General features: G+C 31.9%; 1 protein-coding gene across 1 annotated transcript; it reads right to left on the bottom strand.

Annotated features, from left to right (window-relative positions):
• Positions 1-19,042: 19,042 nt before the first annotated feature.
• Positions 19,043-43,606, bottom strand: LOC127708525 (lymphocyte expansion molecule-like). Its single transcript, XM_052213427.1, has 11 exons — positions 43,425-43,606; positions 41,357-41,444; positions 40,508-40,678; positions 28,716-28,838; positions 28,351-28,488; positions 27,713-27,856; positions 26,572-26,739; positions 26,078-26,206; positions 24,298-24,422; positions 22,977-23,121; positions 19,043-20,501 (listed from the first exon to the last, which is right to left on the bottom strand). Exons 1-11 carry the CDS (start codon positions 43,472-43,474, stop codon positions 20,481-20,483), a joined length of 1,302 nt encoding a protein of 433 aa, XP_052069387.1. The 5' UTR covers positions 43,475-43,606; the 3' UTR covers positions 19,043-20,480.
• Positions 43,607-51,496: the final 7,890 nt, after the last annotated feature.

The following is a 51,496-nucleotide window of genomic DNA, read 5'->3' as shown; positions in this document are numbered from 1 at the left end:
TCTTTTAGCTTATGTTTGATGCGAGAAATAGGGATATTATGGTTGTTGTTAGGAGTAAAATGCTCTTTAAAATGTTTAATACGAATATCAACTATGTTCATTACTGAATTAAAAAAGAATCTAAGGATTTTTTTGTCAGCTTTTTCTCGTTTTATCCATTTCGAGCTGTAAGTACGGAGTGAGTCGTGGATGATGTTACGACACTCATTCCAATTAATGATTGACGGGGGACGATATTTAGGTCCTTAACTGAGGAATGATTTCAACTCTCGGTCATGAACGATGTTAAGGTCTCTTGTTATAACATGGGAACTGGCCTAGAAAAATCCGATTGCACGTGCTCACTATCCATTTAAATATATACTGCAACTGTGCTATTTGCGCAATCAAATTGCATTGACCGTATATTCATTTGTGATACTGACCTTATATCGCATTGGTTATGACGTTGACAATGCGTTTCCCTAGTTTTATTTATGACGACAATACAGATTACAGGTTCGCGGAATTTTTACGTCGGCGCTTTAAATTAAAATAAATATAGTTTTCTCTCAAATCAATTATTATTGTGTTTTTCTGTATTATATTAAGATAAATATACTAGAAGTAACATATATTTACTATTACTATCAATTCCTAGTTTACTATCCGCAGCGGTCACTGACAATCTCTCAATATATATCATCAGTGACCGCTGTGGATAGTAAACTAGAAATTTATCTTAATGTATCACAGAAAAACACGAAAATAGTTGAACATGAAGAAAATAAAAGAATAACGGATTTTTAGATAAAAGGGAAGATAACAAAAATTGTCCTGTCCCCAAGTACCTATGTTTATAACCGAGTTGTTGTCTGTGTTATCTCTTTATGTTTTTTTGTTGTCACATTGGAAATTTAGTGTTGATGGCTTATCTATGATAGTCTCCGTTAAATTATTTATTGTAGACACCAGTCCTGTCTATTGTTGTAGAACGTATGTTGACCTCTATTCGTCTTTTGCTGTTTTATGTCGTTGGATTGCTGTTTGGATGACGTATATTTCCATTTAACTGTATATGAAAACTGTTAAATTGTGCTAGTAATTGCTGATCTGAGAAGAGATGGTTTATGTAGGAAATAACAGCAAAAAATAAGTTAAAGAAACACTTCTTAGGAGGCATTGCTCGAGAACATACCTGAGTGGTGATGTACCATTCCATACAAAGTATCGTATTCTGTTTGGTAAAGCTTTTGTACGATAGTATCTATTTATACAAACATGCACGGTGACCTATACTTGCTTACATCCAAGTTGTTTGGAATCTGGTAGATAGTTGTCACATTAGCATCATACCACATCTTCTTATTTTCATATTGAGATCAATGAATTTGAAAAAGTGTTGATAATTTTCAAATATATTTTCATTAAATGATTTGTTGGTCATTGAGATTCCTTTCCTATTTTTTGTACACATTTTTAGATTTCAGGGACATTTTCTCTCTCATATGTAATTAAATATATTCTAATTTTTATGACCAATTCAACAAATATGCAATTTTTATATGATATATTCATATTTGTTTTTCGTTTGTTATTGATGCGCAATGATTAGAAACACGGTATTGGCAGTATTTGGCCACAGCTTTATTTTAAAATTATAAACACATATAACTAGGTAAACAGTTAAGATATATTTGTGTATAGTAAATAGATAATTGAATGGACGTAGTCACCTTTCATATTGGCTAACTACGACACGATAACTAGATAACTAACTAGATAAGCAATTAAGATATATATATTTAGTAAATAGATAATTAATTAAACGTAGTCACCTTTCATATTGGCAAACTACAAAAAAGATAACTAGATGACTAATTATTTACAATAAATGAAGCATCCAATTAAATGAATCCTGGGAAACAGAGATTCGTTAATTTTTGTGTGGTGGTCCTGGGATACAGAGACCCAATATATCAAATGTTTTGGATGCTAAATGAAATATGACGCCAAATGACGCATATTTAAAGGAAACGCAGCGAAATGTGCCCATAACTAAATATCTCTACGGAATGTTCATATAAACGGGCATATACAAATATTGTTCTTACATGATACGAACGAAGTCACAGATTACTGGATTTATAAATGTCTAAAAATACATAGTCTAAAAACACAACACACGTTGAGATGGCATAGCTGTACTAGCAAACTACGGATAAGTACACTGTACATAATAAACTACTGCTTAGTTGACGGTTCATCCAATTGGTTGTACAAGGATCATGCTGAAAAATATATACAGACACAGCAAAAATATGTTCATGATATATTATGAGGCAGTATAAGACATAGTGGTTGGTGATAGGTCTTTCAATGACCAAATAATATTCCGTCTGTTTCTTTCAAATGTCGGAATGAAAAAGATCGCGTGCGCAGTCATATTGCACATTGACAAACATACATCTGATAGCCTAGATTTGAAAGAGGTGAAACGGCTAATAACACATTCAAGTAATCTATGCTTACACTAATAACCGAATTTATGCTGAATCATAAGTTCTATTATTGTTAACCAAATCAGGCCGTTGGATTTCTCGTTTGAACTATTTGATATGTTGTCATGTCGATTGCGTTTTTCAAAGGGTGATTCCCTTCTGTAGACGATATCGCAACTGTTAACTAGATACTAGTATTTGGGTTGAAAGTTTAGCTTATCTGTAGAAATATCATCAAAAACAGGATATCACATTACGTGGTTAAATTATTTATAAAGCCCTCAGAAGTTATTATTTACTTCACTTATCATAACGTTATCAATACTTTTGATTCACATGTAGCACAGCTGCTGTAGTTTGGCATATTCTGCATAAAGTTAAATTTTCTTTGATTGTTAACGGTACTTTCCCAAGGATCTCTGTGGTGTGCTGATTGATTATATGTTTTAACAGTCATTAAGCAACTGACTTCTGAATTTCAACTGACTGAATTATAGCAATAAACTTATACCGTAAATTGGGTTATTTGGTTGTAGTTTTATTTTGGTTTATTTGGCGCCTCCAATGAAAGTGCCAAAATTAAACACACGAAAAAAAGGAAACACTAAAAATTGAAATGCCAAAATCGCGTACCGGTATTACAACATCGTAATGTTAATTGTTGGGAAAATTATATTATGCTATAATATCTTCCGTATATTTCTTACAATTCTATACATAGCCAAATAAATACCGGGTATAATTTGACAACAACACTTTATGATTTTAAATAAATTGTCGTTTTGTTTTAAATTGTTAAGAAAACAAAATACCGTATGAATTTCTATTTACACATGTCATAAATATGCCAGGCTATCGACATGTTTAGACGCCGTTATTAATCATTATAATATCAACAGTCCTGGTAATCCTTGATCTTTAATAAATTAGCATGTACTGCCAGATGCATAAGGATTAAAATTTGAATCCTTGATCGTCAATAGATGAACTGCAAGAAGATGATGATTAAAATATATTTCATATGATATTTGTAATAAATAAATAATCTTTTTTAAAAGTGATTCTAATATTTTAGATTTTATTGTCAATAAAATGTATAAATTTTATTTTCATATTTTCTTTCAGCTTTGAACCCCAAGATACGAATTATTTGCAATTACATCCGTATCCGATTCCTTCATTTAGTTAACTTTGTCGTTTTCGTAGTTTGTGTAGGTAATTGATATTTCGTCAATAAACGGGTAAATAAAGACAAATATGACTGAGCTCGCTCACTACTAATGTGCCAAAAATTAAACTCACGAATTGGTCGAAGCACCAAAATTGCACACACCAAAATAAAATACATGCCTTTTTAGAGAAAACCGCTAAAATATACCGGCGCCAAAATTTTCCAATTTACGATAGTTTATCTGTGTTCAAATTTCTTACTAACTTATTAGAATTAGTTTTCCGCACTTGCTCCTCGCTTTCGTTCGGTTGTTTATATGTCGCGCTCACAAGCACGACGCGTGCGACATATAAACAACCGAACGAAAATGAATAGCAAGTGCGGAGAACTAATTGTATTTAGATTGAATCTCTTAAGTCAAACAAAAAGATAACAAACAGGATAAACAGAATTTGGGCATGGCATTCTCTACAAAAGAATCGAGATTGCGCTTCTACACGTTTAAGCGTCTCTTGCTATGCATGCTTCACGCGCCATGCAAATCCACAAATGCATGCCATTCAAACAAATTTTGTGTATATAACTGATCTCATTTACTTTGAATCATTGATAACTTTTGAACTAATCAGATTTTGTGAGGAGATCGAAATCAAAATTCGAAAAAGGGCAGACAACTTTTTTATTGCATACAATTCTTCAACCATCACACATTTTGATTGCGCATGACATTGCTTTCCCCCTAGATATGATTGTATTTAAAGCAAACTAAAAAAAATCCTTTATAGCCGGCAGTAGCAACATCGGTGAGCATTTTGTTTAAGCTTATACAGAATAGTAACCTAGTATAGGGAAATAATCAGTTATCTCTTCCCACATTATATTTTAGAAAAAGGAAACAGACAAAAAAGGCAAATCAAATTAAACACGACAAATAGGATATATTGTGTGTTGTTTTTGCAAGTTCTTTTGAAGTAAATATAGTCAAACGTAAATAATTTTAGTAAAATGAAAACATAAATGTATTTATTGGCCAGTAGCCGTGTGAAATATAACGATAGCATTACTCGAGTTACCGCTCTAGATTATTTATCTGTATATAATATACCGGCTGTACGAAATAATAAGTCCAAATAGCATGCCCCTTTTCACGCTTGTATCTAAAGATATAACCACAACGACCCATTTTTGTTTTTTTTTCTTCATAATTTGATATATTAAACAATTCCTATCGAAAAGATTTCTTTCATGAAATTTCATCAGCGTGCATTCTTAAGATATTTCCGTGCATGAAAACCTGTTGGCCATAAAGCGAATGGTATTTACTACATGAACTTCGTTATATAAACAAACAAACACATAAATCAAGTGCTACAAATTTACATAAAACGAAACTCTAATTTTACTCATCTCTAATAAATTGAATCAACAATATAAAAATGAAGTTCATTTACAAAAGTCACTAATTTAACCCATATCATAATAGTAAAACCAACATTAAAAGCTACGATTCCAAACTTTTTGATAGATATCATCTACGCAACATCAAAATTGAATGCATGTAAACGATGCCGGAATGCTATGACTACATGCAGTCTTCACTCATCGTGATACTTATCTTTAAACCTGCAAAAGTGAAAAGATTTATGTGGACCCTTGTGAGTCACTAGTCTCTGTTTATTTTAAATATCTGTGGACAAAAAAAAAGTACAACAACTCAAACTCAGTTTTAATCATGCACAGAAAGTTTTAAAGTGACTCCTGCATTATTTTCTACATAAAATTTGATTTTCCCTACCCTACAGTAATGAACAGTTAATTACCTTTAAGTTTTTTTTTCTCCAAAATATGACAATTCATTCAAACAGTCTTTTTATACAAAAAAAAAATTCATAAAACATGATGCTACAATTACATTCGACTCATTTTGTTATTTGTTAGAGATTAAAAAATAAACCGTAGGTTACCTTAACACGATTATGCAGATTACAACTACAACGATTTATAATGTCACGTAAAGTAAGTCAGAAGTGTTTCTTTAATTCAAATTCTAAGTTCCGCAGTTGACAGTACTTCGTCTAAATTTTCAACAATCCATTCGGTAATTATCGGTAATACTTCGGACTTCCAATCGTTTATGCAGTGCATGCACAGGGGTTAAGTTGATACACTTATAAACATTAGATGAATTCGGCAGATACTCGTTTTTGTTTCGCCTACTCGTTTTTGTTGCGCCTGCGTTACTTTTGTATACATCTTCGTATTTCAACGTTACGTCTACTATTTCTATTTCTCACATACTTCGGCTCAGGGAATATAAACTCTAAGCCGGGAATGTCACATTATATACCCTGTCTGAGACCTGAATAACATATAATGTTCATGCGAATATGACAGTAAATAACGCCAACAAATACAGTGTGCTTCGTTGTTTTATTCAGTTATAATATAATAAAAGATTCGCAAAATACTGATAACTTAAAAAAAAAATATGAACAAATTATACAACAAATTGAAATGTGGTGTTCGTGTGGGAAAAAATCCAAGAATATCAAATGAGCGTCCCCTTAGATCTTAGCAGTGGCAAATTTGTGTCCTTCCCTCAGCGGGAATTGAAACCACTATTCGATGACATCGTATATAAACTAATATATATTTCATATTTCAATATTATTTATTGTTGTGTCAGCATGAAAATGATACTTTCCATTACACTTTGAACATTGTTAGAATCACCAATTACTAGACTTCATTAATTGCCTATTGCTGCGAAATATTAAACATGTGCACTGGTATTGATATATTTATTTCTCTTTAGGGCATCAAAGGAGAAAATATTATACAAATCTATTTAAACATACATTATACTTCTTCAAATATTTGCACATTTGTTTAAAAGCTGTAAAAAAATGTCAAATCAAATGTGATAATGTAATATCCTGTACATTACTTTTCATGCAGAATTATGTTTTATGGGCAGCAAAAGGTGTCAATTTTCATAAAATAGCACGGAAAATATAAACTTGGGATAAAGGATGAGATATGATATTTAAGAGTCATTATATTTTATGATAACTAATGTATGACTTTCCCTGTCAGCAGCAAAACTAAAAATGAACAACTACCTAGCATCCTGGGGAAATTTGAGAAGGGTATGTATCACTCCTTTGCCTTATAACCAAATAAGGAGTGATCATGCAGCCAGAGGCATGTCAGTACCAAACATGTGCTACACACATGCAAACTATGATGTGTCATCAATAAACAACGCTTATACATAATATAAGCTTCTAATTACTTTTCGTGCAGAATTATGTTGTATGGGCAGCAAAAGGTGTCAATTTTCATAAAATAGCAAGGAAAATATAAACTTGGGATAAAGGATGAGATATGATATTTAAGAGTCATTATATTGCCCCTGAAATTGCAAAAATATTGTTACATGATTCAGACCAGTCAAAATTATGTTAACTTTATTGCTAAATGAACAGGCTGGTGTAATATGAACACTTTCAGTGCATAAAAGTCATCATGATGTCATAAACATGTTAAACGGAGGTTATTTTGGCAGTTTTTGTACGTTTGCACTAAATGCAAGAAGTATGAAGCCTCATGCAAATATGTACGACAAAATTAAAAAACATAAATATTGATGTCTTACAGACTTATTAATGTCTTGTGAAAAGTTACTTCATAGATATATACTAAGTATATATTGTTATATTTTTAAAATTCAAGGGGCCAAAAAAGTGGCCTTATCATACCTTCTCCTTTATTGCCTTCCAAGGGAAAAAAATTGACATTTTGGTAGACGGTTATATAACTGTGAGTATATGAAAGTGAATATAACTTAGCTAAGTACTTTGTTTTCTAATTACTATATATATATAAAAATATTAATTTTCGCGAACCATTTAGGTCACGGAAATTCCATTTTTTGCCATCAGTAAGGAGAGTTGTACAAATAATGTGAATACACAGAACCCCGATCCAATTCATCTTTTGCTAAAAATATTTATCATTTTCTGTTTTATATCTCCTAACATCATTCCATTTTTCTCTAATTTCGATTAAAATATGCCAAAACCTGCAGTAAAAATAGATGTATGCCCCAAATAAACATTCCCCGATTGGTTGAACTACTATGGCGTCGATGTAAAGCAATGTAAGCCTCGATGTAAAGCAACGCAAGCCTCGATGTAAAGCACACGCTTCCCAAGAGTAAGGAGAGTTGTACAAATAATGTGAATTCACAGACCCCCGATCCAATTTATCTTTTGCTAAAAGTGTTCATCATTTTCTGTTTTGTATCTACCAACAACATTCCATTTTTCTATAATCCCGATTTAAACATGTCGAAACCTGCAGTAAAAATAGATGTATGCCCCAAGTAAACATTCCCCGATTGGTTGAAAAGCTGTGGCCTCGATCTAAAGCAACGCAAGCACACGCAAAAATTTCCGTTGATATGTTGAACTTCGACCCCGGCCTTCCTTCAGCCGATTCACATAGAGATTTCCTTGCGCTCAAATGTAATTCTAAGTGAAGTATACTGGTAAAGTAAAATTATATTCTTTTACAGAAATATTTACACATTTTATCATTAATGTATTGTCATGCTTCTGCATATTTACGCTGAGCTTTAGTTAAATATAATTCTATACAAATTTTGTTACGTCAAGCATTAGGAGTAAGAATATATTTCGCGCCAAAACAAGAAAATAATCTGTGTCACAAAATAAGTTTATCAGCATCTTTCTGAAATTTTCCAACAGAAAATAGCGTTAATTATAGAGAAATTTTGGTGAGTATTACTTATTAATGTTAAGGTTCTCCAAGGTGGTTCTCTACACCTTCTTGGCGGTCAATTTAATCCCATTTATCAATTATCCCCGATGGCGATGACACCCAGTCGATTTGTGTAATGAGCGAAAATCTTATCTTTTTGATGAAATAACTTCTTTAACTGTACATGCATTTTTTTTGTAGTTTTTGATAACCGTGCACATTCCCATTGCATGTCCGCAAAATAAATGGGTTATGCATTTGTGAATTGTGTAAGTACAGTAATATTGTGTAATGAATAGATGGCGGAGGATAAAAATTTGTGACGGTCAGTGCGTGATCATTATTATTTGTAAACAAACGGGCTCCCCATGTAACACGTGTCGGAACTGTCCATACAAGGTGCAATCAATCTTATATTTCTCTATTTGATGATATTTCTGTGTCTGTTTGTAGGTTTTGCAGATCAGATGTCATAGTGTAGTTTCACAGACAAAAAAGTACCATGATTGTTCCTGTTCAGTAGTTGTGAATTTTTTTTTATAGAATTAGAAGGTAAGTCTACATTAGTTATTATTTAATGAATATAAAAATGACTCAATTCTCTGTGTAATTTTTCCCCAATTTTTGAAACATGCATTATTTAGAGAGCATTTGCTTCCCTTGAACCCTCCCCCACCCCCCCCCCCCCCCAACCCCACCTACAAATTGCCCAAAACTCATACTCATAGTCTGAGATTACTCTGATGTCCAACATCTGTTTTTGCGATTCCGGCATTTTAACTCTATTTTCAAATTGAACACGCTCGGCCATGCAGCTTATTTGCATCATAAATGAAAGAGGTGTTAGATTATGTTTTCCTATTGAATAAGGGTCATTTTCATAAATCAGCTCTCATAATGCATTGTAAATTACTTTTTCTGTTGGTCATGTCACAATCTTTTAAAGTTAAAAGTAAAATTGCCAGTATTGATGTGACAACTGTCCAAATATGAGAAAATAGGGGGTGGCAGGTCTATTAAACTAACTTAAATGAAGAGAAAAATGAACTAATTGAGGCTCGATAAGGGTCATTTGCATAAATCAGTTCCCATAATGTTGGTCATGTGACATTCTTATAAAGTGAAAGTTAAAATGAGGGTACCTTCATGATGAATAACGGTAATAAATCTTGCCAAATGACGTTAACGGTAATTTTTGGTGCATGACGATAAAATGAAGACTTTCTTCAAGACGATAAAAAAATCGACAGATTTTGATGATTCACGTTATTTTTTCCCAAAAATAACGGTAACGATAATTATTTGAGACCTCTGATGAATCACGATAAGGATATGTTGACGAATCATGGTAAAATGTTAACATATTTGACGCTAACGGTAGCCGTATTGACCGTTTAACGCCTGACAGTAAAGGGCATTCATACCCTCTAAAATGCCAGTATTGATGGGTCAGTGTGAAAACTGTCCAAATATGAGAAGATAACGGGTGGCAGGTTCATCAAACTTACTTAAATGAAGAGAAAAATGAATAAATTGAGGCTTGATTTATATGGATCCAGTCGCCTCCAGAAGCAACGAAGCAGCACATCCGCTTTGGACGGGCAAATATCATCTATCTGATATGGGACCAGCTGAAGTCCCACTGCCCTAGCTGGTGTCGCAAAACAGTCGTTGGAGATTAGAGTAATCTCCGATAACAAAACTCAATTCCAATGACAAAAATGCCCTAATCTTAAATTGAAAGCAATGGAAAAGTAATCTGTAAATTATAATTTTGACAATGACCACAATTTGTTTTAGTTCAATGTACATGTAATAATATGCGGGATAATACATGAACTTAATACTGCGCCAAGGTTATACAGGTTTGTCAATGTAGAAATAAAATAATTTGTTTGCTAACTTAGGGAGCTAGTGCTACCATTTGATTTTTAGGGGGTGGGGGTCTAGGATGAAATTTGAAAAAAAAGGCAGGATGAGACAATATGAAAAAAAAGGCAGGATGACAATTTATGTAAAAACAAGTCGGGATAAACTAATAGAAAAAAAGGCAGGACAGATTACATCTCGAACTGAAAAAAAAAATGCAGGACAAAATTTTTCATCCTAGCCCCCCCCCCCCCCTTTCCCCCCATCAAAATGGAAAGGAAGCTCCCTTATAGTGTTTCCTTCAGAGGGTGTTGGCCCATTAACTCTAAAAATGCTTTGTTCACCAACTCTTCAACGCTTTCACCAATTTGCATGAAACTGTTGTGAATTGATTATTTTATAAATTTTAGGTTTCAGAGTTATATGGGATTGTATTCATGTATTGATGTGAGCTCCCTTTAGATTGTTTTGGAATTTTAGAATTTACATTATCCAGCTACAATGTAAGGGGTTTTATTCATTCAAAAAGGGGGATTTCCATGTTTTCGGACATTAACTTGAAAATGCTTTAAGCAGTTGTCATTTGTCATGAAACTTTGGTTAATTGTTTATATATATCTATTGATGCAAGCTCCCTTTCAATTTAATAAATTGTGGAATTTTATTCATAAAAAAGGATAGCTTTCCCAGTTTGCAGATCAAATTCAAAAGTTTGTACATGCACTTCTCTGGCATGTTTCAGTAAATGTGTAAATTATAACTGACACAACTAACTTTGACAATGACCACATATTTTTAAGTTCAATGTACATGAAATATACAAGGTAATGCATGTAGACTCGATACTGCTGCAAGGTTACACAGGGTTGTCAATGAAAAAAAAAATTTGTTTGCCAACTTAGTGTTTCCTTCAGAAGGTTTTGGTGTGGTATGACACCCTGTCATTTTTATACGCCCGTTTACGGGACGTACTATGGTATACCATTGTCCGTCGTCAACATGTCAGACATTAACTCAAAACCGCTTTAACCAATTTGCATTAAACTTTGGTGAATTGTTTATATCTATTGAAATGAGCTCCCTTTCGTTTTATAAATTTTAGATTTTACGTTTCTGAGTTATGGGGTTTTATTCATTAAAAAAAGGGGGGACAATAAAAGCTTTCACCAACTTGCAAGAAATTGTGGTGAATTGTTTATATCTATTGACATGAGTTCCCTTTCGATTTTTATATATTTTATATTTTACATTTCTGAGTTACAGAGTTTTATTCATGAAAAAAGGGGGGATTTTCCAGTTTCGGACAAAAATCAAAAATGCTTTCAGCAGTTTGTATGAAACTTTGGTGAATTGTTGATATCTATATTGATGTACAAGCTCCGTTTAGAATTTTATAGATTTTACATTTTACATTTCTGAGTGATGGGGTTTTATTCATTAAAAAAGGGGTGATTTTCCAGTTTTCGGAAATAGCTCAAAAATGCTGTCAGCAATTCTCATGAAACTTAAGTGAATTGTTTATATCTATTGATGCAAGCTCCCTTTACATTTTTATAAATTTCTAATAGGACTGGGAATTAATTGAACTTTATTTGTTTATAGTCTTGACGACAAATTTACCAAGTATTGCGCAACAGCACAGTGTATTGCACAACAGCAAGAAATCTTTAATTTCATCACGTACTAATGAAGTAACAAGCTTATTTTGCCGAAAGAATAATTTGATCTAAGCTTGAGTAACAAGTACCAGAAGTGATAAAAAATTGTCTTTATGAAAATAACATGCAACCAACCTTTTAACCAACCTTAAAATCAATGCTTTAACCTCCTAAAGAAAATAAATCGTTTATGTCTTTGAATTTCTTTACTTTCAAATGAAAAATTGCTGTTTCATCGACTTGGTAAATGTTGAATATTGCCGATGACAAAAGCGACTGAATTTGAGTATCGTAAACAACAGGGCGGCTAGATTTCGCTTTTGAAGGTCGGTCAAAGCGAAGTGGCGACTGAGAAAGCGACTTTGTCGCCCCAGTAGCATGGTAACCTGAGCCCTGCACAATGCTTATTACTTTAAAACACAGTCCTGTAATATTTTTTATTCTACTTTGAATATTGCCTGCTTATTTCAGCAACTATTCTTACAAAACAATCCTCTATTTATCCTAGGTGTTGCACTCAGTATTGCTGATTATATTTATATGTATATGTAGTAAAGTGAATGCAACCCCCTTTTTGAAGGTAAGTAACAGTTAACAAACTTTATCACTTATCAGTAGTTTAGAATGGTTTAAAAAAAGATCTAATACATGTAGATGTTACATGCATTATGACTTCCTCTCAAAAAGTTTGCATGTGTTTTAAAGTGGTTATTTAGCAATGTAATTTTTTCCCTCAGTATTAACATTAATTTGGAAGTAAGTTAAAGGATTTCAGTTAACCAAAATTATTTCACGCCTAATTTATATAAACAAATCCCAGGTCGATATATAACATGTACAACAATCAAACATCAACCCATGCCAAACTGGATGTAATTGAAAGACATCTAGAGGTCAATATACAGTCTCGAACAAAAGACAAAATAAGGAAAAATATAGCGAATTTTTGAGAATTATTATTATTGCATGTATATTTGCAATATTTAAAATGCATAGTTTAAAATCTTTTGAGTTTTAGGTTCCACCTACCATTTTAGAAAACTGGGATTTCATTGCAGCTAGTCCATGTAGTCTATTAGATAACATTTTATAGTTTTGAATGTTTCTTCATCAGTTAACTAAAATTAGGTGGAGGTATGTTCTTATTTCTGACAGAGTGGTACTCAACCTATATCAATTTGTGCATGAAGCGATTGATAGTTGCTAGATACTGAATGATTTTACCACAAATTTGTTAAAGTTTTAACTGGTGTATAAACTTAAAATATGTTAATAAAGTTCATGTCTTTTTCAGGACTTCTGATCCAACCATGTAGTATGGCATGTTTGTGAGATATGGTTTTGGCCAGTAGGATGTTCATGAAGGACCTGTAGTACAAAGTATATCACTGGATTGAGCTCATTGTCTAAGTGTATTATTAAAGTGCTTTGCTTTGAGCTCAGTTCATTGTTATGCTATTCATTCTTTGTGAAATAAAGATTTGACAGACAACTCTCATGTACAAGAAATTGTCAAAGTAGTATCCATTCTATGTACAATGTAAGTAATAGGGAGATAAAAGCATTTTATTTAGATTTGAACCAAACATTTTTTGTCCATTAGCCAAACTAAAAAAAAAAAGCACAAATTCACCAAACAATGCTACTGGCGCTACTAGCAATATGATGCTAGGTTCTTTTGTTACACTTTTATTTTTTTACATCTGTACTGCCTACTGGCGACTCAGTCCTGAGTGTAAATGGTCATTCAGTATGTTAAGAAAAATACCAAAATTTATAAGGCCTATCTGGCCTAATTGATTTCTAAAATATATTTCATTGTACATGTTCAACATTTATCATTCATTTGTTTATTTCTTAATTTGTGTGAATTAACAGTAAATGTTAATTACTACACTTTCATACCATAACAAAACTGCCTTACTGTATTGGTATCACTTATATTTGTATCCATATAACAAAAAAAACTGAAAAGAGAATACTTTTGCAATAGCTTTTTCATAATGAATACTTAAACTTTTTAGATATTTAGACATATTAAGTAGATGTTCATAATATCCAATTGACATTTTATCATATGACTTCTGTAGTTAGTTATGAGTCTTTGAAGCATGCTCACAAAGGTTCTTTTGTTGATATCATTTTCATACTGGTCAAAACTTTTTTTTTTGCTTTGACCAGCTTTGGAGGAGATATTTTCAAAGAATTAATAAAAAATAACACAGAAATTCACTTTCTAGCTCATCTAGCCCCAAATATCATGTCAGGCATTGTCATTACTAAAAAACATTAAATGTCTTCTAAACTGAGAAACAATTTCCACATTTAACCGAAATCTTTTACTTATGATACTGACAATCCCCCACAAAGTAATATAAATAGAACCATACAAATAGTAAGCAAATACGTGTTCTCAGATACCATCTCCCATATAAAAAAATCACATTAAGAAAAAAATGAACCTATTATGTGTTCCTCTCCTAGCTACAAAATGTATCCAAAATCAAAGATGTGGAACATATATATTCTATCATGATCATTTGGTAATTAATGCAATTAGTATCTCTTCCATGCCCGTGTTAAACATAAAAAACTAAGTATCACATAAACAACACCCCTAATGCTCATGTTGGTTGTCATTGTGCAACACAGTTAATACATAAAAAACATAAAACATAGAACTCCTTTTGTCATATAAAACACTGTCAAACATCCAATCCTACTATCCACACTGATCTGTGTCCACACTTGTATGAAACAATAAATATATATATTTTTTTTCCAAATTCTATATATTTGCCACTGGATGTTAAGTAACCAACAATCAATCAATCCAAATTCTTTATAGGATAAGACACGTTTCTTTTGAGGTTATTAATATGTAAACTTGGTCCGATTATCTCACACACTTAATAAAAGTACAAAGGACTTTTATGTAAAAGTTTATTAGTCAGCGGCTAAATCGACATAGTGCACGAGGTAAACTTGACCGCCAACAGTTCAATTCCGGAAGGGTCAATATACAATATTGAAACCATAGCTTATTTATGAATACATTTGATATACAAAAATGTATCGTACATTTTATATACAAAAATGTATCGTACACGATGTATATATGCTAAGTCATCAATGTAAATTGTTAAATATCAATTTCAACTCCAGCTGTAATTACTGTTTTAAAAACGCACGTAGGTTGACAATCTAAAAGCACAGAACTGCCATAAAAATGCTTTTAATATGTAGACAAATAATTTTGTATATGTATTGATAGTGTTCGTCTTCAGAATATAGCCCATATGCCCATTTCATTGTAATTGTAATGATTGTTCTTCTAAAATAACCATCTTTATAACTTGTTTACTGTTAGTCAATTTTTATCTGTGCGTTTGGTACGATAATGTGTCGTTCGTTGGAAAAAAATTTTGAATGTAGTTTTTAAAAGTTGTGCAATTTTAACTGATATTTGCACTATCGTTTCAATTATGACATCAGTTACAAAACTGAAATGCATCACTTTAAAGTTTTGATATATAATAATAAGGTTATTTCACGAAAAATTGATGCATATCGATTGTCCCCGAAGAATCAAATTGGCGTAAAAGTAAGCATTTAATGCTGAAAGAACAAACTTTGACAAAAATTATTTGTACGTTATTTACATTACATAAACACATTTATGTATTTTAACAACATAAAATGCTTACTTTACGGCACTTCGTTTTTGAAGGCAAGTATTTTGACTCTGTAGTTATCAACCTCGATTCTATATGCAGCAATGTCCATAATTTAAAACTGTACGGCGGATTTACCCCATGTAGTGTTTACGTATGTAACGAACGTCTACCGTACTGTATACCAAGTGAAAACATTCCGACGGACCAATCACCATTCAAGTATTTGTAGATATGCAAACCACATATAAGAATAATAGAAAACTGAATTAAGTGTTGACCACGTCATTGGAAAAGTAACACACACGTCAGCTTTGCCAAACTAACAGTCGAGAAAACTATTACTTTTTCCAGAATAGTCGAAAACACAATCAACCGGAACGAACATCGATGAACCATAGTAACGACTGTCGGGGTGTAACAGTTTGGGTTTTCCAATGGTGAAGACCTTACGACTTAGGGAGATAAACCAGAACAGACTGTTTTACCGTACATTTGGTGGACTTAAGTCTTTGTCGTCGGGGTCGCTTAATACCAAAACATAATCATAATCTTGGATTCAGTTTTCACATGTGTCTTTTTTCTCTAGCTGTTATTAATTTACACTGAAACAGTCAAGACACTTTGACCTTAATTGTCAACCCTTTTCAAGGTCAAAAACGAATTACTCGATCAGAACTCTGTTTGCCTTTTCAGTTTCGTATTTTATTATGAAAAAAATAGTTCTTCAAATCCCCCAAAATATGTTATTAATACTTATTACCTATAACAGCAAGAAATTTGGAGTTAACCGATTGTTAATTTTAGAAAGGAAATCGTTTATCTGTTTTTTTTTTCGAATTTCTCATTCATTGCATTTTCTATTATGTTTGGAGGTCATGGTTACCCATACATTTTGCAAACTAATATGTAACAAATTTATTATGTTTAACTTTTAACGGATTTATATAAAAACGAACAACAGCTGTGAACAAGATGTCCATTCGAATGTAATAATTTAATCGCTCTGCATATATGTATTCAATGTCCGTATTCTTGAAATAATGTTCTTATTATTGGTGCATTAAACGTTTTTAAAATTTTACTAGTATATGTTAATTCAGGAGTACTTTGCGACTTCCTTAATAACGACATAAATTTTGAAAAAAATACCAAAAACAAATCTTAGCATTAGTTAACCATGATGGTGCATATATATACATGTATATATCTCCTTCAACAATTTTCAAATTGCCTATGCTGAGATGTTTCAATGTCATATTTAATGAACTAGTGGATTAAGTTTTTATATTTACATTATTTGTTATGGTGTAAATGTTGTACATTAGATATAACACATTCAAGATCTATATTGTATGTGCTTTGCCCAATAAAATATTTGAATATATATATAAAAATATTAATATTTCATTTGCTCTTTCATTAAGATATCATCCGTATCTTTATTTGAAATTTAAGCGAGGAGTATAAAAGTTTCAGAATGAAGAGTGCTGTCATTGCAGTTTTTCGAATTTACAGATGATAGAAGGTATTTAGTTATGGTTAATGTAGTTCTGACCGAAAGTCTGCAGGTGGGGGACGGATATACTATACTTATACTTTCACAAAGCAGTGTCACGAGTGTGATTACAGGTTACTTACATGTAGTATATTAAGAACGGAACCTACGTCACTAAAACGTACGTTATAGGTATGCAGTCTATTTTTGGTGTAAGGTTGTTAAAACTAACACAGATTATTCCTTACAATCATTAAACGCATATGGTATCTAAGACCTTTACTCGGAATTTAAACTTGATATACAGTCAGTGAAACGTGAAATGTAGATCATATTGACCTGCTTTTGGTGGTTGGCTATTACACTCCCCTAGATGCATGTTACACAACGTAATATGATTGTGTTGTTTTTCTTCTTCTTGAAACTTTGAAAACAAAAATTTAGTACATAAAAGCCAGTGAACTGAAATGATGAAAATAGTAGTAATTTTTATACAGAAATTTTAAACTTGAACTTCACTTAATGTACCATGTTTAAAATTCCTACAGAAAACTAGGATTTCCTCTTAGAATGTAAGATAAACAAGAAAGTAAGAATATATTTATTTAAATTCGATAGGGAAGATGAATCAAGTTATGTCACTCTCCAAAATTTGTAACATTATAAAATCATTTATTAAGCTATATATCAAAATAACCAGTGAAACTGCTCAGTTCCTTTTTCAAGTAGTCATTTGAAATGAGGACAGAAGCAACTTTTTCATATATATATATATCAGTCATTTATTGTCACATATTCAAGGTTGGATTAAGGAGGGTGCATACACTGCACACCTTCTAGTCAGAAAAATATATTTTTTGACTTAAAAACATAATTATAAGGTACCCCCTCCCAAAATAAAAAAAATAAAACACCTAAAATCTGGATATTTGATATTTTTTGTTGAACACATTAAGACCTAGATTTAGGGTCTGTAGATATAGGAAGATGAGGTATGAGTGCCAATGAGACAACTCTCCATCCAAGTTACAATTTATAAAAGTAAACCATTATAGGTACGGCCTTCAACACGGATTTGGCTCACACCGAACAGCAAGCTAACATGGTATGGAGGCTTATCCACCACGGAAAGCTTATTTTACCACCACAATTATCTATGATATTTGGTGAGGTTGGAATGCTGGCTTATTAAAGGTTATGGTATTTCTCCTTACATTTCGGAACATGACATACCCTTAGGTTGCCAAAATAGAAACCTTTGAAATAAGCAGAGTTTTACACCTTCCAATAAAAAAAACCCAAGCTGGTGTAAAAAGAATTGTAATAACAACTCTTGAAATTTTGGTATGTTGATCAGTAAATAGCTCCAAATACCTTTGATACTTAAAAATTTCTATTTTCTTAGGTTTTAGAAGTACAGATGTCAATTTATTTATTACTCTTATACTTTCTAATTATGTTTGTAAACTCTAGACAAATTAAATCAAGCCATATGGTAACAGCTCCTCGACAATTGTTTCTAGAATTGCCCCAATTGATAATACTAGTATCTGACTTATCAAAATTAAATTATTAGTGTGTTCATAATGCCAATCTGCAAATATGACAGGATTGTTCAGGAAGAAAACGCTTATCTCATCATATGAGTCAGTAATTTCACACACAGCTTAAATGTTAAGTAGACAAGTAACCCTTCCTGGATCCATCATTCTGACTACTAGACAACAAGTGTTTGGCCTTACTTCTAAATGCAGAATGTTTGGCAGAAATGCAGATAATAATAATAAAAGTTGGGTTTGACTTTGCTTGGGATCAAACCTGCCTCAAACCACTCTTGAGATGGGTATGTTACCAAAAAAAGTGCTGTAGAACAAAGATTTTCTTGAGAAAAAACAACAACATATATATATAAAGTAAAACTGATCTCTGGATGTTAATTTAATGTAAATCTCAAAATTCATACAAATGAAAATTTTAAGTCATTCTTTGAATTCAGTAATATGTTCTAAAACATTTCAAGACTAAACTTAAGATATAACTTGAAGTGTCCTGGAAAAGTAAAGAACAAAAACAACTTTAAATAGAAAATTCAAATTAGCATAAACAGTTGTAATACTGTTACTTAATACCTGTTTAAACAAATAAGTTTTATCATTCTTATAAAATAACAACCTCTATACATTTTATATAAAAGCAACGGAAAAGTACAATAAAATATAAAATATACAGTGATAAAAATATATTCTTAATATATTCATATTGCAAACAAATAAACAAATAATACTGTGCATGGAAGATAAAACAGCAGATTAACTAAAACTATCACAGCTTTTAAAATACTGTCCATAAAATACTATGGAACAAATAAGATTCTTTGTACATCTCCGGGAAAATAACATGATTAAAATACATTATACAAAAATAAAACATACAAAATACTGATATTTAATTCATAACCAGTTACAAAGGGGTGAATAGTCCATTTCACAATGCCACATTAAAGGGGAAATGAAAAATTATATCACATTGTCCGTTAAGAGGTGAGATTTAAGTAAAAATAAATACGGTACAAATTAAAACATCAGATAAGACAGGAAGACATTCTTTTTTTATATTTTCCACACAAAATGGAAAGAAAAACAGCATATTATGATGTTAGCAGATTAATTCCTGGTTTTCTGAATTTTCCCCAATACAAATGATCCCTGAAGCAGACTTTTTTACAGATGTGACAGGTACCATTGTAAAAGTAATGGTGAAACTTTTTTTTCCCTCCTGAAACAATGCTTATATCCAATTATTAACCACACGACTAAATAAGCACAAGCAATTAACATAAATTCCTGTTAGGATTTGAACAAAGAGCAAACTAATCTACATATGATTAACAAGTCCAGGCAGTAGCTGTCATTGTTAAACTCTAAACTTATGTGTGGCAGTGATTATATAACTTGTAAAATCTAAGAAAATCCTGTTTTATACCATTGTTTTCTCCTAGACAAAATCTTTCCCATTATTGATAGTACAGTACATTTCTTTTTATTAGATTTCAATAAAAAATTTGTTCCAGGATTAGATCTTTATTGCCATGAAAATATAATGGTAATAACAAATGCAAATTTCTCATTATTTGAATGTAAATATTTATAAATTTTCATCAATTACAAATCAATAATTTTATCAAATTAATTTTGCAGTATAGAAAATTATTCAATTCTGCAATTGACACAAATGCAAGAAAAGCACCCTTTTCTATTCCTTTTAAAAGTTCGTATTATATATTAACAAAGCACTTGAAAATCTACTGGTTAAAACCTTCTCCAAGTCTTCAGAAAACTAAATTTTCTATGCAGCTGTCTTGTTTTTCTGAAAATAAATAAATTTAGTTACAATTAAGTATTTCTTTTTACTTCTTGTTGAAGGGATTGAGTATCAAACTTTATTTATTATAGCCATGTGTGTGTGTGCACTCTAATACTGATTTGAAATACTACAATAAAAATCAGAAAAGTGATTTAATACAGAAAAAATAATTGAGCATATATAAAAATATAAACATATATGAAGGTAAAAAGAACAAAACAATGAAATAAAAACAAGTCACAAGTTTACATAATACTGAATGGTTTATAATACACAAAAGTAATCACACAACAAATATTTTATGAATCAAATAGGTGTCAATTTTCCTTATATCATTGAGAGCTTCCAAATATTTGTATTTTGGCCCTCTGAAAACTTCAAGTGTGGAGCCCTTCTTCTTTCAAAGGTTTGAACAGTTGTCACCTATGGAACCAACAAATAAAGTTATAGAAAAACAAATAACATTAGATGTTATTACAAAAGGAAATAATATAAAAAAAAACACCACCATATTTCATTGAATTTATAAATAAATGAAGTACATGTATAAAGAATTAGTTTCTCTAATAACATTATTCAATAGTACTTTTGTTGCAGTAAAAGTGTTTGTTTAAAGCATACCACAAAACCATTTATTGTTTTATGGGTATCCAACAAGAATACTTTTTTTATGCTAGAAAATTGAATGGGATTTAGGTTATCTCCCCTGCATTTTTAAAATGTAATCTTTCAAGTCTCAAAAGGATGCAATACCAAATACCATAAACTGTTGACACAGAGATATGTTTTGCCTGTAGGCATAAAATTCAGAAAAAGACAATCTGATGGACAGCAACAAGGTTTATTAATTCAGTCGCAAAAGTAGTTCTTATCAAACTGACTTAAGCAGAAAACATAACATTGAAAATTGCTAATTAATTCAAAGTCACTGGACCATGACCTATGGGCAGGGCCTTAAAAATAGTCATCAAACTGATATGTACAGATGATAATGCAATTTTATATTTAAAATCAATGGTCTATCAAGAGTAGTTTCTATCAAACTAACTTAAGCAGAAAATCTAATAATTGTTGATGCTGTCGCCGGAAAAGCAATCCCTATGGCTCGCTTTACGCGCAGGCTAGACAAAAATGGTACTATTAGCCATTATATAATTCTAAAATATATTTTTCTAGCATTAATGCCCTTAGGAGAAAGATACTATTGCAGAGATGTCGTGTTAGTCCAATATGTTGTTCCTAAGGTTGATTTTCTTCAGATTCGGCTTATTGATGTCATAGTTGGATAATGTGTAAGAAAAAAAATAAACCTTTCAATCTGAAGGTTAGGCACATATGAGTAGGACCCATTAGAAACATCAACATTTCTAGTTGCCTGCCAAAAAAGAATACTGGAGAGGATATTAAACTTTAAAACTTGTATCAAATGTCAACAAAAAGGGCTTGTAGAGTAATTACAACTTTTTGCATATCACAAAGCACAAAATTTTTGTTTTCTAACTAAAAACAAGACCCTTCTCTTTGTTGTGCATGAAACAAATGTGAGTCTTTTTAAATTTTCTTGTGACAAACAAAAACAGTTTTGTTTTTTTATACATTTTTTCCCCAGCTTTTATCTTCTTTCTTAATACCATAATAACAAGTTTAAATACATCAATCATACTTTTAAACTGGTATACTGTTTTTGTTTGCCTGAAAATGTAGAAACCATTATTTGGAAAATATTTATGAGGAACAAATAAATCAAATCAAAGAAATATTCAAAATAGGAAATGTAAAAATAAACAGGTTTTCATGGTAAACTCAAAAGGATAAAACAGCGAAATAAATTAGAAACTAATAAAACAAGGTTATGAATAGGACTTGGAATTTTTTTAAATTACTGCAACAACAGGGTGGATTTCACACTCTTTATAACACGATCACACAAACTAAATTGTCTAATCAAATAACTTAACACCAACACACAGAATTACTAAGATATTCTTGTACACAACTAATAAAAAAACAAAACTGTAAACATTCATTCTGGAAGTAATGTTTTCTTTTTTCTTCATTCTTTGAAAGATGACAAACATAAAAAAAAGAAGTAAGAAAGTTTTGCTTCACCAAATTTGAGTTAATTATTAATTCTGAATATTTGTCAAACAGCTCAATGAGATGCTGCTTGACTGGTTGTACATATTTAATTGCTTCAAATGAATGAACAAATATTTGGCAAACGTTTTAATTTTTGAATTCACTAGTAATGACGATTAGCTAAAAAATGCAAGTTGTGTGAAAAATGTGTGTACATTATTTGCTTCTTTAAATTCACTTTCAAATCATGATGTGGTATAATGGATTTTACATGATAAACACATAATGTGACATATTATTGATTGTTTACAATTATGTCACAAAAATGTAACAACAATTAAACATAAAACAGTGTGGAGTGTTGACAAGCAGTGGGTTGGTTGGTGCAGGTTATATTACTGTAACAGCTCGCTGGGACACGAAATCTGCTCTAGGGTTATAGTTCATCTGAGTTTTTGTCCTTTTCATGTAGCTTTCTGGTTTTTCAGGTGTTACAAGGAAGACCCTGTCCTCTAATCTGACATCCTTGGCTCTTACTCTTTCTCTGTAAATGAAATATTGGCATTTATTCCAAGAAAGTTAGCAAATTCAAAGCAAAACAATTGAAATTCGTGTCCCTTGATTTCTTTAATCCTTTAATCATCAAAATATAATCAGAATTATGAAGTGTGCTCATTACTGAACTATGCAAGCTGTGAAAACTTTTTCAGCAAGTGTTTTGTGACTTTTAATTTATTCAGGTTCATATTGGTTAAATTTGTTTTTCTCTAATAATAGGTGTTTAGTTATACACTACAAAATCATTGATGTACTACGTAAACAACACAAAACAGTGAACAAAATAAACAACTAGAAATGAATACATCTTTATTATTAACAACAATATAAATTATAATAATGAATATCAATTTAATTTAAACAAACAAACATTAATCTTGAAGGGATCACAAAATGAATATGATTCCCGGATTTTCCATTGATTTTACCAACCGTCAGTTACTGTCTGCTGCAAAAAAAAATGCCCAAATTTTGACAGATTTATGTGAGGTTCAATACTGAATCCTTAGATTTTATAGCTGAGAAGGGCATCTGACTTATAGTCGGATGGACTTTTACTCAAGTACCAACGGTAATCAAAAGCAATCTCAGTTTTTAATTTTATATCAGGGATAGTATAATATAAAAATAAGGAGATGTGGTATGATTGCCAATGAGAAAACTATCCACCAAAGTTCAAATAAAGTGAATGTAAGCAATTATAGGCAACTGTACGGCTTTCAACAATGAGAAAAACCCATACCGTTTAGTTGGCTATAAAAGGCCCTGACATGAAAAATATGAAACAATTCAATTGAGAAAACTAACGGCCTTATTTATAACAAAACAATTTACAAAAAACAAACATGACAACCACTGAACTACAGGCTCCTGACTTGGGACAGGCACATAAAGAATGTGGCGGGGTTAAACATAAAATTACACTTCTCTAAAAGTTTAAGAGAAGCAAAATAAGGGATAATTCAATCTGTAATGTTAATTGATGCATGCCATTTTAATATTTGCTTCAGTTCTTAAGGAAATCCACAGATAGGTTGAAATGTTTTTATGGCCTTTTAATTCATTGAGCTTTGTGAACATCAAATTCACACAAAAGCGTTCATGAAATGTTTTTAATAATTAAATACAAATATTTCTAAATATTCAAACTTGTGATACTTACTGAAGGAATTTATCCATAGCTAGAGACAATTTTCCTGTTTTTGATTTGAAAACACTTTCAGTGCCATTACGATGCTGTGCTTCATCAAACTTCTGTACATCATAACGACCTGGACCCACAGGGTTCTGAAATCATAGAAAGACAAAAGTATATATCAAGAAATAATTATTATACACTGACAATTCTTACAAATTGGGTTTTAAAAAAATATCAGCAAGCCAGACATTTTTTTCGATTTTGTTTTTTATCTCTTGAATTTGTATATAAAGGCATTCAAGCCAATCAAGGTAGCCACTCGTAGATTAGGAACAAGAAATTTGGTCATAACACAATAAAATGATCAACTTGTGATATGGGTTCTGTTAACTGACTTCATCTTTTGAACTGTGGAACATAAGCAGACTCAAGTTGTTGCTATACACTTCACTTAATACTGCAATAACACGCTGCTAAGAGAGCTTACCTATGTTAAAACAAGAGTTCAGATGGATCCTGCCAAACAGACATGTACAACTTACAACCAAATATAGTTAACCTATTGCTTATGGTATCCGAGAAACAGACCTAATTATGAAAATTGTAAAGTGACCAATGAACCATTAAAATGAGGTCACGGTCAGATGAACCATGCCAGACAACATGTACACCATGCTATCATTCCATACACCAACTATAGTTAACCTATTGCTTACAATATCTGAATAAAAAATAACCTTGAAAACTTTACATTGACTAATGAACCATGAAAATGAGGTAAAGATAAAATGAACACTGCGAGACAGACATGTACACCTTACAATCATTCCATACATTAAATATAGTTAGCCTATTGCTTATAGAATTTGATATACAGACAAAACCATGAAAACTTAACATTGACTAATGAACCATGAAAATGAGGTCAAGGTCAGATGAATCCTGCCAGACAGACAAATATACTTTGCAATTATTCTATTCACCAAATATAACTGACCTATTCCTTATAGTATCTGAAAAATAGACCAAATCAGAAAAAAATAACATTGACCAATGAACAATGAAAATGAGGTCAAGGTCAGATGAAACCTGCAAGTCAAACATGTTACAATCATTCCAGACACCAAATATAGTGGATCTGTTGTTTACAGAGATACGGACTTGACCAAGGCAGGGTTCTCACTAAGGATTTTTTGGCTTTTTCTTTAAGAAGAAGATATTTTATTGCTGAGCAATGAAATGACATTAAATTCAGATTACTTTGAAACTTTTGCTATAAGATGATGATATGTGTGTTCAGTTTATACAAAATATTTCAATCTCTATGCATCTTTGGACTCACCAGTTTTGAAAATGGTGAGTCCAGACAGATTTTCATGAGTCCAGGACTCATGGACTCGCCTTAGTGAGAACCCTGCAAGTAAACTTAACCTTGATCACTGATCCATGTAATGAGGTCGAGGTCAAGTGAATACTGTCTGATGGAAATGTAGACCTTGCAAGGAACCCCATATACCATGTATACCATATATAGTTATCCTTTAACTCATAATTCACATTACAAAAAAACACATATTTTTCTTTTTAAGCAGTCGCTAAACCATAAAAATGAGGTCAATTGACATATGCCACACAGAAACTTCCTTACATAAGGCATCTGCATACAAGGTATGAAGGATCCAGGTCTTCTACCGTCTGAAATATAAAGCTTTAAACAAATAGTTTGTAGCTGGAGAGACAAAAAACCAACACAATTCTTCTATGTCATGTGGGCATATAAAACAAATCATGGACATGTACTTACAAAGTTTCTTGTAAAGAATTTCTGTGAAAGTTTATCATTTCTTTTAGATGTAGATAAAAATCCTGGAGCATTAACTGATTCTGGTTTAGATAGTTCACCAGGCTCATAACGACCTGGACCTGGAGTATTCTGAAAAGAAAAAAAAGGTCTATACCATTGAATCACATCTTAAACATTCTATTTCCTGTAAAACGAAGGTAAATAAAAACAATTGACTTATGAAAAAGAGTCATTTTTGAAAGTAGTTAAATGGTTCTGTGATTTTTTATGATCTATTTTCCATGCATGTGGTTTTCAACAAAATTGAAACAATCTCTTTGTTTTCATTTCAATGAATGTTCAATATACTAATAAAACAAACTAGTTTACAAACATTTATTTCAGAGCATACTCTTTACGGAAAAATGACAAACTTCTTAAATGTCAGCCAATGAATCTCATTCTTAACAAGTCAAGATCAAAACCTCATCAACTAAAACATGCTTATTTTTTACCTCCTCTTTAGGACATTGCTGAAGGGTACTACAAAATATCCTTTCTGTTGGAATTTTTGGAGTTCTGTCAACTTTACCGAATTTGCCATGTCTCTTTCTGTGTATTGTTCCCCAATCATCAGCAAAAGATCTGAGGTTGTATTGGCCGGGACCAAGATTGGCTAATTTCTAAATAATTAAAAAAATATTCATATACAGCTTCATTTAATTCACTTCATTTATTTTATCCTCTGTTTACTAAATATCTTGACAAAGGTCTTTTAGGTCAAAATATTGGACTGCCATAATATTCTTTTTGATTTTATTCTTTTGTGTGTGCTAAAGTTTACTTTTCAAAAGTTTTAATTTCAATTAGCATTGTACCATTGTCTTTTTCCTTATTTTTTAAATCCATTCTATACAATGCCCTTATATAAGATAACTCATCATTTTACTTTTTTCAGAAAAAAGATTCTTATGTATGTCACATATATTCTTCATCACTTTTTTTTTTCTTGAAAATTCCTGTCGTAAATTGAGATATTTTGGCTGTAGTCATATATTGGTTTATTTGGTGCCGAAGAAGAAAATGCTAAAATAAAATATCAACTAAAAAAATTAAAAGTAAAATTTTCCAAAATCATATTAGATAATGTTAGTACCGGTATATATGATGAAATTTGATGAGAAAAAATTATTGCATAGATTACAAAATAGATCAAACATCAAATAGTGTAACAGCTTTAATTAATGGCAATCTTGATTGATAACCAAATCAAAATGACAAAACAACTCTTTAAATTTTTTGGTAAACAGCCAAAATAATCCCTACGGTATTGTATACTTCAAATTAAAAATCTTTAGCATTATTTTTCCCCATTGAACAATTTATTCATTTTAATGTCAGCAATGAAAAATTGACTAGTTTAAAAAAAAAATTTTGTCCTTTCTACATGTAGCAAAGGAAAATACACCATATTAATAAAATAATACAAGATTTGGTATTATGCAAACAAGATAAGAAAGTGAACATTTTGCATTAAAGGCTTGTTTATGTCACCTAAATAAACAGTCTAATAATGTTAACAAAGTAGGCCAAAGTTCAGAAATTACAGTTTGTTTTGACAAAATAGACATTCACTTCAGAATTTTTAATACATACCGGTGCAGCAAAATGTCCATCTGAAATTGGTTTGTTTCTATCTCCAGAAAACAGATCATATGGTCCTCGTAAGCTGGTCACCTTTCCAGTTGTCTGATCAGCAAAACTTTTAAACTCATAGGTACCAGGACCAAGTTGTGAACCCTATAATAATAGTTCTATATAATAAAAAAAAACCAAACAATTTACATAATAAAATTGATATACAGTGGATTCATTATTATTCATGGGGAATTTTTGTTGATTTCACAGAATAAAGGAAAACCATTAATTTAAATGTTTAATGTAGTATTAATTGTCTATGGCTTGTATACAAATTTTTGCAAAACCAGGAAATTCAATATGCACGAAAATTCAATTTTTCCTCCATCAACGAAAATTGGTATCCACGAAATAAATGAATTCACAGTACTGCTTCTCACCCAAGTTTAAGTCTTTCACAGGTTAAAAAAAAAAAAAAAAAAAAAAATGACTATTAGAACCCTTCTTCTACTTTGTTAACTCAAAACAAAAAACGGTTAACTGTAAATAAACTCCCCCACAAAGGTAAGTTGTAATTAACATTGGAATAATTGCTTTAACAGCCCATTCAGAGATTCTACTTTACAGGTTTGTATCTGTTTGAATCTTAAACTTACTACAGTTGGTAGGTTTCTTTTGGATGAAGACTTAGCATCTAACATTCCTATTGTGCTGGTTGATTTTTGCTCTTTATCTTCTTTGGCAGCATGTGGGATACCACCATCACCATACGTTCCTGGGCCTGGTGTGTCAATCTAGTAAAAGTAAAAATTGGATATATTTCACAAAAGTATTGATGTTTTCTTCTTGGTGCATGAACAAGGCCAGTTGTTTTATCCGGGTTTTGTTCATATATGCAACATGCATGCATAACTTGCAGCTCTTTCATTTTACATTTCGATCTGAAAAATTCCAACTTTTACCCTTTTTTCAAATATGCACATCTAAATTCAAATAAACATTAACCAAAAGTTATACTTACAACAGTTTTTTCTCTGAATCTTTGTGAGAGAGTTTGGCATATTCCAAATTTACTTCTTGGTTTTTCATCTGATGCCTCAACAAAATCTTTAATATCATATGAACCTGGACCCAGTTTCCTCACCTATTTTGTACAAAAGATAACAAATTTGTATCATTCCTAAAGGTTTGAAAAATACTAACATCCGTCATTCATAGTCTCTTCGTTATTGCATACAATCAAAACAATGGCAAAATAACAATATGATAGTATGCATCCTACATGTACATCTATAGATGCTGCATAGGGGCAAGGGGTTTAAACAAGTTTGGAGTCTTAAAGGGAAATCACACTATTGTTTATACGCATCGCTCTCGGCGCCGCTATAGTGTCGTGACCGTATTATGACGTCGCCGTTTCGAGTCCGTCGTAAAGGTTGCTAATTTCTAAAATGGCGGCCTGCTCAAAGGGACGTTCACTATTAAAGCAAGAGAAAGCAAATGACGTGTTGATTCAAGTGCAAAAAATGAAAATGCTACTCGAAATGGACAAAATGTATGGCAAAAAAATAGCCGAAAGTGGTCTTGATATGGTCTTGAATTACCTTACGATTGGGTTTAATTCAAATGAGTTACTCTCTTTAAATAAAGATATTATTATCATTATTATTATTATTGACTCAGAGTTAGTATTTACATACAATACCATTTATACAATTATTTTTCTTAAAGGTTTATTAATTTCACCGAAAAATATTGTTAGATATGAGAAATATCAACATTTTTTGTTGATCTGGTCTTTATTATTTGTAGCGAAATCCGTCAGCTCAACTTTTTTTTTGTAGAAAAACTTTTTTTATTTACTGTAAAGTTTATATTTTCATATATTAACAATTTTGTTTATCTCGCAGATTTCTTAGTTTCACGAAGAAAAAAAATATTTAAAAACAAAAGAGATATTTATAACACTTTTTGTCGATCATTTCAGTATAATCAAAGCGTACATCGGCGAATGTGAAATCCGTCCGGTCAACTTTATTTTTTAGAAAAACATTTTGTTTTACTATGAAGTTTAAATTTTCATATAAGATAACTATTAATCTCGCAGATTTCTTAGTTGTATGAAAAAATATTGTAAAACAAAAGAGATATTACTAGTAACACTTTTTGTCGATCAGTTCAATATTGTAAAGCGTACATCAGTGAGTGTGAAATCCGTCCGGTCAACTTTTTTTTGTTAGATTTTCATAAAATATAGTCTAATATTTCTAAGGTCTTCAAATATTAAAATAATCTATCAAATAACAAAAAAGTTCTGACTATTTATATCTCATCCGGTCAATACCGGGCAATTGTCCTGTCATTAGTGTAACCCAACTGTTGGCAGCGTATTGTCGCGATGCGGTATGTGGGAATATACTGGAAAAAATAACAATATACCAAGAGTAACAGCATGTAAGCGTACAGCTTCCGGAATTTGTAGTTTTCTGTCCAACAGAGGGATGTAAATAAGAACAATGAGTTTCGATGTTCCTTTGGTATCAAACGCCTCTCTCTCTCTCTCTCTCTCTCTGTTTCTTTTTTTTTTTGGAAGTGGGGTATGGGGGAACAAACACATGAACACAAATGATTCGTAGAGTAATCATATTTGTTGAAATATCAAACGTTATTTAAGAATAACGCCAGTTAAACATCACTGTAAAAGAAGCATACAAAATTTTACATCGGTTGCTGGCTGTCGAAATCAAATAAAATTTAGCACCGTATTATATAGTACATTATACGCAATTTTCCTTTTATGCTTTGTACAGGCTTACATAATTTGGGCACAAAAAAAAAAATCATATTTTGTAGTATTTCTTCAAACTGTCAATTATAGCGAACTGTACGACCAGCAAGTTAAAAAATAAGGCCACTAGACGTCAGAGCAATCTGGGAATATCAAACACTATGCCTAGTTATTTTTGTACTATTGATGACCGTACTACCTACAACAACAACAAAAAATCCACACTGTATATTTGGCTTTACAAGACTCCAACAAGAGAAATATTTAACACACACACATGTATTTATGTAGAGTAACATGTCTTTCAGAGTGCTAATCTGTAACCATCATATTAAGGTCCGTCTTGTGAAAGAGTATTCATCTCATATAGAAAAAATTTTGTTCTGATATTCATGTAATATTTGCCACTGAAAGTTTTGCAAAAATCAAGAAAAAAACGAAAACAAAAACAAAACAAAGACTAGTAATTAAGATGTAGGTTCGTGTTTAGATCACTCAATGTGATCACTTGCCTGTCAAGAAACAGTGATATAGGGAGATTGTCAGATTCCGATCATGACTGTAAAGGACAACCATTTGTTTAATACAAAGGTAGCTGATTTACTCTTGATACCTTGGTTCTTTAGAAAAAAAACGGCCAACATGATATAGCAGAGTGCTGAAAGTGGCACACACAATCAATCAGTTATTTTCAAATTACCTATCATTAATTAGTTTTGGCAAAAAAAGTATAAAGGCTATACCATACTGAAACATAAATGTGATAAAAGAATATACAATTCAAGAAAGAGAGGTGCACCAACAGAAAATAGAAACTGCAATCTTTCTTTTAATTTCATACGATCTCAGATCACAAAATTTTAACTCTTACCAGAATTTATTCTATCTTACAGTATAACTCTGAAGTTTCTAAGTGGAACTCGAGCTTTAACTAGAACTCTTACTCGAATAAACATTCGAACTAAAAATAAAACTGGAACTTTAACTCTAAATTTAGCTGGAACTCGAATTCTTATTCTACATCAAAGGTTATCTACACTCTCATTTGTCATCTGATAAAAAAATTCGTAAGGGTTCCACGGAACCCAGTGTCTCGCCTACTTTTGCTGTTAATCGCAGGCTCAACAAAAATGAGGAAAAAAATCAATAAAAATATTCCTCTCGATACTATCTTTTGATTATAAGAAGTTTCTGTCCAAGTTTGGTTTAAATCTAGGATAGTTTATGGATCTAATAAATGTTTTAAAAACTTTAACTGCATACTGTATGTAATGTTAACTGGAAGAAAAACTAAGTCCATTTATAAGTAAAATACGGATAAACAGGTACAAAATTTTGACAATTTTCGAGATACAAGCTTTAAATTTGATCATAAACAAGCTTCTGTCCAAGTTTGGTACATATCCAGGATAGTTTAAGAAAGTTATTGAAATCTTAAAAACTTTTAACCACAGAGTGAATGTATTGTTTCCTGGCAGAAAAACTAAGTCAATTTATAAGTAAAATACGGAAAAAAATTTTTTTTTTACAAAATTTACTTCTGGATACTATCTTATGATCATAAACAAGCTTCTGACAAAGTTTGGTACAAATCCAGGATAGTTTAAGAAAGTTATTAAAAATTTAAAAACTCTAACCACAGAGTAAATGTATTGTTTCCTGGCAGAAAAACTAAGTCCATTTATAAGTCAAATATGGAAAAACAGGAATTTTATTTTTACAAAATTTACTTCTGGATACTATCTTATGATCATAAACAAGCTTCTGTCCAAGTTTGGTAGAAATCCAGGATAGTTTAAGAAAGTTATTAAAACTTCAAAAACTTTAACCACATAGTGAATATTTGTGGACGCCGCCGCCGCTGACGACGACGACGCCGACGACGGAATGTAGGATCGCTATGTCTCGCTTTTTCGACTAAAGTCGAAGGCTCGACAAAAAACTAGAGTTAGATAAAATATATCGATATTTCCACAGAAACACGGATAGATGTAGCAGAACAAGAAAAAAAACTAGATCCGTTTATGACAAATTAAAGGATTTTTTTAAATACATCAACTGGGAACATTATATGTTCCTGATATCAATATGGCGATGTGTATTTCATTGTCAATTAACTCTAAATTATCAGATGCATTGTATTTCTCATAACATACCAACGTTGAGCGATTAATCGAACGGTAATAAAATATACGTAATACATAAAGTTTTAATACACAGGCGATGAACATTGAACATATTATGTACAATGAACATGCAACGATGTATGAAAAATGGGTGCGGGATGATAGAACTCAGAAAAAAATTTGGTTTCCACAGTTCGAATAAATTATGAAGCGTTGTGTAATTACGGAACCAATTTTAAATTCCTACCGAAAATAGGTTTCTTTTAACGTGCTGAGTTTGTGGCATTTTTAACACGGCATTTCAGGTTTTATCTTCCCGGTGCGAATGGACAAGCTAGTGAAATTATGGTTACGAAATTTTTCTGCCTGCAGTCTAAAAGGAACGTGTTACTTTTCAGCCCTTCAGTCTTCCGAGGTAGAAGATTCTTTTTCTGGAAGCCGAAAATTATTTCTATAATACGACATGAGGCAAACATTCGTTTTCCACATACAACAAATGCAATTTAAAAAATGAGATGACTTCAACTTTGACAATTACTTTATAATAAACTGTTCAGTATTGTATCTATGTTTAACGATTCGATAGATTGATAAAGATATCAATGAATAATCAAAATACCTTAAAAAATGTTCAAAAATGATATTATATTTTGTAGTGAAAAGGTTTAATTCAACCTAAGCGTTGCAAGAAATGCTGTTATGCCAGCAACGTCGTTCTATAACGTTAAAAGGTTATAGTTCCCGCCAAAATTCAATAATAAAGATCATTTCCGTTTTAGCGGATTTAAAACATCGGTGACCCCCCTTTTTTATTTATGCTTTTAAAATCTTCCCTGAAGCTGCAACTTATGCAGAAGTTTGAAGGGAAAAACATTAGTAGATTTTTTTTATTTCAAGAAAAATCTATTATAAATAGCAATTAAAAATGGCGGGAAATGTTCAAATGCCTTCAAAAATAAGGAAACCGAGACAAATAAATGTTCATAAGGTATAAGTTACATTTGACTGTTTTTGTTATTCCAGTTAAACATGGTTTTTCAATAAGTTTGTCTTTTTCTAACAATTTAGAGCGGTATTTCTATATTTCGTTATAACGCTATTCTTTAAGTTTTGATGACGTCATATCTCGAAAACAACATCGGTGACCTTAAATTTTTTTTCACCTAAAATATCTTAATATGTATGATCTGTCTACATGCAAAATTTCAATGAATTATTATTAGTAGTATAAATAGTGTGATTTCCCTTTAAGTATCATCCTTTAATTTTTTTTTAAATAATTTGAAGAGAAACAAATATGGTTGCTACTGCCATTTTGACTATGAATAAGAGTATACTAGATTTAAAAGATCAATATTTTGTATTTCAACCTATTTCACAAACTTCAAAATTTGACTAAAGTGTGTGGAGATAAACAATCGCTCCTTAAATTTAAAAGTGGAGGAGCAATTGCCTCCTTTGCCCTCTGTTCTGTAGCCCTTGTGTTGGAATTCCTTCCTGAATTTACATAATGATATTTCTCTAACATAGGATCAAACATCATGAACCATGAAATCTAGGTCACACTATGTTGGACAGTTTGTTTCTGATTGAATTCTGTAACTTTAAATAACATCGTGGTATATCTACATCAATCTACCCCTGTAACTTAAACCTGAAGTAAGATGACAAAGATTTAAATACTATATATGTCAAGATGAAGGATTGATAACAAAAAGGTGGAATTATAATACAAGTACTGGAAGATTATAATGGTCTGTAGGTAAGATGGTATTCTCATCCTTACAAAGTTCTTCTATGCAATAAAAGGTTATAAAACATATGAATCATTGTACCTAGCAGATTATCACTGGTACTTCCAAGGCCCAGCTACTCATTTCACAAATTATCTTACAAGAAAAAATACTTGCAAGTCATGAACATTTCAGTATAAGTTACGATCAATTTTTGTTGTAAGATTTTTTGTGAAAAGAGCCCCTGCATAATAATCAGATGGAGCATTCAATTTTTTTTTTTAAATCTACTAGTATATCAATAAGACAATTAATGTCTTCTTTGTAATAAAATATTTATCTTTCTATGTAAGCATACATGTATCTACAAAGAAATACCCAAGTCCTAATTCTAAGTAAATAAATCAACCAACCTACTTGAAACAATCTAAATGTTTAATTAGCTAACAACCTATATATCATTAAAATGATATAAATGTTTTATTAGCTAACAACCTATTATTAATCAAATACTGTTAAAAGCTTCGTTAGTAGATCGATACAAACTAAATAACAGTTATTGATTGATGTATCTGTTATGTTGTACTACTTAATACATTATTCAGTTTTTAATTTTCGAAATAATCGACAGTAGTTGGTAAAAATTTAAAATAAGGAGATGTTGTTTGATTACCAATGAGACAACTCCAACAGAGGCCAAATAACGTGGATTTAAGCAATTATAAATCACTTAACAGCCTTCAACAATGAGCAAAACACATACCGTTATAATATAGTCAGCTATACAACATAAAAGGCCCATATATGACAAAATGTGAAACAATTCAAATGAAAGTACAAGTTTACACAGAAAACTTACACAAAAAATTCTAGTGACAACAACTTTCAGTTACAGGTAAAAAGGAAGAAACTTAAACATTTTTTTTTTAGATGTAAACTTGAGTTGATATTATTCACTGCTTTAATCACTTCATTATCGTAGTAGTACCGACAATTAAGAAATTCTGAGTCTCTCAGACTACATGTAACTTCGTCAATATTTTGGTAAAAAAGCTGCAAAATATATAGTTGTTACAAGAAGTATTTCTTTCCTTGAAAATTGAATTCCATTTCATTTTGTTTTATTTCAAAAATCATGCATTAAAATTCAATCCTTTTTAACATTTCCTTTATCATATATTTCTAATCTCATTACTACCTCAATCATAAGTCTTGATTTACTCAACCTCTTCAGTTGATATTCTTGATCAATGTCACCTCTGTAACAGTAAATGTTACAATTTCATTCAATGTCATGTTTTAAGGAATATGCTGTTAAATTATATTTATTTTATTCAATTATGAGTTTGAGACAAATTTTATTTACCGGTACATACATGACATACGTTTATACAAATTTGTTTGTTTGTTGACTTGCTGTTGGCATTCAAAGCCACTGTCTGCCACCTTGTGTACATCATGGCACCAAGGCTTTATTGGTGGAGGAAGCCATGTAACTGGAGAGAACCACTAACTTTGGCAGAAAACTGTTGATCCTTGTCAATAAAGATCCGAGTCAAACACTGCTTGCCGTGAGCTGGGTTAGAATTCACATCCTTAACAGTTGAAGGCTAGTGATCACTGTAGATGAACTAACAGACCACTCAGCCCTTGAGGCCCCCTTATAATAATATTGGTGAAGGAACCAGAGGGCAAAGGGTGCACCAATAAGTTATACAAGTTACTGACAAATCAATTGCAGCATGGAAGTTTTTGCAATGTTTCATCATTGCAAAAATGCAATGGCATAATATAAGAATTTAGAATTATTTGTACTCTCGCAGTCTTTGCATCTCTAGCAATGACATTTATCAATCTAACTTTTTCGTCCACTGCTAAAAATTTACATTTTAAATTAACCAACACAATGATTTCTGAATTTAAAAGTGTTTTCTGATTTTTTTGTAAATGAATGTAGGAAGTCTGGAACCCAAATTTAAGTCGTAAAAGCAACATTGACCAATACAGGTATAAGTCAACTAACAATCTAGTCCACTGAGGCCTCTTATTTAAATTTATCATACTGTCTAAAATCTTGATGTGAAACACTTCACTAAGTCATGTAAGTGGGTGGTATAGTGTATATAACATTTTACAATCATTATAAATACCAAGCAAAAATGAATTTGATACTTTCAAGGTTAAGATCTTTCTAAAATCAATAAAAGTTAGGCCAAAATAAATAAATGGTGTGTTTCCGGTTTCCCGACCCTACCTCCGTTTCCGACGCCGACCCTAAACATTTTATTGACAAAAATAAAAATAAAAATTCAAAATCCGGATTTTTCAATCTGTCCGGATCCGATTATTTGTTTAGAATACTATTGATCTTCAAAGCGTTTGATAATAACGACCAATATGGATAAGTAAAGCGTTTCAAGGACCAAGATTTTAAATAAACAAGCATGGCTTTTCGGAAGCGTATTAGCTGTCAAATATGCGAAATGTGTTCACATTGACGCAAAATATAATGACATCGATTCCGGATAATAACGATATGATAAATCTTTTTGAAGAACATCATGATGGACCTATAGACGAAAAAAATACGAAGTTGACGCACTTTGCTCAACAGTCAACTTCTTTGAACAGGTACAAGCGAGATTTTTTAAATATTTGTATATATAACGAATAGAGTATTCAGTATATATACATATATTAAAAAAATCTCGTCTTGTACCTGTACTTCTTTGGACCAAAAGTCAAAAGTCAGGTTGGACAGACTGTATCAGTCGGTAAATTGACTAACAATTTTATAGTAAAATGAGTTCAAATTTACTGCTAAAATCAATCCAGCTTTTGTTGTAAAGCATGCTCTTACGAATGTTGTACAGAATTGTGCTCAGGACGCAACATAAACGGCTGTTAATGCTTTTTAGTTTATGATGGCCAGGGGACAGACAATGCTTTTTAGTTTATGATGGCCAGGGGACAGACAATGTGGAACGAGAAAGATGAAACTTGAGAAGCTTTCCCCAGTAGGCAGACATGGTGTATGATTCATATTCATTTATAAATGAATCTGCCCCAGCACCATGTCTACTTTTATTCTTTTTTATTTCTCTGGCTGGTCCCATAACAATTTATACAAGAAAAGGGGGAAAAAATCATGTCATAATTACATCTGCAATTTATTTGACCAGTAGATTAATGAGGGTCGTAATTGGGGTACCTTCATGACGAATTGCCACGAAATAGAAGTTCCTTCATAATAGAAGTTCCAAATGGAAAAAGTGTTCTGGAATATTATTTCCACTGGAATAAATAGTACAGTATATGTTCCTAACGGAATGAATGGTATAGAATATTTGTTCCAACAGGAACAGATATTATGACATTGTTTATAACAAAGTTTTCAGTGGAACTTCTGTTAGGCAGAACATTTATACGTAAACAGAATAACGATAAAAAATAGATAAAATGTACACTTTCTTTTAGACGGTAAAAAAATCGACTGATTTTGACGAATCACGTAAATTTTTTTCCAAAAATAACAGTAACGATAATTATTTGAGACCTCTGACCAAGGATTTGTATAGTATACACATCATTGCTCTGATGAATCACGATAAGGATATTTTGACGAATTAAGGTAAAATTTTAACCAATTTGACGCTAACAGTAGCCGAAAATGACTGTTTGACGCCTGACGGTAAAGGGCATTACTACCCTCATTAATAAGACAAAGATTTCACATTCTCACTCTTCTCAAAACCTGGAATTTTAATATTGTCAGAACCACCCAATCTTCAATCAACATCACATTCTGTCAAACATCAACCACATCTGTATATCAAATAAAGAGGGTGCAAGGGCAGAGTATTAACCCTCAAAAAATCATAATTAACTGCTGCTTAGCATCGGTTCACAGTGTTTTCAAGGGGTACTTATCTGCTTCCACATGTAAACCCTGTGTGACATTTACATTTTTAGGTTCAACGAGGCCCAACATAATGACATACCACGCCAGATTTTTCACTGCCATTTTTTATTTAAGATAATTAATTGGGAAGAACATACACTTTTCCTTTTATGACCAATGAAATGCATAACATTTTCATTAAAGTTTATTTTTATATTTCTGAAGCAGAACAAAAACAGAAAATTAAAAAAGCTGTAGATATAATTACTATTCTAAATATCAAAGAAGCCCGCACATCAAACTATTTGATTTGGAACTTTTTTCTGCTGTCGACCCTTCAATAGAAAAAAAAATAAAATGTTTTACCTACCTACCCTACCTAATTTTTTTGGAGGTGAAATAGGAAACACACTATTAATTTATTTTGGCCTTATTAAAGATATAATGAAATTTACTTATCAGAGATTAAAATTCTTTAAAATTACAGTACAAGGTTTTAATAAAAGCTTACAAAATAAAGTCTTCATCAGGTTGTACATTTATATTTAACAAGAAAGCTTCAACAGGTTGGGTACAATTAAAATATTTCCTTTTTTTGTATACTTTCAATTTATTTCTATTCATTCCTTTGTTTACTTATAAAAATAAAGGCCATATTAATTTTTTCAGAGTCCACCAAAAGTTATATACAAATATATATCTATCTTCCATAAATCAATAAAATCATAAAACTTTTAAATCCACTTCAGTTTATCAATGTTATTACTACCTAAGGAGAAAGTAAATATATGGAGTAAATACAATTTGGGTAGTCTAGACTGTCAATGTTAAAAGATTATTTATTTTTCATTTAAAAAACATGTCATTTGATTTGATACACAAAAAACATGTATGATCATTTAACACATTTAAACCATTGTATATTATTATAGAGTAAATTTGAAAAAAAATCATATGGCCATGGTGAAGCTATAGATGCTCATCAGACAATAAATTTAAATCAAAGCAAAAGAAAAGGAAAAGGACCTTTAATCATAAGAAACAAGTAATCAACATCGCATCGCATCGTCTTAAACATTTAAACTTAAACCGTTATCAAAATAATTACAATATGAAATATCATACTTTACAGTAAATGGCCAGATGGCCTACTTTAAGACACCTTCAACACTGTTCAAGGAAGTGAACCTTGCATATTTTACTTTAAGTAAAGTTTACACAAAGCTGTACATGTTTATGTCTTATAAGTTCATCCCCCTCCTTTTTGTTTAAATACCAAAGTGAGTTTTTCATATCGAAAATCCCTCAATCAACAAATTAAAAAACTCAGGCCTTTACAACACAGATGGAATAAATTATCATAAACCATAGACCATTCAAAACTGGTGTTTTTTTATTTATTCTCTAAGACAGACAACACTTTGCCTACTTTTCAAGATAAATGTACTATTGTACAGGTTTTTAATAAGATGTGTTGGTTTACACTCTAAACTTGAATATAAAAATTCAAGCTTGAATGATGACAGAATACCATTAAATATAGGATAAAACTAACCATTTGATTGTTTCATAATGAATATGGCTAAATAGATGGATAAGCCATTATAAATACAAATAATACTACATAACCGACCGTGCAAGACCCTCAAGGGTAATCAAGGTCGTTAAACACACCCTAGTAGTAGTACATGTATACGACACAATAAAACAGAATACAAATCTTAATTTCAAAATATTTTATCCATTTTCAGACAGGAAAAAAATAACAATGCCATCACAGCAAGACAAACATCTGATTACTGTATATGAGCCTTGAACGTTAATACCTGCATAAGTTCAATAAGACAATGCACTAATGTGAAAGCCATGTACAAAAATTAAATCAATAGTTTCTAGTAACTGGTAATTTTAGTTTTCGAGGTAAAATGTGCACAGCAAAATTATTTAGCCTAATTTTAGGTGCTGTTAATTCAGAAATTATAGTGTACATTTATTATTGTGATTTTTGAAGAATGAACAAAAATATGAGTTTACTTATTGCGATTTTAGGAAAAGCTACGTACAAATATATGTATCAGATATATCAGAATGTGAGTTCTTATAATTAGGCGATAATCAAGGAGTCACATTATTTTCACTGAATAAAACCTCCCAATAATTACCGAGTTTACAGTATTTCGAAATTTTACCATTAAATAACTGAGCTCAACACTACATTTCAAATGAACACAGGAAAGATTTTTTGTACAAAATACCATAACTTACCAACATCCTCTTCATTTCCCATTGATCTTTATTAAGTAGGTGAGGTAATGCAGCTAATTTTTCTACTTCATATTGTCTTGACCACCCAGGTCCATCTGCTCGTAATTCTACAGACTTTTTACTAAAACCACCATGGCTGACATCATAAGCTCCAGGCCCAAGCTTTCTTTTCTAAAAAGAGTGATTTATGAAAAGACAACTTTAGACAACAAATTTACAAACATTCTGAAATAATATACATTTAATTAATTACACATGGTATTTTTCTGATCCTATATACTTATTAAGATATGATTTCCAACCTTTCTTTATTTGTTTCTAAATCAAAAACAAGAAATATCTTCATTGTGTTCTATTTTTTCATTATTTTGGCATGAAAAAAAACCCAGGGTTGATGCTGGAATATAATCAGTGAATTTTTTAAATTAGTTATGGTAAGTGCAGTGTAAGAGTGAATTACTAATAATAGAATTTACGGTCATAACATTGTGGTTTATATATTTATCGCTATTTTTGCTTGATCTTTTATGTGATAATTTTTCATATCGCACTACGATAGTGATATAGGTTTTTCTCAGTAGAGTAGAAAGAAAATGTATATATGACGTCATGAGCCTACATTATTGATGTTGCCTAGGAAAACAGCGATAAATTATTATCAATGGTCTTTCAAACTCAAGGATTTTTTTTAATAAACGAGCATTACAAAGGGGAAAAATTTCAGATTACCAGCATTCAATGTGATATATCTCCAGCAAATGTCATTTTCAACTGAATCACTTGGTGTACATGGTGTATGAAAATAAAGTTGCCTCTCTCTTTTTTTTTACAATAAAGTACCGTACTTACAAGGTCATCTGTTGATTTTTTATCATATGGAATTTCTGTGAAGGTTCCTGGATATTTACTTTTTGGATGAACACCAGACACGTCAAATCTGAAACAATTGATAAAGAAATTAAATGTTGGATGTCAATGGAATCCTAACTGTCATGACCGTATGTTGTCAGTAAAAATGTCTACTGTGACCAAAATGTAAAACTAAGTAAGGGACGAGGGTAACAAGTGTAAAAATTGTGTCAAGACAACCCAAACACAACAAAGTTTGGCATAAAATAGGGAATGATGTAAATAAAATTGAGAATGGAAATGGGGAATGTGTAAAAGAGACAACAACCCGACCAAAGAGCAGAAAACAGCCGAAGGCCATCAATGGGCCTTCAACACAGCAAGAAAATCCTGCACTCAGAGGTGGGCTTCAGCTGGCCCCTAAACAAAAATGTGTACTAGTTCAATGAAAATTGATGTCACACACTAAACTCCAAAACATATAAATGAACTAAAATTAAAAAACATACAAGACTAACAAAGGCCGGAGGCTCCTGACTTGGGACAGGCAGCAGCAGGGTTAAACAGGTTTTGTGAGATCTCAACCCTCCCCCTATACCTCTAGCCAATGTAGAATATAAATGCATGTATCGCTGATGCACACCTAATAAGTAAATGAGCATTTAAATCCACATCTAAATCTGTAGAATTAAAAAAAAAAACAGAAAAAAGCCAAAACATGAATTTTTACTATGGACTTAGTATATGCATAATTGTGACAGAATTAACTAAGGAAGACTATTTCAATAAATCCCAATAAACTTTGATGTGTAAATCAATTAAATTTACATGATTAAATTATTACCTTTGACATAACTAGATCTTTTAAATGTGTTTTATAATAGAAATTTGGTAATCATTAAACTGATGACAATGGGTAAATTATAGACACAAATGTATCAAACAATGCAATTTAAAACACCTGTTATATATATTAAATCTGCCTATCAGTTAATTCTTATCGTTTATCTGAGTCAATAGAAAAAGACTGAAATAAAACAACGTAAAATAATTAGTTTCAGTATGTTAACCAAATTTTATTATGAGAAAACCTGATTATTTTACAACAGAAATTAAACTAGATAAGTAATATTTGGAAAAGATATAAATGATTTCAAAAATTGTTGAGTAACCATGATTACATTTTGTACATTCCTAAATTGACGCAATATGATGATTTACTAAATTACTCCCTTTATTCTCATAAAAAAAAAAATGTATATTCTTAATGAATAAATATTGTGAATGTAACTACAATTAATTATATATAAATTAAATTCATCATGATTTGTTAAGATGGTGTTAATTGTTTCAGTACAGAATTAAAAAGTTTTTCAATTCTTATTCTTTTAAGCAAATGAAAGTCCTGGCTTGATATATACATTGTACATGTATCATTTTAGTTACATTTGTACATGGCCATATAAATATGAAATTCAATTTTGATAGTTCTTTCAAAAAAAATCCTGGACTTTTACTTTTGACCTAAGAAGTGGCCTCCTGTCTATTAAAAATTGTTTGAGATGTGCCGGAGTCAATCACACTAAATTGCAGAGTCAGATTAGTAACTGGGAAGAAGAAGAAATGTTAGAGAAAATGAAATACCAAGCTGTATTTTAAATGCTTACAGGTATTCGGGTTCCGACTACCTTGTCCAAATAATATTATATCGTCTTAAGGGCTATTTCAATTTTTTGTCACAATGTCCTAGGACGTGCTTTCCCAACATGACCTTAGTTCAAACTGGACATTTATTTCATGAAACAAAAATTGGAAACGCATCTATCTTGTTTTACATCAGTTTACACCAGGTTCACACGGGACAGTAGTATACCAAAGAAAGACAACTGATTAAAACCACCCTATGAAAAAATCATTCTAATTGTAGCTGCAGAATAAAGAAGTTTGGTATAGTACAAAGCATAGCATGATAATGGCACAAACGTCATCCTCCAGTTACTGAGTTAGTGAAGGGTGGAAAATTAAATCATATGAAATGGATAAAAAAAAGTTTGTAAACTTTATTAACCTTGCAGTCTGTGTTCCAAATGGTGCACCGCCAAATTTCTTTTCAGCCATGGTTCTTTTTCACTAAATTCCCTTGTTAAGTTAGTTATAGTTCATATTTAAATACTACATGCTCTTTATTTACATTTTCTTAAACGTCAATAAATTTGTACGGGAACTGGAAGTCAAGTTGTCAGCGGGAACGGTCACATGGCAACATGAAGCGTAGTCTCTAACCTTAACTAGAGCTCAAAATAATACTTTTATCATATTTTTAAGCTAAATTCGAATACACTTTTATTTAGATTGAAATATATATCAATATAGACGCTTAAAATTGTCGAAATTATAATTTAACACTTTGAAAATAATTTTACATCAGATAATGATAACTGCAGATGTATTCCGATAGCATAAGTAAATTTGGCGGGAAAGATAAATTTTTCTTTGAAAAACTTTTTTTTAAATATCAATCAAAAGGTGTCCCACCACCAATTCAAAATCCTTATATGTTTAAACAAATTATCGATTTTCACATATGTCTATTCTAACTTTATGTTAACCACGTATATTACGAATTGTACACTGATCAGACAGTGCTGGAATGATCTCCTTTCTACATGCCATTCATGGCGGGAAAATACATATGAATAGCTTTACAGGCGCATTAATTGAACGTTTGACAATGTGTCGGGAAAATACATATGAATAGCTTTACAGGCGCCTTAATTGAACGTAAGACAATGTGTCAAGCTAGTAATTCTGAATCCTAGCACATTCCGTTCACTTGGCTATTTAGACGGAGTTTTTAAAACATCTATTAAATAATAGTTGCCAAAACCAGAAACATATAACAGAGGCGGATTTAAGGGGGGACAGGGGCCCGCCCCCCCCCCCCCCTTTTGTGGGAAAAATTTGGTTGATTATATAGGTAATCACTGAAGCATGACTGGAGCGGGCCCCTCTTAAGCAGTCAGTGTGCCCCCACTTATGAAAATTTCTGGATCCGCCACTGTAATAATAAATTAAAGTGTATAATACCAGAAGTCCATTACTAGAGCTCTAGTAATGGACTTCTGATATTATCAGAGTCAACCTATGACAATGAAAATGCAGGTCATCTCCTGCTTAGAAGAATGAAATCTCAGGTCATAATCCGTACGAACTTTTTCGAGCTGAATTTCAGTATCTAGGGGACATTTTTCTTATAATTTATATCAAAGTTTCCAAAACATGTCCACATGGTTAAGTAATTTAAATTTGTACATATTATTATTTCATTGCACTTGAAGGCCATTGATAGATTTGTGTTACATTGCCTTAATTCCTTTTCATATTCATTCCATGACATCCAATATGCCAATATGTGTTTTCTTTTCATACATTTGTGCAGCTTTTATACATAGTCCACATCAAACAAATGGCAGTTTTTAACGACCTTGACTGGATATACATCCCTCGCACGGTCGGCTCGGTGCCCGAAGGCGTTTGATGAGCGTTTAAATAATTTTTGCCATCGGTCAGGAACAGGTTGAGGACGCCATTTTGGTAGGCCGCCATCTTGGTTTTGTGAGTTGTTTTGGTTTTTCTTTTGTTGACTGTTTTGATGTTATGTCTTCACAACGACTGCTTTCAGGGCCAGATTGGTCAGCTAGGCAGCCCGCTAACCTCGATGATGGAGTACTGGTAGATGAGTCTCGGACGTAGTATTAACGATGACAGGAAGCATTATCAGGACCAAAGTCGTGAGACAGTGAAATGGTGGTCCATTATCTAACACCTACGATACAGCCCTCGGACGTCACTCGGCATACCACTCCCCCATCCATAATGGGTTTTGGAGTGTATGTTGACGCGGGAATTAACCCTACGCGGATTATAGCCTTACGTAGTCTGTACAGCGTTGGATTGGTTTCTGTCATCGAAAGTAGTAAGTCGTTTATCCATCCAACAGTAAACCCTCATCGAAGATAGCGGGTAAAGGAAAGCTGACCCAGCACGTCCGTTCAGTTGTAATGACTAAAACGTGACTTGATGAGTCCACATCATATGTTGATATTAGAGTATAATAAAATAAAGTTAAACAAATAAAGGAGGTATAGATGAAAAAACTAATTTTCAAAATTTTTATTTTTTAATTGTTCTTAGGTAGAAAGATAGTTAACGTATTATTCTGATATGTTTTTGCATTCAATTCATTTTAGATTTAATTTTTTTACAAAAAAAAAACATAAGTTTAAGGAGTATATTGTGAATTGACAAAAAAGGGGAAGTAACTCAAATTGTTTTAGATACACAAATTATTTACGACCTAAAGCTAAGGTAATTGGTGATAATTAACAGTGTGTTTGACACCAAAGCTGTCAAGTGAAGCCATGCACTGAAATGGGTCACTTGATTTGAGTTTACACAGCTAGTTGAACTTCTTGTCCAGGAAGAATTACGAATTTGCCGGTATTAATTTCAACGGAAAATCACTTTATATGAAATCAGACTGAAGGCTTACGAATACGGGTGAAAACGGGTTATTTTCCGAATTTCCGGGTTATTTGGCAACCCGGCGGGTGTCCCGGGTGACCCCTCAGAATTGTGAAAATCTCGGGTCACACCCGCAGGATCCGGGTCAGTTGACAGGTATGTGATAATACATATTATATGTCTCTGCAAAAAACTGCGAAATATGAATTTAAAAAAAGATCGCTGTGCTAGAATAACATTCAGCTCTAACATACATGGAATGCTCGGGTTCATTCATATTTCCCGTATGCATTATTCAATAGAGATCATAGTTAAAACTGTGACAGGGTAACTATCCAAGGTTACGAAAAAATCCATTCCCTATAAAAGACGAAAGAACAAATGACAAATTTATTGATGAGAATCTACAAAAGTTGCGATTATATATTATCTATCTTATAAAATTATTGGATTTTTTTCTGTATCTTCTACATGTAGAGATTCTCAGTTAGTCTCTAGATAAAGATATTCAAGATAGGCAATCCTGTTACAATTCCGACCCAGCTTCTATAGTTGAAGTTGCTCCAATAAGTTGTCCCACACCTCACAACTGTATTCAAAGATAGGGCGAATATAGACCAGATATATTTTTCTAAGTTCCGTCTGTTTATAATTTTAACTGTTAATTTTCTTACAACTTCGAAATGTTTTGTTATTTTTTTTTCGCAAACTTTAATTTATGTGGGCTATGAACATTCATGCAACATTGTTCTTCGAAAACTCGAACTGTGAATTGCTAGACACATGCCTAACATTTATGACAAATTGTTGCTGTATCCGCAGAAAAAAAACCCAAACAAAAACGTATCTGTGTGAATGAGGAAATCAGAAATAATATAGGTCTGTTTTATGTTTGGAATTTCAACAAAATATGAAATGACCTTTCACTCTACTCTAACAAACAAAAAAAATACAATAAACCGCCTCAAAAAACATTCTTTTATCGCTTGATTGCTGGGTCTACCAAATGCTCCATGAAGCTGCTTTCCAAATGCATAAGATTTATTTAATCAGGAGTAAAAACTCATCAAAAGATCAGGCTTATAATTAAGTATAGTAGACACGGGTTCGTCTAGATAAGTAAGACCTATCTGACGGTGGCACTCGAATGAAAGTTTGAAAAATTAAAAAAAAATCAATTAAGAAACCAAAGAGCATTGAAAACCAAAAATATAAAAAATAATTAAGCCACTTAACTTAGACTTAAAAACCCAGTAGTCAGTACTTCTTTCACTAGTGTATTTGTTTTCACTTAGACTTTAAAGTCCAGTAGTCAGTATTTCTGTCACTAGAGTAGTGATTTTTTCTTAGACGTTGGATATAAATAAGATGTAGTATGAGTGCCAATGAGACAACTCTCCATCTAAGTCACAATGTATAAAAAGTTAACAATTATAGGTCAAAGTACGGCCTTCAACACGGAGCCTTGGCTCACACCGAACAGCAAGGTCTAATTTATATAAAAAACGAGAAACACCTATGAACCACACCAACAAACGACAACCACTGAACAACAGGCTCCTGACTTAGGACAGGTGCATGAAAATGCAGCGAGTTGAAGTCCAGAAGTCAGTACTTCTGTCACCAGAGTAGTTATTTTTACTTAGACTTAAACATTCAGTAGTCAGTACTTCTTCACTAGAGTAGTTATTTTTACTTAGACTTTAAAGACTGAGATAGAAAAAAACTTTAGTGTTTCGGGTGATTAAAACATTTTAAGAATAGCATATTAACAGACTATGTTTGCATAAATGATACTTCATGTAAGCACAGATGTACTCACTACTGGCTTTTGACTATTGGACTTTAAAGTCTAAGTAAACATAGCTGCTCTAGTGACAGAAGTACTGACTACTTGAATTTAAAGTCTACGTAAGAATAACTACTCTAGTGACAGAAGTACTGACTATCGGGCTTTAAAGTCTGCATTTAATAACTACTCTAGTGACGGAAGTACTGAATACTCGACTTTAAAGTTTAAGTAAAAGTTACTACTCTAGTGACAGAAGTACTGACTACTAGACTTTAAAGTGTAAGTAAAAGTAACTACTCTAGAGACAGAAGTGACCGTAGTAAAATAATTATTCTAGCAGTATTGACTACTGCACTTTAAAGTCTACGTAAAAATAACTACTCTTGTGACAGAAGTACTGACAACTCGACTTTAAAGTTTAAGTAAAAGTAACTATTCTAGTGACAGAAGTTCTGACTACTAGACTTTAAAGTTTAAGTTTAAGTAAAAGTTACTACTCTAGTGACAGAAGTGACCTAAGTAACTGAATAATAACTCTAGTGACTGAAGTATTGCCAACTACACTTTAAAGTCTAAGTAAAAATAACTACTCTAGTGACAGAAGTACTGGCCACTGGGTTTTAAAGCCTAAGCAAAAACAACTACTCTGGTGACAGAAGTACTGAATACTCGACTTTAAAGTTTAAGAAAAAGTTACTACTCTAGTAACAGAAGTACTGACTACCAGACTTTAAAGTGTAAGTAAAAGTAACTACTCTAGAGAAAGAAGTGACCGTAGTAAAATAATTACTCTAGCAGTATTGACTACTGCACTTTAAAGTCTACGTAAAAATAACTACTCTTGTGACAGAAGTTCTGACTACTAGACTTTAAAGTTTAAGTTTAAGTAAAAGTAAAAGTTCTCTAGTGACAGAAGTGACCTAAGTAACTGAATAATTACTCTAGTGACAGAAGTATTGCCAACTACACTTTAAAGTCTAAGTAAAAATAACTACTCTAGTGACAGAAGTACTGGCCACTGGACTTTAAAGTCTAAGAAAAAATACTACTGCTAGTAGTCCTTTGTTCATTTATGTATCATTGTCATTTTGCTTAGTTTCTTTTGTTACCTATTCTGACATCGGACTAGGACTTCTTTTGAACTGAATTTTTACTGTGCGTATTGCTATGTGTTTCTTTATTCTACATTGGCTAGAGGTTATAGGGGGATGGTTGAGATCTCACAAAACATGTTTAACCCCGCCGCATTTTTGCGCCTGTCCCAAGTCAGGAGCCTCTGGCCTTTGTTAGTGTGTTTTTTAATTTTAGTTCATTTATATGTTTTGGAGTTTAGTGTGATGTCCATTTCACTGAACTAGTACACAATTTTATTTAGGGGCCAGCTGAGGACCACCTCCGGGTGCGGGATTTTCTCGCTGCGTTGAAGACCCATTGGTGGCCTTCGGCTGTTGTCTGCTCTTTGGTCGGGTTGTTGTCTCTTTGACATATTCCCCATTTCCATTCTCAATTTTACTCTAGTGACAGAAGAACTGCTTTCTGGACTTTAAAGTCTAAGTAAAATTATTACTCTAGTGAAAGAAGTACCGACTACTGGATTTTAAGTCTAAGCAAAAATAACTGCTCTAGTGACAGAAGTGACGGCTACTGGGCTTTTAAGTCTAAGTAAAAATAATTACTCTAGTGACAGAAGTGACGGCTACTGGACTCTGGACTTTAAAGCCTAAGTAAAAATAACTACTGTATTGACAGAAGTAGTTACTTATGGGCTTCCAAGTCTAAGTAAAAATCACTACTCTAGTGAAAGAAGTACTGACTACTGGATGTTTAAGTATAAGTAAAAATAGCTACTCTGGTGACAGAAGTACTGACTACTAGACTTTAAAGTCTAAGTAAAAATAACTACTCTAGTGAAAGAAGTACTGGCCACTGGGTTTTTAAGCCTAAGCAAAAATAACTACTCTGGTGACAGAAGTACTGACTACTGGACTTTAAAGTCTTAGAAAAAAATAGTTCTCTAGTGACAGAAGTACTGACTACTAGACTTTAAAGTCTAAGTAAAAAAAAACTCTAGTGAAAGAAGTACTGACTACGGGATTTTTAAGTATATGCAAAAATAATTACTTTAGTGACAGAAGTGACGGCTACTGAACTCCGGACTCTGGACTTTAAAGTCTTAGTAAAAGTAACTAATCTATTGACAGAAGTACTTACTTTTGGGCTTCCAAGTCTAAGTAAACATGACTACTCTAGTGACAGAAGTACTGAATACTTGATTTTTCAGTCTTAGTAAAAATAGTTACTCTGATGACAGAAGTTACGACAACGGGCTTTAAAGTAACTGTGGAACTAACTACTTCAATTAGACAGATATTTTCATAGAAAATAGACCTTTTAGAGTATATACTATCAAATTCTGACCCTTTCCTCGAGCAATAGTATTGAACATTTGATTGTTTAATAAAAAAGAAAAAGGAATGGTAAATGTAAATGTAAACTTCTTGTTGTACAGTAGTTAGGAAGAAATTATACTTTGAGATTAACAACTGATCCCACAAAAAAATCATTGAATTTGCACTATTTAGATGATAGATACTAGTAGTTTAATTTGGTGGGCATGTTTTTCAAATGATAATCGTGCTTTCCAACTGAGTGGAAATTCCAAAAACGAACAATTGTCACTTCTCTAGAGGGTCTGGATGGGGTTTACAGAATACAAAATAATGGGCAAGAAGTGCCGAATAAAGGACAAAAAATTAGGAATAGAGAAAAATAGGCACCAAAAATAGAGAATAAAGAATATTGGGGTGCTAAAATATTAAGAATAGAGAATAAGTGGCAAAATAAATAAAGAATAAAGAAAAGTGATCTAAAAAATTAAAGAATACAGAAATGATGGACCCTCATCCAGACCCTCATCTATGTGCCGATTTGTTTCGTTATCTACAAATGACAAGTTCATACAAGGGCTTCTCATGGAGAATCAAAGTTTGCATTATTTTTAACATCATGTCCGGTCTTTCATTCAGTAATTCAAAATGTGTGGACTGTTAATATCATATTTCCTATAAACCATACAAGTAGCTAGGCCCGCATCACAATGTGACTTACACCTAGAAATGGAACCTGAGTCTGTTTAGGACTAAAAAGATCATTTTCTCAAAGTGGACTGTTCATTACCACGTAGCGACTTTCGACCATCACATGCAAATAGAGTTAACATCGATAAGAATTATTCAAGTGCTTGTGTTTTACATCAAAAATTCCTTGATCCAGGGTTGGTACTTACAAAATACTACTGAACCAAGTGTTGTTAGTGTTAAAGTTTTAGTTTACTCACAGATGACCACATATTTTTTTCATTAGACATACATGTAGCCACAGTCCCTCATCTTTTCAGGACTTAATGATAGGATTATTACTTGTCATGTTTCTCATGATGGTTACCAATGGTAAAGCAGGTATTGCTAAACCCTTCTATAGCACCTGAATTAATCCCATGTTTTTGGTCAAATGAATTGAAATCATATTGCTCAATCTTTAGTTTTCAGTGCAGTGCTCTGTGTTTTTTCTTTTGATCATTGTGCACAATTTATTTAGTATTTTTTCAGAAGATATTCCTCCAGATATCTCATGTGATAAGGGATTGGTGGATCAGTGTTTGACCTCCAGTGGCAAATATTACATGAATATCAGGACGAGATCACGTTAAAGTGATACGAGTACCAACGCTGCTTTGTACTAGACAGACATGTGAAAATTTTAAATGTGCTAGTTCACAGGGTATCTATCTGCAGGAAGACATAACACAAAATCTAGACACATTA

Source organism: Mytilus californianus, unplaced genomic scaffold (genome assembly GCF_021869535.1).
Source record: "Mytilus californianus isolate M0D057914Y unplaced genomic scaffold, xbMytCali1.0.p SCAF_1, whole genome shotgun sequence".
Classification (NCBI taxonomy): domain Eukaryota; kingdom Metazoa; phylum Mollusca; class Bivalvia; order Mytilida; family Mytilidae; genus Mytilus; species Mytilus californianus.
Note: the sequence above shows the minus strand (reverse complement) of the source record. Positions and strands in the feature narration are given on the sequence as shown.

Excerpts from the sequence above, each read along its gene's own strand:
- LOC127708525 (XM_052213427.1), bottom strand. The coding sequence starts at position 43,474 with ATGGCTGAAAAGAAATTTGGCGGTGCACCATTTGGAACACAGACTGCA. Across the intron at positions 26,207-26,571 it reads AGCAATGTCCTAAAGAGGAG|AATACTCCAGGTCCAGGTCG; the intron begins GTAAAAAATAAG and ends TTTTCTTTTCAG. Across the intron at positions 20,502-22,976 it reads TGTCCCAGCGAGCTGTTACA|AAAAACAAGACAGCTGCATA; the intron begins GTAATATAACCT and ends ATTTATTTTCAG.